The 72089-nt window shown below is 41.4% G+C and overlaps 1 pseudogene; it reads right to left on the reverse strand.

The window, feature by feature from the left end:
• Positions 1-13042: 13042 nt before the first annotated feature.
• Positions 13043-42448, reverse strand: LOC137164002 (dipeptidyl peptidase 8-like; annotated as a pseudogene).
• Between the last annotated feature and the right edge of the window lie 29641 nt (positions 42449-72089).

The raw sequence follows: 72089 nt of genomic DNA on the forward strand, positions 1-72089 counted from the left end.
AAGGAGACATACTTGTGCCAGCTCTGATTGGACTAGCACGTACACCCGGTTAGCCCCTCTTGCAGCTGATACTGCCATGGCTAAACTTTTATTTTCAGCATGCTAACTCGATCAGAGCTAGAGCGGGTATATCCCCTTGAGTGGGAAATTACACTTCCGGCTCCAAGTGTAAATGCACCCTTAGTTTCTCTGGCCCAGATCTTCAAAGGTATTTAGGCTCCTTCCTTACAGAGAAATCAGTAGAAGTTAGGGGTCTAAACACCTTTGAGGGTCTGGGCCTTTGTGCCTCAGTTCCCCATCTGTAAAATGGGACTAACAGTATTTCCTTTCTCCTATCCTTTGTCTCATCTGTTTAGACAGCAAGCTCTTTGGAACTGTCTCATACGATGGGTCTGTATTCAATCTAGCACAACAGAGATCTGATATTATTTGGGACCTTTAGGTGCTACAGTAATACAAATAATAATAAATAGACATGACCTGATTTTCAAAGGTGCATGGTACCTGCAGCTCCCATTGACTTCAATGGGAACAGGGATTACTTGACACCTCTGAAGTGGTGCAGGGGGATCTACAGCATTGCAGAGCCTAATTTTAGGAACTTGTATTTTAAAATTTTGGCCTAAGGGCTTAAGGTCTTGAATGAGGAAGATACGTAATGTTACCAGATTTGCCCTTCTCCTTGGGGTATGCTCATTTATTAGGGTTACCTTCCTGGAAGGGGGGTGTGATTCTAGGGGTGTGATTCTACTAATGTACTGCTTGTGTTACTTGTGTGTTCATAGGGCTACAAGCCCCCTCCCAATGGAGGTATCCTGCAGGACCTAAGGTTTTCAGGGCTGGGTTCCTCCAGCACAACCCCCCACAGATACGCACACACACACACATACACAGTTCAGCTCAACTTAGTGCGTCTGAGCAGACCGGGCTATCAGCACTCTCAGCTGACCCCTTATATGTCCCTGAACTCAGCAGGCTGGGTGACACCACACTCTCAGTGGCTACCCTTATATGTCCCTATGCAACACACCAGAATAGAGCAGGCTGGGTCCAAACAGCACCTTTTTGGCTACTCCCCTTAATTGCCCCTTGGAATCAATCAGGCTGGGTCAAACAGCACTTGAGCTGCACCCTCATTTGCCCCTGGACCCCATAGGCTAGGCAGAGTAGCACTTCCTGGCTGTCCCCTTCATATGCCCCTTTACACCACAATTGTTCTAGCAATAACCCCCTTGATGAGCAAACCCCATAGGATTTTTGGGCACTCCAGGGATCTTTGGCTTAGGTAAGAGAAGCGTTGCTACAGAGCAAGATAGGGACCAAGGACACAAAGGAAGAACATAAAGTTTGAGAGAGAGAGAGAGAGAGAGAAAGTGGCAACCAGCTTGATTATAACAGTTATTTTATTGCTAGGTATATAAAACTTATGATACTAATAGTAATACCATACAAGGAGAGAAAAACAATCAAGCACTTACAATACTACACAATTACAATTGGGGTATTGGAGAAAGCTATCCCAGGTTTGATTACAAAAGTAGAAAGTTATACCTGGACTGAGAGAGAGAGAGAGAGAGAGATCAGTTGTGTTGGGGGAAGGAGGAGGGGGTTGATCTCACCACTCCATGCAGTTCAGAGGTTCCCAGGAACAGGCTTGTCAGTTCAGGGTCTGGAGTGCTTTGAGTCTGGCAGAGCCCCCAACACGATCAGTCAGGAATAGAAGACAGGTTACAGTGGAACTGATGCAGAGTTTGGATCCAAGCATCAGAACAGAGGTTTGAGCTTTGATAGGGGATTTGTAGATGCCAGGTTTGTTTATGGATAAACAATGTCTGGACAAAAGGAGCTGATCATTCCTGGAAGGGCGTCCTTTCTTGAGAGAGGGCTCACAATGCAACCAGGTTTCTGTGTTTTGCATACCAATAACTAGAATGGTCTGATAACTGCGGAGCTGGATGTGTACAGGTGTTAGTTCATTTACATCAAGAGCAGGGATTTCCCAACATGCAGTGCTTCCCTGCTTCAGCAATCCCAGAGTTCAGTGCGTTCCTTGCTGTACCAATCCCAGAATTCCGTGCGTGTTCCATCTTCGATGTAGATGAAGCTTCTGTTCTCCATTCATGTGCTAACTGAGATGCTTATGAGGCATGGGGAGTTGTCTCACCCTTGATGGGGAGGGTTTCAGTTGTCTCCTGCCTTTTCATATTGAGAATGTCTTTGATTTCTGGTTCAAGCAGCCTGCCAGGTGGTGGTGGTGGGGGGGTATTCAGGTGAGCAATTGGGGTTCTGCACCCTGGTTCCCCAAGAACACAGAGCTGCTAGGTAACAGTAATCACATGACTAATTTTAAATACATGAGTAGTCCCACTGAAGTCAATGGATGGCACTCCTCATGAGCTTAAGTCCTTGCCTGAATTGGAGTCTTTGAGCATGGGCCCTCTTGGTTTTCACCTCAGATGCAGCCATCTTCAGCTACCAATACCTTTGTGGTAAAATTCATTTTGAACTTCAGTTGACCTAGAAGATAAAAAGATTCAAATACTAGGACAAATTAATACACAGAAAATCACATTTCAATTACAATGACACGAGAAATATTTTCAAAGTTGAGCTTTGGCATAGTATATATGAAATATCTTTTCAGTCAATACAAAGCACACATGGATTTGTGTCTAACGTATATAGCATTTTCTAAATGGAGATAGAGATTCAAGTCATTTTCAAAAACTGTTGTGTTTAAGATTGTGGTACTGATGCAGTGTCAGAGCTTATGCCATTTGATCAACAGACAAGCTATTTTGGTGGTAACAGCATCTTTGGAATTAAAATTGGCACTTAGAGGTTGATATAAAATGTAAATTAAATGCACAGTATGAGTAAATGAGGCTATTCTTATGATCTATTTTTTTTCTCCCGAGGTTGGTATTTTTGTCCAAATCATAAACATCTTTCTCCTTTTAAAAATATGGTTTTCAATTTCCTTTGTGGCATTGCTTTCAAAGAGAAGAAACATCACCTTCACTAAAAATTCACATGAGAATAATATGACTATCAATCATACTGGCTTGGAGTGAACAAGTAAGATTTCAAAGCTAAGGACGAAGATAAAAAATTAAATTAAGTAATGCTAGAATGAAGCAATCAAGATTAAATGTGTTCTCAGCTGCTGAGTTAATCAATTCTGAGCTTTTTTATCCAACAAAAAGGTTTTTTAAAAACCCCACTTCACAGTGACTTTACAACTTAATGTCTTCAAGCTTAGGAATTGAGCATTTGATATTCCTATGCCTTTTTTTTTTTAAATTGTTGTTTCCATTTAATGGTTCTCAAGAAGTTAATTTAACACTCATGATGATCATGAACTTAACAGGCTGTGTGATTTTAATTAGAACCAGGAGAGTTTGGAGAATGCCGCATAGTAAGCAAACTCACGGGTAGTTTTCCTTAAAAACTTTCAAAGTTCTTGAGCCTGGGCCAGGGAGAAGCTCTTGAGTCTGGTGAGGAGCAGACCCCAATGGCTGAGCAGGATGAACCATCTGCCCTCAAAGCTAGGAGGTTCATGGCCACCACACCTAAGAGGAGAGACAGAGGGTGCTGGTGGTCAAGGAGTTCCTTCTGAGGAGGATGGAGACATTCATCTGCTGACCTGACATCATGTTCCACTGACTCACCAGCCTAATGAGGAGGGCTTTAAACTGGATTCAAGGGGACAGATAACCATAAAAAAGGTAACTTTAACAGGGAATGGACATTTACAATAACGTCAGAGGAGCAACAAGAGGGAAATCAGTGAGGGAATCTGCTCAACATCCTAGATGTCTACACACAAAGGCAAAGAGCATGGGGAATAAACAGGAAGAACCGGAAGCATTAGTACATAAGCTAAAATCTGACTTAGTTGGCATCACAGAGACTTATTGGTAGAGAGGGGAATAGCTTGTTCAGGAAGGACAGGCAGGAAAAAAAGGGAAGAGGTGTTGCATTATAAATCAAGAATATATATACTTGTTCTGAGGTCCAAAAGGAGGCATTAGCAGGAGAGTTGTATGTAAATCATCATGGGAGGTAATTGTTTTGCTCTACTTGACACCAGTGAAGACTCGGCTGAAATACTGTGTCCAGTGCTGGGTGCCACACCTTTTTGACCTGAGAAGTCAGTCAAAGCTCGAGGCCCTGGGGAAGTTCCAGAGGGAAGTAGAAATTGATGAAGTCTGGTATTTTCTTTGATGCAATCTTATTTTCAAAGCATGTACAAAGTCCTGTCTCTCTGAATGCTGAAGGAACCAAGAAAAAAAGGAGCAGTTTTTTAACTTACAGACCATAAGCCTCTTGAGCCAACACCAGATCCAAAAGCTCTCTCTTTCTAGCTTCTTCCAGGGTCCACTGTGCTTCCAGATTGCTGCTTGCTTTCTTGCCTCTATCTCTCTCTTACTCACTCTGTTCTTGTCTGTTCTCAGTTCTTGTGTGCTCCTCTCTTCCAACAAACTTACCCAAAACAATATTCAGCCAAAAGCTTCTGGGTGGTTCACCTACACTTCTTGTATTAGGAGGGGGCTTCTGCAAACAGTTACATTAACTGAGGGTGTGTTAATACCTATCAATCTCAATGGGACTTTAACTCAACCCATAACAAGGCTTCTCCCAGATCATAGGAGGATATGAGCAAAGAATCCCCAAACAGCTTCCTTATGTAGTAGCACATTCCTCTGCAACTAGACTGCTGGACTTGCCCTCAGAATCCAAACCTCTAACAAGTTTCTCACTATAACTCATTTTAATGCGTCCAAGGTGTATTTTCAATACAAATCAATGCCACAGCCAATTTGCTTAGTAGCTACAAAATTAGACTTCAGGATCAACCAGTGTAGCAACTTAGTCTCACAGGAAAATCCTTACTGACAGAGAAAAAAGAAGAGGAATGGTGATTCCTGAACTAAACAATTTTGCATTAGAGAAACTAATTAATTTCAAACAACCTTTTATGTGGTTGGTCAACCAAGAATTTAATTATGAGCAACCAAACATTTTAACCTGATGAAGACAAAGAAGGCTGATACTGTCAAATGTAGCAATGATGCTATGGTGCCAGGCTCCTTAAATCAATGGCAATCGCATTTTGTAAGCATGGGAGTAAAGTCAGCACTGAGAAAACTGACATCCCTTTAGGAGTGTGAACTTGAAAATATTACGTTGCCTCCTTGTGACACAGTCTGGAATATAAGTGAGCATTTATAACATTACTGATATAAATATTGAAAAATTACAATTAATCTTACAAAATATACTGTTTCAGGTACCATTGGAAAGATTATAATTTGTTAAGTATAATTATATTGTTTATGTGTATGTATCAGTTTTATATTATAAATTCTAAATATGTCTGGTATATTTATATTTTAATCTTATGCTGTGTTGCTGGGTGACACCCCCAGACAGGACAACAGCAGCACTAAGCCTGCTTAATGGCCCATCAAGGAAACTCAAATGTATAGTGAATCCAGTGAAAGAACCCAGGGGCTGCACCTTATGAGTCACCAGGACGTGCCTCTGGACAGGAGGCTCAGACTTTTCCATGCCATGTGCTTTCGGGCGGTCTTTGGGACAAAGAATGCACAAGCCTCATGGCAGAAACTATAAAATGCAGCTACACCATCTCCATTTTGTCTTCATTCCTGCTTTCTACCTCTGGATCAACACATCTACAACAACTGAAGCTGTGAAACAAAGGCCTGAGACCCATCTAAGTACGGGATGTACACCAGCCTGCAAATCCTGACAGAGCCTACTAAAGCAACAGAGGTCATCACAGAACAGAAGGACATGTAACCATCCAGAGGCCAACCCCACAGGAAATGAGGTGATTTCTCAGAGAGATCATTTACTCGATTCAGAAACAGGTGATGAGGAGACAGAGATAGATCACTCCCGGTGAGGAGACCAAACTACCTACTCAAACTACAGTTGAGTCTGTGGTAAAGATGAGACTCCAACAACCTCTGGCTGAAGGGACAATGCCTAAATTGTGCCGTTAAATGGACAGTTCCATTGGAGCTCCATATGCCCTTCCAAAAGCAGAATTTGGACCTCATTGTACAAACCAGATTACATTTTTTAAATATCTGCTAGCTTTTGGTGCAAGGCACAGAACCTGCTACTACTCAGTTTTTTCAGGCATTTTAGTTTTCTGGAGAAACCCAAGAAAGTGTTTTATTTGTTCTGATCTTACCAAGTTACTGTAGAGATTTTAAGTGGTTATGTGTTTCTGTCACATAAAATAGAAGCCAAGTTATTTCTTTCTGATATTTCCCTTTAAGATCAGTCTGATTTATTTTAGGTTGAAAAACAAATATTGTAAATAATAGTGCATCAGAGCTACCCTCCACCCCTCTAAAAGGATCTTCTACTTGGCTTGTTCAATACATCTTTGGATGTATTATGCTGATTATTGTATTTGATTTGATTAGATGTTTTAATTCCTGTTGAAGCAAACTGGCTAAATAATCTTCTTCATTGACCCGGAAATTTCATAAAGGAAGATTATTAATTCATATTTTTATTGTTTATGCTGCCCTTTCTACAGAAAGGATTCCAATAAACATATAAATAATGGAATTTGGTTCTGAAATGGACCAAATATGCGGATATTAATGTGCTGCAGTTCTGAGCTAAGATGTGTGGAGTATGTGAAGAGGATCTAGAAATGTTGGGCTAAATTCTGCTCTCATTTAAATATAAATACAGAGTAACTCCACTTAAGATAATAAAACTAATTGGATTTACACCACAAAAATAAAAGAATTTGACCCATTGTGTTTAACATTTTAAGCAAATGTTGACATCCTAAATCTGAAAAATATATTTACTTATTACCGGGAAGAAATTATATAAATCCCAACTTTGTGACATTTGTTTCTTGGGTTGTAGCATTTCCTGTAAATAATTCTGCCTTTGAAGTAACTGACACCTATTTCAGATAGAAACTGGAACTGCAGCAATGTGGAAAGTGGAGGTTACTTCCGTCATGCTCCTGACTGAGGATGTAAGAGGTAGTATGGGTTGATGCCTCTCCAGTTCCTCTTCTGACCACAATTCAACAGGAGCCAAAGCAGAGGGGAAGGAGGGTGACTAGTGGAAAATAAATAGGGATGACACATCTCAAAGAACCTACATTTACAGTAAGTAACCTCCACTTCTTCTTTGAGTGATATTCCTATGTGTATTCCACGTGTGGATGATTGGAAAGTAGTGTTTAGACTGCAGGAGGGTGTGAAGAAGCTGGTAGCAGAGATGCTTGTAGTACTTCCATTCCTATGACTGTATCTGCAACTGCAGATTGACTTAGAACATAGTGTGGGACAGCACTCCAAGTTTCTATGCCACAAATGTCTTGCAGCAGAATGTCTGATAAGGATGCCGTGGAAGTTGCTCATGCCTGCCTGGAGAGAGCTGTAATACCCCCAGGAGGGGAAGGGTTGCTATTTTGTACCAGTCCAAGATGCATTCCAAAAGCCACTTAGAAATCTCTGTGAGGATATGGCTTGCCCACACAATCTTTCTGCTAAAGCAACAGACAGTCTCAGAGATTTTCTAATGGGCTGGTTCTTTTCAGATAAAACACCAGGGCACACGTGACACTGAGGGAGCAAAGTCTCCTGTCTTTGGAAGAAGCATGGCATTTTGGGAAAAATAAAGGTAGGTGTATTGATTGATTGATGTGGAACTCAGAAACAATCTTGGGACATGTATGACGTGGCAACAACTGATCTACATGCTGCTGCCAGGTGAGATCATCTGCAGGCTGGACAGTGTAGGAAATAGGTCCTGTTTAGGTGATGACTGTAGTAGGGACCCATTTAGCTCCAGAAGCATAGTTCCGAGCTAGGACAGGCTGTCCAGGACTAAAGGTTCAATCTTTTGCTCTATGTGCACGTCTGATGACTTGATTTCGCTGTTGATGTTGTACAACTTGTCGTGCTTTGATGGGTTTCAGCAGATCAAAGCAAGTGCACAGCTGTCGTTCCATCATTAGCAAGGCCGGGGATGCTTTGGTCATAGCATGAGGTGTGTTTCTGTAGGATAGTGAGAAGGTGTCCAGATGCTTTTGAATGGACGAATGTCCCCTTGCAGATTTTAAAGCTTTGTTTCATGATCTGCACAAACCTTTCAGCAAATTCATTGGTGGATGGATGATACGGTGCTGAAGTGTATCCTATTTTCTTCCATAAAATTTTCAAACGCCTGAGAGATGAACTACGGTCTAACTAAACCAACAACTAAAGATTTCATGCAGTTTCTGGATAGTACTTTCAGCAGGAGTGGACGGCATTACAAAGACTTATGGCCATTGAGAGTGGGCATCTACAACAACCAGGAACATGCTTCCTTGAAATGGGCCAGCAAAATCAACTTTAATACGCTGCCATGGGTTTTCAGCCAAGTCCCATGGGTGTAGGGGGTGCTAACTGAGGCGCGTTCCTCATACTCTGCTATGAAGTAGAAAATTTCTTTCTGGTCAATATCTTGATGTTTAACTGGTAAAGGCAGCCTTGAGAGACCATCTGCGTTGCAGTGCAGAGTGGATTTCTGATATTTCATCTCATATGTGTGTGTGGAAAGCAATAACGGCCATCATTGCATACGACTAGCAGCCAATGGTGGAATGCTTGTGCGTGGTCCAAAAATTGATGTTAGAGGCTGATGGTCGATGAGAAGTGTGAACTTCCGTCCAAACAGGTACTGGGGAAATTTCCGAATTCTGAAAATAATTCCCAGTGCTTCACGTTCACTTTGGGCATAGTTAGTTCTGCTTTGCTTAAGGTGTGTAAGGCAAAAGCAATGGGTCTCTCCTCTCCCGAAGGCATAATGTGTGACATGACCACTTCCACTCTGTAAGGGGAGGCATCGCAGGCCAACTGTAGAGGTAAGGATGGATCAAAATGCATCAAAACCTCTGAATTTAGCAATGCACATTTAGCCTTGTTAAATGCAACATCACAGGCTTCAGTCCACTTCCAGACCTTGTTCTGGCCAAGGAGTTCATGTAGTTGTTTCAGTAGTGTTGCTAACTGTGGAATAAACTTTCCATAATAGTACAATAGCCCTAAAATAGAGCAAAGTTGGCTTACATTTTGAGGAGGTGGAGCTTCCACAATAATCTTGACTTTTGCAGGAGCCTTATGAAGGCCAGTAGCATCTATGATATGTTCAAAATATTCAACAGAGGGCAGGAAGAATTCACATTTGTCTTTGCTAATTCATAGGCCATACTCTTCCAGTCTTTGTAGGGCAGCCTCCAAGTTCTTAAGGTGATCCTTCTCATTCTTGCCAGTGACCAAGATGTTGTCAAGATAGCACTGGACTCCTGGCAAGCCACTCAAGTTCTGGTCCATAGCCCTCTGGAACAAAGATGGAGCAGATGTTATTCCGAAGGGCAAGCAATAGTATCGGTACAGCCCTTTATGTGTCATGGTAGTCAACAGCTCTTGGGACTTCTCCTCAACGTGCATCTGTAAATACGCCTGACTCAGATCAATCTTGCTGAACTTTTGTCCATTAGCCAACCCAGCAAACAGGTCATCGATGTGGGGAAGAGGGTATTGCTCTGCACATAACATCAGGTTAACAGTGACCTTAAAATCCCCACAAATCCGAATGGAGCCATCTTTCTTCAATACTGGAACGACTGGGGCTGCCCATTGGCTGTGGGTAACTGTTGCTAGGACTCCATTTTTGACCAGGCACTCCAGGTCCTCTTCAACTTTTGGCCTGATGGCATATGGCACAATTCTGGCTTTCAGACATTTTGGTTGGTTGTCAGGCTTAATGTTCAATTTCACAGTGATTCCCTTCATACTTCCCAGGTCCTCTCCAAAAACAGATGTAAGTTTCTTTAATATAGCTGTCAGACCTGTTTCTTCTTTAGCCATCTTGTGCACTTCTGCCCTGTTCAGCTGGATCTTACTAAGCCATGACCTTCCCATTAAGGCTGGGTAATTGCCTTTCACCACAAACAGTAGCAATTTACCAGTCTGTTCATTGAGCTCCCCCTTAACATCAGTAGTACCCAACATGGGTACAGCTTCTCCAGTGTACGTCTTCAGAACAATTTTTGTTGGCTTAAGTGTCTGAGACCAGTGAAACTGCTGCGCCAGTGTCCAGTTCCAGGCATACCAATTTACCATCCAACAGTGGGGTTACCCAGTATTCATGTGAGCCAACTGCTATGGACAAGACATGGAGTGGCGCTTCTTCTGATTGGGTGTCACTTTGATCATGCTGAGTCTGCTCTACTGCATGCAGATTTTCTCTGGTTTGCCGCTTCTGTTTGATTTTTCTTTCTTTTGTTTGCAGGCATGCTCAATGTGTCCCTTTTTGCCACATTGTTGACACACTAGGTCTTTACACCATCATTCCAACGCATTGTGACCCAGCTTTCCACAGCGGTAACATTCCCGGCTCTCCACTGTCTTGTGGGTAGGTTCCTGTGATACCTTATGCACTCTGGTCAATGCACTGAGCTGTTGGGCTTCCTTTGCGGCCAGCTTCATAGAGATTGCAATTTCAATGGCCTTCTGCCAGGTGAGCTGGGCCTCTGTCAATAGGCGCTTCTGTATTGCTTCATTGTGCAGACCACACACTAGGGTGTCATTTAACACTGTCATTGTGCAGACCACACCACGTAGGATGTCATTTAACACATGGTTAAATTCACAGTGCTCAGCAAGCTTCTTCAGAGCTGCTACAAATTGCACAATTGTTTTACCTTCTTCTTGATTCCTTTTGTGGAACCTAATTTTCTCTGCAATTACTAGGGGTTTTGGAGAAAAATGTGCCTCCAGGATTTCACAATGTCACTGTAAGATTTTGTCTCTGGCTTACCAGGGTGCACTAAGCCGTGCAAAAATGTATAGGTTTTAGCTCCTACAACACTTAAGAAAATGGGCACCTTCTTTGCATCTGTAATTCCATTTGCAATAACAAAAAGCTGAAAACACTCAGTGTATGAGTTCCATTTCTCTAGAGTCTCATCAAAATGTCCCAGGGGCCCTGTAAGTGTAGCCATTGCTGCCCCTCTTTTATTTTTATTTTTTTTTCTTTCTTTCTCTTGTCTTTTAGGGTCTTTTATTTGTGTGTGTTGGGGTCGTTCACACACAATGCCGGTGTTTTCCATTCACTGGAGCTGCTTTTGTTTCTTCCCTGTTCCCAGTCTGTCTGCTTCACTTCGGTCAGAACAAAGCAGAGCCTGTTTTAGTTTCAGTCAGTGTAAACAGCCCAGCCCCCAAAACAGCAAAAAGGTTTTTTTCTTACATTGACTTTTACTTTTTTGCCAGTGCAGCACAGACCAATCCCATCCTCCGTCACCACTTTTGTTATATTGAATTCCTTTTTATTGCTTCTATTCAGAGAGAGAGAAACTAGCACAGGAACACAGAGAGATGAAACACAGGGAGCGTCTTTATTGAACTAACACTAAAACCAGCCAGGACTGGCTGAGCTATCCCCTAATAGTCTAACTCTATTGCTATGGCAATAAGCTAAGCTCTGTTGCTACAGCAACCTAGGCAATTAAGCAAGACACAAAATACACAACAGCATCATCTTGGGAATCACAGCCTAAGGCTCCCCTGGAGCAATACACTGGAAGTTTTCTGTTCATCTGGGACACAAAGAGGTCCCATAGCAGAGTATCACCTTGTGCGAATATGTTGGTTAGAACTGTGTCATGGATTGCCAATTCATCAACTGCAAAGAGGCTTCTGCTTAACCTATCTGTCAGGAAATTGTGAACAACCAAGAGCTATGCAGCCTGTATCCTAATGTGCCTAATGTGGTTTCTGGTACACTAGTTCCAAAGTCTGACTGCTTCCGGCAGAGGGAATGAGATCTCACTCCTCTTTGTTTGTTTATATAAACCACTGTGGTGATATTGTCTGACATTATATGTACATGGAATCAGTGTATGAGGGGAAGGAAAGCCTTTTATGCAAGGAAAGCCTTATATGCAATGCAGACTACTGTCAGTTCCAGTAAGTTTATATGTAGCCTGGCCTCCCTTGGGGTCCAGTTACCCTGAGCAAGGTGGTAGTTCAGCTGAGTGCCCTAACTTGCAAGGGAGGCATCTTATCAGGATGGTGGCCCTTGGTATGTGATGGCTGAAGGGAATCCCTACCATGACTTTGTTTGAGTTGGACCACCAGGTGAGGGACGTGAGAACTCTGATGAGAACAGTGATGTTAGAGTCAATGAAATCCCTGTGTGCTCAGTAGGTCAAGTGAAGCCATGCTTACAGACTGGAGTTGAGCCTGATGGACAGCATCATGTACGTGCATGCAGCCATAGGCCTAAAAGAGAAAGACACTGGTCGGGTTTGTGGCTGATGCAAGAGATCAGGTTGCTCATCACATAAAACCTGTCTATGGGGAGAAATGCTCCCAGAGATTGAGTCCAATAAAAGTCTTATAGAAGTTATTGTCCTTGTGGATGACACAATGGACTTTTCTTCATTTATGCAATCACCTAACATTAGTAAGAAGGTGTTGAAGGGATCCTCTTGCTGACATGACTTCCTCATGAGATCGGCCAACCAGGAGCCAGTTGTCCAGGTATGGAAACACTGTATGTCCCTGGCATCACATCTGGGCTGCTACCACAGTGAAAACTTTCAAGAATATCTTTGGTGCCATAGGGAGGATGCGAAACTGGTAATGCTCTTGGCCAACCATGAAGCACAGGAACTTCCTGTGAGATGGGTGATTATTTACATGGAAATATGCATCCTTTGTTTTGATAGCCATGAACCACATTCCTTCCTGAAGGGAAGGGATTATAGATGCCAGTGTAAGCATGCTGAATTTCAGGGTTTGAATGAAGATGTTGAGTTACTGAATGTCCAAGATAGGTCTCCACTCTCTATCTTTTTTGGGGATTAGGAAGTATGGGGAGTATGACTCTCTCCCTTAGTACTGAGGCAGCATGTGTCATTGCCTCCTGGCACAAAAGAGATTCTGCTTCCTGTTGAAGAATCAGTTGGTGAGAGTGGTCCCTAAAGTGGGATCAGGAATATCCACAGCGTGATTTGTGCTCCAACAATGACAACCCTGAAGAGCTCTAACTTCTGTGTTAATGCCATAAGAGAGAGATATCCTCCACAGGACCAGCCATGAACGCCAGCTCAGTCTAAATCAATAACGTCATACTGGGATGCTAAATACTGCAGCCCTTCCATTTGGTCGTCAATTTCTTTTTGCCCCATTTTTTATTTAAAGGCGCCTTCAAACTTAAGCCCTCAGTGGCAGGACCCCCTGTTGTTAATTACAACAACTACATAACTCAGTGAGGCTAGCGTGTTCAAGTGAAAATACTTGATTCCTTTAAACCGATTGTTCACCAGCTGCACCTAAGGCCCTCCGTCTACGAAGAGCACAGTGGGGAATTTCTTCCCAAGTTGTAGGTGGTGAGGCTTGAACACCATCCCATACAGCGTAAAGCCCGAGGAATTCTCAAAAGATATTTCTGGGGGAACTTAATCAGAAAGAGGACCTGCTGAATCTAGAATTGTGGCCCAGAATTCCTTTGTTTTATGAGCAATATCATCTTCAGAACCAGTCATTCTGCAGTGACATGCAGTGTGGGTTCTTCAGGTTACTGAATTTATTGATGAACACGTCATAGTCCTCACTAATGGTGCAGTCGCTTCACTTCTCTGTGATTCTCATACTAATGACGTACAGGTGATGGTCTAAAGGGGAATCCTTTGTGCCATCAAAATACACCAGTTTCCTTTCTTCATTCCCATTCTCATTCTCCACTGGTAATTGTTAATTCGTCTCTGATGGGACACTTGAAGTCACTTGGAGCCAATTGGCCTCCACATGATCACTTGTATCTGTTCTCCTTCAATACCGAGGTGATTTTGTACAGGTGCCAGAATCCTGTTTGACATTCAGAGATGAAAATAAACTCTATCTGATCTATGTGGGTTTGAGGGAAAACATGGTGCTGATCTTGTTCCAACTGTGGGCAAAGAAAGTAAGATGGCCTCCACAGACGACAGGAGGAATCAATAGTGATGCTCAGGTCTTGACCTTCATGTCAAAAATGGCCATTGGCCTGTGGTTGGGAGTAAGTGGAAGCTATGGCAGTAGAGAGAGCCAAGAAACAGGATCTCTGAATCCTCTGTAATTTACATGGAGGCTCAGGTGAATGCTTCGAAGGGGGTGGTTGTGGTCCAAAGAGCTGACTCTGGTTTCCTTGTGGAGGCTGGATTGTAAATCCCCAGGGATCTTGAGGCTTTTAAAGAGTGCAGGGATTTGTCCATCTTTTCATACAAAGGTTGGACTCATTGAAGGGGAGGTCTTGGATGGTGTTTTGGACTTCTGTAGGAAAGCCCAACAACTGAAGCCATGAGTCCCTTTGCATGACCAGTTCTGTGGCCAAACTTCTGTATGCTGTTTCTGCAGCTTATACCACAGCCCGGAGAGCCATCTTTGCTACTAGCCTCCCCTCATCCAGAAAGGACTGGAATTGGGCTCAGTCTTCCATGGGAAGTTTGTCTCTAAAGTCCATGAGCCTGCGTAGATGTTGAAATCATATTTTGCTAATAAAGCCTGGTAATTAGCTATATGAAATTGGAGACCTGTAGCAGAGAAGACCTTTCTACCCAGGAGATCCAGTCTCTTTGAGCCCTTATCTGCCGGGGTGAATTTCTGGTAGTGTGACTGAGTTGTTTCTGTAATCTTCTGTACCATCAATAAGTTAGGGGCACGATGGGAAAACAAAAACTCAGCTACTTTGGCAGAAACAAAATAATGTTGTTCTGCTCTTTTTGGTGCAGGGGCACAAGATGCTAGTGTATGCCAAACCACTCTGGTCAGTTCCAATATAGTCTCTTTAATTGGCAGGGCCACCCAGGTTGGTGCCTGCTGTTGCAAAATGTCCAAGAGCTGATGTTGAGGGGTCTGGACCTCTTCTAATGTGATCTGTGGATTGTTAGTGACCTTTGCAACAGCTCCTGACACTGTCATGGGGAACCCTGTAGGAGGAATCCCTGAGATTCAGTGGTAAAGGCTCTGCTCCAAAGCTCTTGCTTGGAGGGTACCACTGGTCAGTTGAGGCCAATGTACAGGGGGGTCTCTCAGCTTGGGTCAGAATAAGGCCTCATAGCCTCTTCCATTAGGAATTTTTTTAGTCAGAGTTCTCAAACCTTTCTAGTTTTGAGTGTGCAGGATCAACCGATACTGCACTTCATAGATATATGTGCCTCACCTAGGCAGTACGGGCACCATTGCTGCTCATCACTGCTGGAGAAGGAGTGAGGGCGGGAGAAGCAATAATTGAATGCTGGGACTCTGGGCATAATCTCAGGACTGGGGAGGATGGAGGGGAAACTATCTTATATTAACTATATGCTATACTACTAAGCTAAGATATAAAATTATTTACAAAGATTTTACTTTACTGGTTATGCATGGAGTGAAGAAGGACACAATTCCGACTTAGGCCATGTGGTGATAAGAAGGAACTGGAGAGGCATCGACCCAGACTGCCTCTTATACCTTTGGGTCAGGAGCACAAAGGGTAGCTACTGAGCATATGTGGGTCAACAGACACTGCTCTGAAGAATTGCCAGACTCGGGCGTCTGGTGCGCATGTGTAGCCATGTATGGAATACACAAAGGAACCATCAGTCGAAGAAGAGTTAATGGAAGACACTGAAGATAAACCAGTAAAAAGTGTGGGCATGCATACACACACAAAATCTGCAAATAAACTAAAGGAAGTGCCGCAAGCTCAGCAATTCAATATTTTGTTTTTCCTTTGCTGTGTTGCCATTTTTTAAGAATGGCTATTTGGGGGAGCTTGTTAACTCTGAAGGAATTCTGGATGTTTTCAGTATTGCTGGGCAAATTACTCTTGAAAAGCAAGCATCTCTTTCATGCATAGATCAAGTGAACTTGGCAGAAGCAATGTCATTGATGCTAACAGTGTGTGACAGGAAACTAGCTCATGTGACTGCTGTGTTTTGTAAGCCTAGCTCTTGTGTAAGATTACGGTACATTCTTTTCCAGCTACTCTCTCGCAAATTTGAACTTTTAATTAAAAGGCAACATTGAAGCATGTCCAGTATTGAGAACCTTAATGCTGTTCCTTCCCTATATTCACATTTAAACCAGTTTGAGTCAGCATGCAAGGAGATACTTACATAATTAACCTCATTGTCCATTATATACTAATACGTGTTTTGATAACAGAGAGAATGTACCAGTGTTTTCTAATCAAACAATTGGGAATTGGGATTTTCAGTTTTTAGTGGCTGTGTCACCAGACAGCTTCAGTGAAGCTAATTGCCATTTTATATTATCAATGGGAGTGAAGTATCTGCTTCAGGTTTCTTGTGACTAAATTTAACAGTGAACTGAATTCACATTACTCAGTGTCAGAAGCCTTGTTTTATTTTCAGTTCAGTTCAGCAAAAAATCCTAAGAAATGCTGTAGGACTAATCTAAATATTCACATGGGGACATTCCTGCTAATATAGCTACCATGCATAGGCGGAGAGTTATATGGGCCTGTGTTGCCTGTGTTCTACTAATAATCAGGAACATGGGCCCGGCTCCACCAATATCTCTGTGCTGCTGGGGGGCTAGCCACGGAGCCTCCACTGGTGCTCGGCCATGCAGTGGCAGAGCACAGTGCCCAGGGTGGCCCCCCAGTGCCCAGGGCGGCCCGGCCGTTCTGCCCCCCTCCCCACTGGACACACTCACAATGGCTGGCCAGGACCACTCCAGCGCCAGTCCCGCCCCCTATCACCAAGGTGGCTGCGCTCCCCCCTAGCCTCGCCCCTTCCCCCCGCCCCTCTCCCACGTGGGCCCAGCGCTCTGGCCAGGAGCCGCTCCTGCCCCAAGCCATAGCCATGACCGGAAGCAGGAAGTGGCCCAGGCCCACCTGAGTCAATCACAGGCCCTGCCAGAAAATCACTTCTGGCTACACCTCTGGCCTGCAAATGAAGAAGTCAAGGATATGTGCTTTTGTTAGGTTACTTAACTTTTCATTTCCTTGCTGTGCTAGATATGTTATGAATAGCAACCCAAACTGCTTCACAGTTAAGTTTTGTGTGTGAGTGTATGTGCAAGGAAGAATTAAATATATTGTAGACAACAACAAAAAATACAGAGACAGCAGCATTATAATTTAGGGCCAGGTTCTCATACCTGCGCTCGTGCTGAATAGCACTAACAGTCTTGATTACACCCAATGGGACTATTTGTGGCACAAAGTGCTATATTCACTGTGAGTAAGGGCATCAGAATCTGGTGCTTAGCAGAAAATACATAATCTGAAACAACCAGAACTTTTGTAGTACATAAAACACAATTTTAAATGTGTCAAAATGTGTCTGGGCTCTTTATTGAATATTGAGTAATTGAGAAATATTGAGTAAATCAATCAATTAAATATTAATTCTTCACCTCAAAAGACCATTGCAGGATATAAGATGAAAACCAGCATAGATGTGTGCAAAGCAATAATTTATACTGATGCCCATTGATTGATTATGAATTAGTTGTAATCGCTTAAGAAAAAGATCTTTTGGCAGCATTGTGGTCAGCTCAGTAAACACACCTGCTCAGTGGGCAGAAGCAATCAAAAAAGAGAGAGACAACAATATAGACATTGGATGGGTGAATCTCAAAAGATGAAAAGCTCATATTCGGTTTAGATAAGCCTCTTAACATTCAGGTACTTGTCTAAACTAGCTTCAGTACCTAGTGCCAGGTATCTTGTGAGGGACCTCGCAGCCTGCTATTCCTTTCCAGATCTAACCTCATCTATTCTGATGTATAGGGGTTGATCTGATAAACTTTTCTTTAATTCTCGTTCTGAAGTCGACCAGCTAACCCATTCTCCCCATCTAGAGTCAATGGCATAATTCATCATGTGCACAAAGTTATTTATGGGTCAGAATTTCAGAGGAGCCTAAGGAAATTTGGTGCCCAACGCCTGTTGAATTCCATTGGCACTCATCCAGCCTACACATTTACAGGATAGGAGCTAAGGCCTTTGTCAACCAGGATTGAAATTTTACCAGACAAAAGGTTATGCCCCCTGCTTTATCCAAAGTCTGTTGCAGTCAATGGCAGGCTTTCCACTAACTTCAGCTGGCATTGAATCAGACGCTATATGTCAGCAACTTGAGGAAGAGAGTTTGCTTTGGGTTTGCCTGTCTGCAGTTGATATTTCTTTGTTATTTTAATTCCCTATAGAACAGTTTCATACAATTAGAGAAGTTAGAGATGGAAAAGACCAGTTAGAACATCCATTTCATTTTCTTGCCAATGCTTTAATAGATTCATAGATAGTTATAAAAGTATTCAGGCCACATTATAATATAATTATTTCATCTGTGCACGTAAGGCTGACAAGATTTCCAACAGGAAGGGTTTTTATTATTACTATTACTGTGTTTTTGACTGGCTTGTTTTCACAAAGACTGAGGGCCTGATAATTGCATGTGCTCAAAATGTTGCAGGATCAGTTCCTATGGGACTAATCCAGTGCCCCCTGAAAACTATGCCTTTATAGGCATTGGGTTGAGCTCTGTATGAAGAAGCTATTCTGTATGAGCTCTGTATGAAGAAGCCTTTCCTAAGATTCTTCCCCCTGCACCTTTTAATACAGAGAAATAGAAACTTTTCTTTTTTCATTTCAACTAATCACTTGCCCAAAAATGCCATGTGTGATGAGGAACAACTGTTACTTCCAAAAGAAAAACCAAGGGAGTCCTGACCTAGATCTAGCGCTGAACTTGCAGTTTACAATAGAAACTGAAATATTTTTGGTTTTTCTAATTTTTTCCCTTAGAACTGACATCACTTCTTTCTACAAGACTACAGAGTAACTTCACTACGCTGAAGTAGAGCCAACAAGACATGTATGGTCTTCAAGTTATGAAACACTGGTATTTGCATTCATGTGGATCTGACTTGGAGGAGGGCTTATATTGTACATGGCCTGCCTACATACACAAAAGGTTTTGATCACAACATGTTTAAGATGACCTCTATTACCTTTTAAAAACCGAGCAGCTCAATAACTATTGTTAAACGCTTTCTCAAACTCCTAATACATGAAGCAAGCCATGGACTATCCCTATCCCCTGGAATCTTGATCAGTAGGCTGAAACAGCTGGTGTTAACTATTGACAGGTGAACCCCAGAGAATTTGGCTTCAAGTCTTTGTTCTCTCTGTCCTTAATATGAATGATATTTTTTATGATAATCAAGATTAATTTATTATTAACTCAAACTTAATGCGATCAGCATTTAATTGAAATTTACCATTATGGCATCTTCCTTATTTCAGCTCTTGGGAACCATTCCTAAAACCACTTCCACCAAAAATAAAATGATTAGATTTTGTGCTAAAATAACAGTTTTATGGTGACTTAATATAGTTTCAGGTGCTTCTTACTGATGTTCTTAAATAAGCACTAGGCATGACCATCCATGTCCTGATGATTGACAGTTTGAGCAGCCCAAACACAAACAATAAGAGAACTAGAGCTGATACGGCGAGATGTTCTACAAAGGCCAACATCTCTCTGAGAGAGAAAGTGGGAGCCCTACAGAACTTGCCGGCCCAAGTTGCTGCCCTGTAGACATGGAAAGCAGTCTTTGCAGGCTCATGCTTTGCTGCTCCTTTTTCACCTCCGACTCCTGCTCCCAGATAGCTCAAGCTCCCACTGCTTGACAAGTTTAATAGCCAGTGCAACAACTCTTTGAGTTCTAAAATCAGAGTCTGCTCCTATTTCTGCTACTCCCACTTACCAAGCCCAGGTGGAATTGATGATCAGCCTGCTCATCAGGGAGGCCCGGGCTCAGGCATCTGTGCTCCTGGAAGAATCAAGTCTGCTTCTGGGCCAATTTGATGACTTCATCAGAGCTATGGCAGTGATCTTCAATGACTCATGTAGAGAGCAAAGCTGTGCTTCAGGTGTGATGCCAGCCAGTTGCTAAATATGTAACAGTGTTCCAACATTTGGTAATAAACACCAAGTGGAATGAGGCTGCCACTGTTATTTCTTATTTGACCTAAATGATGATATTAACGATTGACTGGCATGGGTGGAACCCCCATCTGGCCTGGATGCCTTAGTCAACCTATGCATCAAGATCGATGACCACCTGACTAAATTCCGTAAAGAAAAAAAATGGTCCTGCTGTCTCCTGCTAGCCCTACTGGTTCTGGTGTCCTCACATCACCCACCAGTCCTTTCTTCATCACCCAAACCCATGTAAATTGATCAGATCCAGTCCTCCCTCTCTGATGTGGAGAAAAATCTATGCTTGGCATTGGGCCTCTGCCTATACTTTGGGTAACCAGGACACTTTGCATCAAGCTGCCCTGCTATGGTTTGATCTGTGTCCAGGTCTGGAAATGCCAAGCCCCACTATGATAGGGAGGTCCTTGATGGGTTGGCACTCAACCTCCTCTCTAGAAGCCCATGACTTTTATCCACCAGTATCTTGGTGATGGCCAAACAGTGCTCAACACATCTCCAACTCCAGCACCCTGCTATGCCTGACACCCCCTACAGGCACTGGTGGACTCAGGCGCTTCAGGCAATTTCATACATCTGGAATTCATCCCAGCACACAATATTCTCACCTAGCACAAAGACTTCCCTGATTAGTGTAGTCTATGGAGGTAAACACCCTTCCAGGCCACCAAGGAATCTCTCCAGTTTGGGCTAATTCATGCACCACATTCACCAGTTGTTCTTGACACGCCCAGGCTCATCGCCAATGACCTGCATTTCCCCTGGAGGTCCTGCATGATATGCTTTGGCTCCCTGTCTAACCAACAGTCCTGTTTCCTGAGAGCTGGACCAGAAACTTCTTGTGGCTTACTCAGTCCTCCAAAGAATTCAGAGACATGAAGAATGGATCCAAAGGCAACTTCAGCAACCCCCATGAATTTCCCAATAGCTTCAGGGATTCCTGTTAAATATCAACACTATGCCAATGTGTTTGACAAAAAGAAAGCTGACATCCTACTGCCTTATTGCAACTATGACTGCCCCATCAACCTCTAGCCAGGAGCAGAGGTTCCCTTTGGGTGCATTTACTCACTTTCTGAACACAAACTACACACACCCTGGAGCTATCCCAAGGTAAGCTCCTCCACATCCCTAGGGGTGCCTCCAATCTTCTTTGAAAGATGGCTTCCCCTGGCTTTGCGTGGACTATTGAGAGTAGAACAAGATTAGAGTCTGAAACTAATATGGTTTATGACTTTTTTTTATGAGCTGTTTGAAAGGCTAAAGTCTGCTAAGGTCTTCACAAAGTCAGACCTCCGTAGAGTTTATAATCTGGTGATGAAAGGCAGTGAATGAAAGACTGCCTGCTGTGCCAGGTAAGGCCACTTCAACTATTTTGTCATGTTGTTCAGCTTGTGCAATTCCCCAATGATCTTCCAACATTTCACAAATGACATATTTAGGGACATGCTGGACCAATCTGTCATCATTTACCTAGATGACATCCTCATTTTCTCTAAAAGTCAGGACCTCCACAATAACCACATGTGCCCTGTCTTGGAGACACTCCATCAAAACCACCTGTATGCAAAGCTTGAGAAATTTGAATTTGATAAAGACATCATGGAATTCTTGGTATATATCATCTTTCCTGAGGGACTCACTATTAACCCACATATGGTAGTGGCAATATCCAGCTGGGCCACACCCAAGGATATATGAGCAGCAATTTCTGGGGTTTACCAATTTCTACAATTTATTAAAGGATTCTCTAGCCTGGCTGCATACATAATGGATCTCCTGAAAAAAAGGGGTCTGGTTCTACTGGTCCATTGAAGCTCAGTTGGCTCTTGATCAGCTGAAGAGGGTATTCACCTTGGCAATTATCCTGATTCATCCAGATCCCACTAAACCATTTACACTCAAGGCCGACACCTTAAACTTTGCCAGAGGTGTAGTATTATCTCAACATGTGGGCCCCGGCAAGCATTCCACCTCTGTGCTTTTTATTCGCAGAAGCTAATCTCAGTGGAGAAAAATTACAGTATTTGGGACTATCAAGTGGCTATCAAGATGGCTTTCTAGGAGTGGCACAAGCTCCTAGAAGGATCCCAACTGCTAGTCCAAGTCCTGACAGACCATGAGAACCGGGAATACCTATGGACTGCTAGACCTCTTTACTGACATCAGATTGGCTAGTCCCTCTTCTTCACTCGCTTTGATTTTGTTTTAACCCTATCCTGCAAAGACAAATATCTCTAACCTGGCAAAGAGCCCTCTGCCAATGTGCTCAAGGCATCCAACTTTGTCAATGGAATGATTGTCAGCAATCTAATGTCCTCCATTCACTACCTGCTCCCCAGCGACCCAGATCTGCCAGATGCTGAACGATGCAGGCACCTGACTCGACTCCAAATTCAGATTACAGAATGGCCTCCTCTATTTCAAAAGTTGTCTTTATGTTCTAGAGGGAAAACGTAGGCCTCAGGTGTTGAACTATGCCACAATTTGCTGCTTGCGGACCATTTTGGCCAATTTAAGACTTGGAATCTGGTCTTGAGGAGTTTCTGGTGGGCAGTCTATGAGATTACATCAAGGATTATACAAGGTCCTGCAGCCTGTGTGTGCGTACCAAGAACACATGATCAAAGCCCCTAGGTCTCCTCCAGCCTCTTCCCACACCTCTGCTGTCTTGGTTTGCTATCTCAATGGACTTTTTTGTAGAACTGTCACACGCTCAGTAATCCTAGTTGCTGTCCACATTTTAACAAAGATGACACACTTCATCCCATGCCATACTGTTCCTACCACACAGATCTTTCTGGAAAATGTCTTCTGCTATTATGTGTTACTGACAGGCATTATATTGGAATGGGGCCCCCAGTTCATCTCCTGATTCTTGAGGGACTATCTCAGATTCCTTGAGTCCCTCAACCTCCTCCACCTACCATCTGCAGACTAATGGGAAAACAGAGTCAATCAAATCTTGAAGAAGTATCTTCGCAGTTTTCTGAGTTACCACCAGAATGACTAGTTCCCACTGCTGTGCTATGCCAAATTCATATATAACAGTGTAATCCATGCCTCGAACCAAGATAGTCCAATCTTTGCAAACTATGGCTTTCACCCTCCTCTTCCACTCAGACTTACATGTGATTTCCCCAGTACTGGTTGCTGCAGATTTAGCCTCCCATCTACCAGGTGCACTGGAAGCTCAAGGAACTCTTGCAGTCTTCCAAAGAAGCCTATAAGTATCACGTGGACCAAGGCTATCAGAGTGCCCCCAATGTGGCCATAGAGGACAAGGCATGGCTCTCTGCCCAGAACCTTATATCAAAACATCCATCTGCCATACTAGACTACCAATACCTGGGCCCCTTCAAGATTATAGAACGTTGAAGCCAGTGGCCTTCAGGCTACAGCTGCCTGAAGCTGTCAAGATCCACCCCATTTTCACATCTCACATCTTTTAAAGCCCTACACTGAGAACACATACCCAAACTGCTTCTACTCACCACCCCCACATAACAGTCTACGGACACGAGGAGTCCTTGGTCCACTGAATCCTCTACTCTCAGTGAGTTAGAGGAAGGTTCCCGGAGGACTGGGACAGCTACTGTCTGGATAAGTGGTTTTGGAACCAATAGAAAACATTCATGGTCCAGACCGATTGTGAGATTTCCACTGGAAGCACCCCAAGAAACCAAGATGCCCTCAGGCAGGGCATGGGAGGGAGATATTGTCAGGAACCAGGGCCTGCAACAGAGCCAGCCTGGAAGCAAGGACTGCAGCACAGCCAGTCTCCATTCAACCTTACTACCACAGCTGGCCTGAGATAAGTGGCCCAATTCATATACCACTGATTGGTTGGAAGAGCCAACAGACCGGCTCTTAAGCCCAGCAGGAGTTCAGCAACTGCTGAAAGCATTTACCCAGGACTGTAAAAGCTTCTGCCTTTGACCCAGACCAGCTCTTTCTTTGCCTTACTCTAGGTAACCTAGCTCTGACCCTCAGGACTAATTTGTGACTTTAGCTCTGGCCTCTGACTCCAGTTCTGATCCTGGGTTGGGACTCCTGGCTACTGATGCCTGCTCATCCACTAGGCCTGATGCCAGCTCCAACCACTAAGCACAACTGCCCATGTCCTGGTCACTGACAATTGGCATATTTTAAGTGTGTAAAAGAAAGGAAATTCTGTATTAGTACTTGTTTCTTTTAATTCATTTTTTTTGTATAGCTCCAGATTTCTGTGTTTTATTATTGTAGTTGCTATTATCTACCTTTCTAAGGCATTTATATGGCCTCTATTGCTGTAATAGCTGAGTGACTAACTGTTTTTAAAGAATTTCTCTTCACAATACCTTTGTGAGGTGGGAAAGTACTATTATCCCAGTTTTACAGGTGAGGAACTGAAGCACAGAAAGAGAGTAAGTGACTTGCCAAAGTATGTGGCAGAGTATGAAATTGAACACAAGCATAAGATCTAATGGCTGTTAGGCACAGTGCTTAGAAAGGAGCAGAGCTGATGAACATTTTCCACTTGGCCATTTTTTCACATAAAAAGGCTTTTCCTATTGAATGGAAATTTTTGTGAAGAGATTTGTTTTCATCACAAAAATTTCAGATTTTCTTTAAAAAAAAACCCCAAAACTCTGAAATGCGTGCAGCTGTGTCATTAAAGACACGAACATGCCATCATGTCCTCATAGTCCTGCTACAGTCACTGAACCCAGCACCTAAGTGTGCAGAGCAGACAATGCAGCATACCAGCAGCATGGCCAATGTGCGAGATACTAGCGTGCCGCTGTCCTTAAGGACTCAGTCCCAGCTGTTCCTTGGTGCACACTCAAAACTGTCCAAGATAAAGCTGCCTCGGCCACATGACACGACATGCCTCGTGCCAATCACAGTGTGCTTTTCTTCTGGCTATGCCTCCTTCTTGGTTAACTATACTCACTCACAGCCATGCTCTGTAGGTGGTTTGTGCTTTTCATATACATCACTAGCCAAAAGGCACCGTACACAGTGAGCACAACAGCATGTTTTTTTATTCCAGGGTACACAGTGCAGGCATCACCTCTGTCTGTTGCATCCCCAGGAAACAATGCAGCATACCCTTCCCAATGCATATGCTCATAAATCATTGCTATTAGTGTGTTTTGTTAAGTAATGCCTCATGGTAACATCTATTGTTATCCCATGGTAACATCTATTGTTATCACTCTGAAATGATATTCTTAAAACTCTTTGAGGGGAAAAAGGCAAAAGCACCCATTGGGCTTGGTGTGTCACTTGATGCTGAGGAAAAGGAGTTTCATCACTTCAGAAACACTGTGTCCATCCTGTGTTATGGAATGTGTTAGGGAATGGAGATCTTTGTGACCCAACCACATCTGAGGTATTTCCCAACTAGCAACAAAATAAAAATGATAATCATGATCATCACAAGCTCCTAACTACAGGTTCAGCCAAGTTAATGTGTGTCAAATGTTTTTGTTGTCTGGCTGCCTGTGCATTGCATCACTCCTTGCTTCTGTTTGCCATTGAGGAAATTTTAGCACTTTTAAAATGAAGCTGAATTATGATTATGAGTAGAGACTTTTCAAACTTTAGATGGTTTTGCTGTCTTAGGACCCAATCTGGCATACTCTTACTCTCTCAAATACACATTAATCACAAATGCAGTTCCATTAATTTCAGTGGAATCATATTTTCACCAGAGTTGAATTTTGCTGAAAAGGATGTCACTGGTGGGCAGTAACTGTTGGCCCAGTATGTGTGATTATGTGTGTGTATGGCATATGTGAGAAGAGTGTCGGTTAGACTTTTAACAAACATAAAGCCTGATCCTATACCCATTAAAGTCAACAGGAACTTTGCCACTGATTTCAACAGGTGCTTCATTAGACCCACCAAGACTGGTAAAAAGCTGTGGCTGTGTGTGAGAATATTGCATACTTTGAATTAAGTTATGATATTGCCAGGGACCAACATTTAACAGCAGTTCTGTACTCACATAAATGGCCAAAATCCCTCACCTGTAATTGAATCTGGACCACTTTAAAGATACAAGCTTTGTTTTAATTACTACTGGTTCCATGCAAAAGTACGAGGCCATGAGGAATAGTTTTCTGCTTGCTATTATTCAAAAGAGCCAGACATTCTATTCCATTCTGCAGGCAATTACATTTGTCAGATCATTTATTTTATTGCATGAAGCTACATTTTTTCTACATTTCCCTTGTTTTATGATGTCTCATTTAAAGGGATAGAGAATCAATTCCTTTTTTGTCTGTATTGGGAAAATAACTTACAAACCGCTTCCATGATGTTGTTCTATTCATGTCCCATGGAATGATTAAATATGGCACAAACATGCATGAGAGGAGAAATGCATGAGCAGAAGAGGAGGCCTTATAATTTATTTTCCGTAGGCTCTAATTGGACATATATGCCAAACTGTCAGCTGTAGCCTTTCAAATAAAAACCATATACTGAGACTAGATATAGAGTTTTATCTTTTAAATATAGCTGCTAAAGAATTCTAGGAGTAGCTTGCATCATATAATCACAATTCCACAATAACACTTCTGAAAGTATGGCAGGTCTGGTTTACACTAAAACTTAACTTTGAATTCTTTCATGACAATAAATGCCAGTTATTTCCCTATGTAAGTGCCCCTCTGCTATCAATGATACTACTCAAAGTACTCCATTCAAACCAGTCTGCCGCTCCGTTCAGATACATAGACACTACCATAGAAGCAAGAGTTTATACGACTTCTTAATGTAAAATGACTTCAGCTAATAGTGGATCTTTATTAATCTCATTTAAATATAAATAATTTGAAAGATTAAATATTACAAAAATGCTTTTAATGGCTATGGGCGTCCTATTATTGGTTATGTATTATTTATTGAGTGCTAACAGTATGCTCAGCACTATAAAAGATGAAGCAAATGAAAATATTTCCTCCTCCAGTGGTCTTATTATCTGAATCAGAATCCTTCCTTCCAGAAATTGCTTGGGGGCACCAACAAGGCTCCTCCATTCCTGTTCTTTGCACGTCCTCTGTGTTAAGTTCAATAAGTTTTCCCTCTCTAAATAGCATTTGACAGATTTTCAGTCAGTCCCTTTTGCATGTTCCTTCAGCTGCCCACTAACACACCTTCCATGGCAGACACTCTGGCTTCATTCGTAATATATGTCCCAAATATTTCCATCTTCTTTTCTGGATCACTTTAGAGATAAGGGGTTGTTGAACTCTCTGATGAATCTTGGCATTTGTTATAAATTCATTCCATTTAACACCTACTATTTTTCTAAGGTATTTACTTACACAGTCATTTAGAGGCTGTCTTTACCTTTAGTGGATTTTCAGCTTTCACATCCATATGTTAAGATGGAAATAACATTTGAGTTGAAGATTTGTATCTGAAAGAGAAATGGAGAAGACAGGACCCATCGGGAAGAGGAGAGGAAAGAATAAGAGACACAGCGGATGCAAATCAATGTATCTTCACTGAAATCAACACATGGTTAATATGTAGTTTCATTAATTGCTGGAAACAAGCCTTTAGGTAGGATTTGAATGTGGTAGCTTGACACCCAGGATGGGGCTGACAGAAGGAGATGATGGGAACACTGAGCTCTTCTTGGCAATGTTTAAGGTGAATGGAACAATACTACAATTCTAAAAATGACGTGTTTAAAACATATTAGTATATGACAGGAATCATTTCCGTTATTGTTACTTGCAAGTGTGTAACCCCCTTCTATTTCTGGGTTACAACACTCACCTGGAGATCCTGAGTATCCCAGTGGTGATGTAGGATAAGTGGGAATCCTCTATCCACCCCTCTGCTGCAGTTCCTTTACTTTACACGCCCTGCCCCAAACAACGGGGGGGGGGGGAGCACTCACACCACCTTCACTGCAGGCCCACCTCAGTCAGCTCTGGGCTGTCCCTGCCTGGCCTGGGCAATGCCACCAACCTCCGACGCTCCCTGCTCGATCAAACTCCAGCAGACTCGCAGCAGCAGCAGCTTTGGAACTCTGGCAGCAGCAGCTTTTGGACCTCAGCAGCAGCAGCTTTGGAACCCAGGCAGCAGCAGCTTCAAGACCCCGGCAGCAGGCAGTAGCCAGCAGCTTCCAGCCTCAGCCCCACTCCACCCTAGCACCAAAATGGAGTCCCCCACATGCTATTCTCTGTCTCTCTGGAAGAGGAAGAGTCTCTCACCTTTCTCCCCAAGGCATCATGGGAGTTGTAGTCTCCCAGGATCTTTCCAACTGTAAAACTCCCAATCAAGTTTAGAGGCCCCTGAAGTACAGGGTGGCTACACAAGTATAGCTGCATGCTTCTTCTCCTGAACGTGTCTCATCACACATCCATACAGGGCATGAACTTCTTGGCATTGTTTTCTGATTTTCCTTCTTTAACACATAAAAAGAGACTTTTATAACTACAGCCCTACCCACCTATGTTTGAAGGTCATTTAGTATTGACAAATTGATTGTTTGATTATTTGCTTCATTATCTTACTGGATATTGAAGTTATAGATGGGGTTTTGGAATCATAGAATCTTAGAAATGTAGGACTGGAAGGGACCTTGATAGGTCATTCAGTCCAGTTCATCTGACTGGTCTATGATTCCATATATTGTCCCTATTCCCCTTTTTATAGATAGATAGATACTACATTTGCCCTTTCCCAGTCTTCTGGGATCTCTCCCATCCTCAATGAATTCTCAAAGCTAATCGCTAATGGCTCAGAGCTCTCTTCAGCCAGTTCTTTAAGTATTCTAGGTTGTATTTCAACAGGATTTGCCAACTTGAAGACATCTAATATGTTTAAGTAATTCTTAACGTTTTCTTTTCCTATTTGAGCCTCAGATCCTACCCCATTTACACTGATGTTCACTACGTGAGTCATCCGATCACTGCTAACTTTTTTGGTGAAAACTAAAACAAAAAAGACATTTAACACTTTGGCCACTGCTGCGTTTTCTGTTATTGTCTTGCCCTTTCTCATTGAGTCATGGGCCTACCCTGTTCTTGGTCTTTCTCTTGCTTCTAATGTATTTGTAAAATGTTTTCTTGTTACTGTTTATGTCCCTTGGTAATTTAATCTTATTTTGTGCCTTAACCTTTCTAATTTTGTCCCTATGTTTTTGCCTTGTTTTTTATATTAATCCTGTGTAATCTGACCTCGTTTCCACTTTTCCTGTGACTCTCTTTTGAGTTTCAGGTCATTGACGATCTCCTGGTTATGACATGGTCTCTTATCATATTTCCAATCGTGGCTATGCATTGGGATAGTTAGCTCTTGTACCCTTAATATTGCCTCTTTAAATAACTGCTAACTCTCCTGAATGCTTTTTTGCCTTCCACTTGCTTCCTATGGGATCTTACCTACCAATTCTCTGAGTTTGCTAATGTTGCTTTCTTGAAGTTCGTTTATTCTGCTTTTTTCCCTCCTACCAGTCCTTAGAATCATGAACTGTATCATTTCATGATCACTTTCACCCGAGTTGCTTTCTGCAGTGGTGTACCATAAGTCTCCGGCACCCAGGGGCCAATTCTTGTTTCCCTTCCCCCTCGGTGGTAGCGGTGGCAGCGCCCCATGGGGGGGTTCTGTGGGCCCATTTCCCATTCTCTCCCACTACCCCACTGCTGTGGGGGTGGCAGGTGAGGAGGGGAGTAGGAGTGACAGTGTCAGCACCCCCAGGCCACTCAGCGGTGGGGGGGGTATCTGGCCCTTGCATGCCTGGGGTCCCTGCAGCTCCCTCATTGTGCCCAGCATGGGGGCCGAGGGGCCAGGAGGACGCTTGCTCCCTCTGCAGCGGGAGCCCTCAGCTGCTGACAGGACTGAGCTGGGGTCAGTGCGGCTGCCGGGGATGTCAGCAGGGAGTGGCTCCTCCAATCAGGGCCTGGCAGGTGCCCTAGGTGCATGCCCCACCCCCGCCTTGCCCCTCCTGTCAGTAAGCCACTGGCTTTCTGCCTTCAAATTCTCAACTAGTTCTTCCCTGTTTGTCATAATCAAATCTAGAATAGCCTCTCCCCTAGTTACTTCCTCTGCCTTCTGTAATAAAAAGTTGTCTCCAATGCATTCCAGGGCATTCAACACTCTGTTCACGTCACAAAATGTTTACTTATGGCTTACAATGTGGGTGGGAAAAAAACGAAATGTAAGGGAACAAGTCTGGGTTCCTGCCTAGGGAATTAGCACACTGTTCAGGACTCCAGAAACAGAGCCCCTAAAATTCTATGCATCGATCATTCAGGTCATAGGTCTCTTTTTCATTACAGTTAAAATGGTCCAATGTTTAAGCATGGCTGCGAAAGATGTTTGTGGCCAAATCACATTATGTTTTTTTTTAACCTCTGCTAACAAACAGTTTTTTTTCTGACTTTCTCACCATGATATGTCCATTTGAGAAAGTAATGAAACATGACAGAGGAAACCCAGTGTAAAATCATCAGGCCATATCCTCAGTTAGTGTAAATCACACCAAATTATACCAACCAAGGAGCTGGCCCTTATGACTTTTAGAAATGAAAGAAAGCATCAGATTCAGTATCCTGCTTTTATCAAGTGAACTTGGATAAATTTTGTTGTGGGGAGAGAATTAAATATAGGTAAAGGTGCAGAGATTCTGAATGTAGTGTTTGTGACATAAACCAGATCTTTCTGCTAAGACGTGGCCTTTTTTCAAAAATGAAAATTGTCATCATATTTGTTTTCAAACTTTCTGTTTTTTAACAAAATCCAAAAAAGGAACAAAAAATAAGTTTTTCGGTTTTCCCTTTTCCTCTCTTTTGTTCTCCTCTTTCCCCTCCTCCTTTGTTTGGATGTCAAATAGAAAAAAAGAAAAAGTAGAAACAGGGGGAAAAAAAGGAAGAGAAAGGAGGAAAAACCTGAAAATTTGTGGTTAAAATTTGTGATTAAAAGATTCATGAAAATATTCCACACACACAAAAAATGAAAAACCTGCTGAACAAAAATTATTTTGGATTTTTAGAGAAAAATCTTTACAATTTTTCATTTAGCTGTATTTATTTGTATAGATCAGAAGCAGGAGGAAGGTGAAGGCTAGAGACAGAAGGAAAGACTTTGGGATGAAACAAGGGAGGTGGAGTGGGAGAAAAGGGTGTGCAGAAAAGTGACAGGAGCAAGGAAGCAAGGAAGGTGTGCAAAACTTGGAGAACTAGATGAAGCAGGGGATGGTAGTCATAACATCAGCCTACGGGTGGTGAGAGCTGATATATAGTTCTGTGGTACAAAGGAGGGCAAAACCAAATATGATGAACCCTGTGAACACAGGCAGAGTTAAGCGCTTTAGGCCATTGGTATTTTGGTGACAAATATGTTTGGATAAAGCAAATTAAGCTGGGAGGTTAACACTCCTTTATGTCAAAACATGTTTTCCCTATTAGCGTACTGATGTGGTGAGAACTACCTCTTTCTGAGACCCATTGTCCAGCTCTCAGCACTTGCAATGATGAGTGAGAAAGGAATTGCCTTGAGGTGAACTGGAAGAAGTAGGTGTGAAACTTGCATTCCTGCTCATTCTGCTTGCATTCCTGCTGCTCACAACTTGCATTCCAACTACTGCTGGCTCATTCACTTTCTTGAGCACTGAATTCAGTCAAAAATTGGAAAAAAAAAACAAACAAACCCATGCTGCTACTATCTAGCATATTTGATAATAGATTAAACCCAAAATAGAGTTGTAGTATTGCAGAGCTTTGGTCATGTGGCTCTAAATACATGGCAGTGGGAAATATAGGATGTTTTATTGACCCATACAGTTTAATAAGCAAATATTAAAGAAAATACATTGCTAAAGTGTATTTTTGTGTGCATGCAGACACAGTAAGTACCCAACTCCATTTGAAGAACAATGTTAGCCATTACACACTGATAATAGTCAGGAATTTGGTTTAGTTACTCTAAAAATACTTCCCTGTGGGGTAAAAATTAACATATGTATTACTGGATATCTGCTATTAATGAATGTGGGAAAGAAATCAAAGACTAAGATAGACAGTCCCTATTAAGAGCATAAGTACCGAGAGATCAAAGCTATCACTCTGACTGCAACTGAATCAGTGTCTTAATTGACCATAAGAATCATTTTCCTTTCTCACTAATCTTCCTGGGCTACCAGAATTGTAGATGAAAATAAAAACCATCCCTGACCAGCAAAATGCTTTCTCCTCTCCTGTACAGAAATGACAATATTTTTGCATGCAATGTAGTTGTAGCCATGTCTGTCCCAGGACATTAGATTACCTCACCCACCTTGTCTCTCTAATACTTTTGTAGAGATTTACAAGGTGTTGGAACTACAAAGAGAAAGTATGAGTAAAATAGTGTTTAAACCCCTGTTCATTCTGATGTGTCTTTATCCATAAAGAGGTGTTAGAGAACATTTCAAAACTTGTCAGTTGATATCCTCCCAGGCAACTACATTTTCTGATCCTAAATTCAGTGGTGCAGGTGTATAGTTACACTTGTTAACATATAATGAGTACTAGAAATAAGATTGTATAGCTCTTTACATTTGATTTGATTAGGGCACGGGACTGAGAGACAGGTAATCTGTGCTCCAGTCCTGGCTCTGCCCCAACTCCCTGCGTGACCTTGGACAATCTCTTACAATCAGATTTTTCAAGGTATTCAGGCCCCTAACTCCCATTGAAATAACTGGGAGTTAGGCACCTAACTACTTAGAAAAATCTGGTTGTTAACCTTTCTGTGACTCAGTTTCTCCATCTGTAAAATAGGACTAATTACAATACCTACCTCACAGTACAGTTGGGAGACTTCATCAGTTAAACCCGGTTTCAGGAAATCACTTCATCAGGTGCTTATGTTCAGTCATATTAAGGAAAACATGCTTAAGTGCTTTTCTGATTAGCGATGCTTACCTGAATCAAAGCTTAATATTTACAAAGTGCTTCAAGATCTCTAGATAGAAGCTACTATGTAAGTGTTAAGTCTTATTAGTTATTTCCAGTTTGTGCCTAAATATGTACTTCATGTAAATTAGCCAAGGGATTTTGTTGCAATATATAACCTCTCTTAAGCATACTGATTTTTCAATTTCAAATATAATTTTAAACCATGTAGAGCTAGGTTAAGAGTTATCTACACGTTGTTCAGAATTAGATGAAGCTGATCACTTCACAGCACATTAGTTTGTTTACATTTTTGATCCTGTGCACTGTCTCTTTTATTCGCAGACTTTTTGGATGAATTATATTTTGTTGACAGAGTTTAAAGAAGAAACAAATGAAATCAGGGCATAATGCCACTTTCAAGAGCAGGCAAGTTCACTGTGAAGTTCAATGACTGAAGTGGAATTTACTGCAGTAATTACACATGCAGAACAATGATTTTTTTTCTCTCACCTCAGAAGACTTTTTGTTCTAGTTCTTAATTTAACTAAATATTATTTTATTGACAAAGCCTGAATAAGAAGCAAATGAAATTAATTGATTGTAAACCCTTCAAAAGTAAGTTGCTCTGAATACAGAGCTGGGATTTTCTATTCTAATTACACCTTTTTGCTTTATGAGCCTAGTGGGCTAGCACAGAGACCAGAGGCTCAATGGTAAAACAATGAGATCATTTTTCCTTTTGTGCCAAAATTTAAATAGCATTTACTTCCCAGTTAATTTCAGTTACTACTTTGCAAGCAGATATCAAAATAGATAGTGTGCTTTTCTTTTGGACGGTAATTTACAGATAGGTTCTATCTTATCCTGGTGAGATGTGTAATCAGGGAAATTCATACAATATATAATTTTCTCATGTTAAAAAAGGGTAGGCTCTTCTCTGATAAAGTGGATGAATATGAAATCTCCTGGCTTATTTAAGTAATAATAAATATTTGAGCCTTTGGGAGTACCCTAGGAATTCTCTCTTTCTGTGTGTCGTCGTGTGTCGTGTGTGTGTCCCCCCCCCCCCACACACACACACACACACACACACACACACAGGAACATTTCCCAACTTCACAGGGGTATTGTGAGGATAAATTTCTCAGTGTGTGTGAGGTGATAAATGCCACAGAAATGCCTATAAATAATTCTCACACATACCCACACCCTTTTAGTCGTGTTTCTCAGGTTTTGGTTGTCACTCCTTGTTGCCATAAGGTCAATCATCCTCGACAGAGGGAGCGAGTTAATCACAAATGGCAAACGGTAAGGTATTTTCCTGTGTGTTTGGGACCGTGTTTCTGAATGAGGGGGCATTACATGAGCAGCAAGCAGTGAAGACAGTATTAATACCCTTTTTTGGAAGGCTGTGTTTGAAGATGCCCGGGACTTGAGATTGGAGAGGTCAGTCAGTATCTGAAGACTAAAAGCAGAACCTTACCAATAAACTCAGGCTCCCTTACTAAGTCGGGAGACAGCTATTGCTACCACAGAACAAGGCCAGTATAGGCAGATATTCCAACACAACTGATTGGTCTAGCTTCTCTGCCCTCACTGCACCATTTATATGTGACTTCTGCTCTTCCGATTTCAGTTAACAAACAAATAAAACAATGGAAGTACATTCATCATCAAGGAATGAAGCCACACACCCTGAAACAGCTTCAGCTGATACAAACACAAAAAAAGAAGTCTCTGCATAAGGAAATATAAAAGTATCTAAAAGATATTTTCTGACAGGAAATGATATTTATTTATCTTAATGAATTCATTGATTGTTGGACATTTAAGGAAAATAAGCCAGTTGCACTCCAATTGTTTGTAATATTGGAAATGTGGTTCGTGTTTCAGATCCATATAGTTCTAAGTGAAGCCCTGATTGAAAGTGAGTTTAGCTCATCTCATGTCTTAGCTCATATAAATAAGATTATTATACAACTGTCTTTCGTTTCAGTGGGTAGTTTTCCAGTTAACTGGACAGCTTCCTGGTTATTGGTAGTTGACAGGAAATACATTTCACCAATTTTTATCATAGCTCTTTAAAACTTGTCTCTTTTACAAATTAAAAATACATTGGCATAATGTATTAGGCATCACAGATGCTATTTGCTTTTAATGCAGCTAAGGGTTACAGCAAACTGGTTATAACTAGATGACACATAAGTACATGACTCACATGCTGTTAATTAAAGTTGCTAATAACACTCAAAGCTTTAATGCATAACTGGCAGCTACCTGGATACTTCATGCATATATAACCTGTACCTGTAAGTGTGACTCAGCCATCATGTGATACTGAAGACCATCTGGAGAGAGGAAAAAAGGGAACTTAAACAAAAGCACAAACAGAATGAGAACAAGGACAGCACGCTGATGGAAAAAACACTCATTACCTAAAAAAGCTGGATTATACAGACTACTTTCTATTTTTAAAATACTAAGAATCCCTTTTAAAGCAAATACTGTGTTGAGAAAGTTTACTAGCATATAAATCAACAAATAAAATATCCTTTTTACAAACTTGATCACAGGCAATGTGGTAAACAGGAAACAGTGTAAGCATGATTGCATCTAGTGATGAGCAAATTAGAGAAAAGACGTACATGAGAACTCTGCATAGAAGTTGTTGTCTGATACATTTTAATCCTGAAGCAAAACCAGAAATTCTGATAATATGGAGAGATATATGGTACAAGAACAAAGCTGAAAGATACTTGGGGACTTTCAATCCTGCATTTATTGCAACTCAAAAACTTAAACTGACTATAGTGGGAGTTTAGAGCATGCAATACAAGCAAAACGGTAAAAAGACAGATGGATAAAAAGTCACATCTCTGGAACACTTTTAAAGGATCACCTTCTCTTTTCTCCAAGTTGATGTCATACAGCATATGTGCCTTGTGTACATAGTTAAGCAGTCAAAGGGTGACATATAGGCTGAAGGATGCTTGCAGAAGCCATTCACTGAACAATGCTAAACAGTGGACATATTTTTTAAAACTGCAGCCTACTCACAGACAATTCATATAATAGAAGGGGAAAGCAGCCAAATAACTTGTGAACAGGAACAACAAACAGAGGAATTTTGCAAGGGAGTTTAGAGAGGGAATGTGAGAGAGGCAGGTACACCTAACAAACATACTCTAAACTTAGGCCAATACCCTTCAAGTCTCTCCTCACTGAAAAAAACCCATGCAGGTGAAAAAATAAAGCAGGCAGAAATCCAGCAGCAGAGTGGGGCTATCCAGTTTATTGCACTGAATGCAGCATGCACAATTACCTGCCTGGTGTGCCTAGGTGCAAGCAGCTCATGACCTGCAGAGACCCAGTATGGGCTCTTGAAGCTACAGTGGCTGAACTGGTGAAGCTAAGGGAGACAATGAGGTACATAGATAAGTTTCAGAGACACAACAGGGTTGTCTCACCCTCAGTCTAACAGCCTCTGTTAAGGAGGATGAATGTCTCCAGAAAGGGGAACATCAAGCTGGAGCAAAGGGAAACAATCCCATAGTTGGGACCCTCCTTCCAGATGATGTCATGGTATCCTCTCACACAGAGGGAACCCCAATTACTAGGAAGAGATAGGTAATAGTAATGGGGGGTTTGATTATTCAAAATATAGACAGTTGGGCTTGTGATGATTGGGAGAACCACATGGTAAATTGCCTGCTAGGTACATTGTGGATCTCATGAGACATCTAGATAGACTTATGTGCAGTACTGGGGAGGAATCAGTAGTCATGGTATATGTAGGTATCAATGACGTAGGGAAAGGTAGGAATGAGGTCCTGGAAACCAAATTTAGGCTGTTAGGTAAGAGTTTAAAAACCAGGATTTCCATGGCAGCATTCTCTGAAATGCTTCCAGTTCCAATGCAAGGCCAGAAAGACAGGCAGAACAGCAAAGTCGCAATACATGCATAAGATGATGGTGTTCAGCGGAGGCTGTTAGGTTTACTAGGAACTAGGGAACCTTTTGGGAAAGTAAGGCTATACAGGAAGGATGGGCTCCACCTAAAGAAAACTGGAACCAGACTATTCACATGTAAAATTAAAAAGGCTGTGGAGGATTTTTAAGCTAAGGACTGGGGGAAATCTGACAGAGGCGGTCCAGGCAGAGACATCCCTTAGAGATGAATTTATTAAAGGGCGAACTCTATATCCTAGTCAAAAGGAAAGGAAAGAAGTTGGTAAAGTACAGGTAGGAGCTATTGAGGAACAGTCAAATGTAAAAGAGTCCTATTTAATTATAACACATGAAGGCAAGCAACTGAATATTGACAAAATGTACAAGTGCTTACATACAAATGCTAGAAGTCTAAATATCAAGAGGGTGAAATAGAGTGCCTGGCATTAATTGAGGATATTGATACAATAGGCATTGCAGAAATTTGGTGGAATGAGGATAATCAGTGGGATGTGGTAATAGCAAGGTAAAAAAGATATAGGAATGACAGAGTAGGTCACTCTGGTGGGGGAGTGGCACTATATGTGAAAGAAGGCATAGAATCAAATAAAGTAAAACTCTTAAATGAATCAAACAGTACTAGAGAATCTCTATGGATAGAAATGTCATGCTTGAATTATAAGAGTATAGAAGTAGGACTATACAACCAACACCTGACCAGATCGTGACAGTGATCGTGATACGCTCAGGGAGATTGAGAGACCATCAAGGCAGAAAATGCAGTAATAATGGGGTATTTCAAGTATCCTCATATTGTCTGGGTATATGCAGAGGGATGTAGACATAAAATTTGTAGACATCATGACTGATTTTGGAGCAGCTTTTCCTGAAACCCACAAGGGAAGAGACAATTCTTGATTTAGTCTTATCTAAGTGGAACACAGGATCTGGTCCAAGAGGTGAATATAGCTGAACTGCTCATAATAGGAACTGTAATTTAATTAAATTTAACATCCCTGTAATGCCCACCACAGTAGCATTTAACTTCAAAAAGGGGAACTACACAAAAAATGAAGAAGCTAATTAAATGGAAAGTAAAAGGAACAGTCACAAAGGTGAAATGCCTGCAAACTGTATAGAGACTATTTAAAACCATCATAATAAAGGCTCAAACTAAACGTATACTCCAAATAATAAAAATAGTAAGAGGACCAAAAAATGCCACTATGGCTAAATAGCCTAGTAAAAGAGGCGGGTTAGAGGCAAAAAAGGCATCCTTTAAAAACTGGAAGTCAAATCCTATTGAGGAAAACAGAAAGGAACATTAACCCTGGCAATTTAAGTGTAAAAGTATAATAAGGCAGGCCAAGAAAGAAATTGAAGAGCAATTAGCGAAGAATAAAAAACTAACAGCAAAGAAAAAATGTTAAGTACATCAGAAGCAGGAAGCCTGCCAAACAGTCAGTGGGGCCACTGGAGGATCAAAGTGCTAAAGGAGCACTCAAGGAAGACAAGGCTAGTTACAAAGAAGCTAAATGCATTAGTTTTCACTGCACAGGATGTGGGGGAGAATCCCACACCTAAATCATTCTTTTTAGGTGAAAAATCTGAAGAACTGTTCCAGACCGAAGTATCAATAGAGGTGGTTTTAGAACAAATTGGTAAATGAAACAGTAATACATCAACAGGACCAGATGGTATTCATCCAAGAGATCTCAGATATGAAATGGCAGAACTATTAGCTGTGGTATGTAACCTATCATTTAAATCAGACTCTGTATCAAATGAGGGAGGGTAGTTAATGTAATGCCTATTTTAAAAAAAGGATACAAAGGAGATCCTGGCAATTACAGACCGGTAAGCCTAAGTTCAGTACCAGACAACTTAATTGAAATGATAGTAAAGAACAAAATGATCAGACATATAGATGTACATGATATTTTGGGACAGAGTCAACGTGGCTTTTAGAAAGTTAAATCATACTTCACCAATCTATTAGAATTCTTTGAGGGAGTCACCAAGTACGTGAACAAGGATGATCCAGTGAATATAATGTACTTTGACTTTCAGAAAACCTTTGCCAAGGACCCTCACCAAAGGCTCTTAAGCAAACTAAGCAGTCATGGGATAAGAGGGAAAGTCCCCTCATGGATCAGAACCTGGATAAAAGATAGGAACAAAGGATAGGAATAAATGGTCCATTTTCACAATGGAAAGAGGTAAATAGCAGGGTCTCCCCGAGTTCTTTACTGAGACCAGTGCTGTTCAACATATTCATATATGAGTTACAAATGGGGGTGTTCAGTGAAGTGTTAAAATTTGCAAACAATACAAAATTATTTGAGATAGTTAGATTCAAAACTGAACATGAAGAGTTACAAAAGGATCTCACTAAACTGGATGATGAAATTGTAGATGAAATGCAGTGTTGACAAGTGCAAAGTAATGAACATTGGAAAAAATACCAACTATACACATAAAATGATGGAATCTAAATTAGCTGTCACCACTCAAGAAAGAGATCTTGGAGTCATTGTGGATAGTTCTCTGAAAACATCCACTCACTGTGCAGTAGCAGTCAAAAAAGCTAACAGAATATTAGGAACCATTAGGAAACAGATAGGTAATAAGGCAGAAAATATCCTAATGCCACTATATAAATCAATGGTACACTCACACCTTGAATACTATGTGCAGTTCTGGCCACCCCATCTCAAAAAAGATATGTTAGAATTTGAAAAGGTGTAGGGAAGGGCAATGAAAATGATTAGGGGAACAGCTTCCACAGAAGGAGAGATTAAAAAGATTGGGTTTGTTCATCTTAGAAAAGAGACGACTGAGGGGGATATGAATCTTGAATGGTGTGGAGAAAGTAAATAAAGAAGTGTTATTTATGCCTTCACAAGAAGAACACAGGAACTAGGGATCAACTGATGAACTTAAATACGCAGCAGGTTTAAAACAATCAAAAGGCAGTAATTCTTTACACAACACACAGTCAACCAGTGGAACTTGTTGCCATCGAATCCTGTGAAAGACAAAACTATAACAGGGTTCAAAAAAGAAATAAATAAGTTAAGGGAGGATGTGTCCATCAATGGCTATTAGCCAAGATGATCAGGGATACAACCTCATGCTCCAGGTGTCCCTAAACTTCCAACTACCAGAAACTGGGACTTGACAACCAGAGATGCATCATTCAAAATCACCTTGCTCTATTAATTCCCTCTGAAGCATCTGGTACTGGCCACTGTCTGATACAGGATACTGGGCTAGGTGGGTCATTGGTCTGACCCAGTATGGCCATTCTTATGTTCTTATTAAAAATTGTTCGGCACTAAACGCCATGTAACATTGCCGTAAGGAACAGACTCCAGCTTCTGTTCTTGCTGCCATTTTTCAATTAAGGTAGCACAAATCTACCTCCTAAATATGAACTGTTCTAGAGGATCATCCCATATAAAAAATAGAGTAGAAATTCAGTATTACACATTGAGGTATAATGACAAGAATAACATGGATAGCTCTCTTAACTTACTGATCCAGGGACCAGAACAACTCAGATCAAATCTTGGGTGTGGATGTAAGTTTTTAATACCTTTACTATTTTCTTCAGGCATCAGCACCAACTCCTCTTAACTTGACAAGCTCATCCAATGGTTCTGACTAAGAGATTTCTAAAAGGCTCATAGGAAAACATAGGTCCAACTCCTGGCTCCTGCACACAGCTCAAGTAGCTGGGGACCTATGTTGGGGAACCGTGATGGGGGTGTTTGAGAAGTTGAGTCCTCCCCTCCAGGGCATGGAGTGGAATTAAAGCCACTCCACAGGAACTATGTTTGTCTTAGGATTTATGATGAGCTATAGAAATCTCACATTGTACAACAAGAGGTTAAGGAGTTGCTCTGGCTCAGCCAGTTCTGTTCACGTGCAAGGCATGAGCAGGCAGGGGGCAGAGCTTAAAAGGGGAGCAGCCCACCTCACTTGTTGGCATACCACAGAAGAGAACAGACCTCCAGCTCCTAAGAAACAGGCTGACTGAAGGCAGGAGCTTCCCAGAGCATCACTGCCTGAAGGCCTTTCCTGAGGGAGGGTCAAATCCTAATGCACACTATAGGGAATCATTCCCCTCTATCTCTTGCTAATTCCATGTATTTGCATTAATTCCCCTTGCTTTTTGTTCACAGACTACCCTGGGAGAGAACAGACTTTAAAATGACCTGGATGGAGGGCCAAGTCACAAAAGCAATCCTCAGCAGAGGACGTGCAGCTATTAGCAGGAGACACCCAGCACAGAGAGAGAGAGAGCTGTTATGTCTTGCCCCGCCACAAAAAGGTGCCAGCAGGGAGTCAACCCCTTCACAAGTTACAATAACTTCCACAGTCCCAGCACTGGGGAAAGAGAGAGCCTGGTTTCTCCTGCAGCTGAAGATCCACTGGCTCTGGCCACTGACTCCTTTCACTGCCTGAGCCCGACCAACCTACCCTGTATGCTCTTGGGTGTGGAGAATCTCTCTGAAGCACACATCTATGGAACACGTGGCAATATGCCCCCTTCTCCAGAGTCCTAGAGTCCAGTCTTCCCAAGTAGTACAGCAGGGCCCTGTGGAGACATGTAAATTGTACCTCTCCTGTTGTCCAACTATTATATACATTTGGAGCTTAATTGGCTCAGCCAAACAGCAGCTCCACTTTGTTCACAAAATAGCACCTCTGCCTGTGGACTACCAGGGTCCTGATTTGCTCATCGACAGCTGTGGTATTTGTAATGTTCAGATCACACACACACACGCGTGCACAAAGCAAATCCAGCCATGGATTGGGAACCCAGCTGCTGGCTAGGTCCTCTCACAGGACCATTCCAGAAAGGGACATTTCATTGGCCAATTGCACTCTCTTTTTAATCACAATTTAAGTGAGTTTTTCTTATTGTTCTTAGATTTAAATTTAGCCTCTCTCTGCTTATGGATATTGTTTTCCCTTATTTTTTCTTGCTAGTTCAGGATAACATAGGATAGATACTCAGAATCCTGATCGCCTTTTGTGATATTTCTTCACCTTGAATGGTCCCTTGAAATATGTGCTAACTACTTATACTCAACTATCTGTCCCACTTGTAATTATCTGCGACACTTAGTTCCTTTCCCAGACCAGAGGAAGAGCTCTGTGTAGCTCAAAAGCTTGTCTCTCTCATCAACAGAAGCTGGTCCAATAAAAAAATATTATCTCACCCACCTTGTCTTTCTAAAATCCTGGGACCAACATGGCTACAACAACACTGCATACTACAATCTAAATGGACAAGACAGATAAAGAGTAGAGGAAAGTAATAGTAACACAGACCAATATGTTAATGATAACAAAGAAATTAGATTCCCCAAACTATTTCTTTTGGAACACCTTGAGATACAATCCTTTTCACAGCAAGGCCTCCTGCAGCTCTAAGTCCATTTGGATCTTCAACTTCAGGGAAGCCAGGCTCTCGCTTCCCATTTGAATCTTCATCTTCTTCACCATGTCCCATCAAACAGGTTTGGTGGCTCTTGTTCTTCATCTCCAAGCATTCTTGTCAAGTGCATCTTCCAATCTGACACCTACCTTCTTCCTATTCTCCTTAAGTGTCTTGAACCACCTTTTCCTAGGTTTCTCTTATAGTCTTTGTCCTGTGTCCACTAGCTCTTGTACTGTGTGGCCAACATATCCCACATCTCATCGTCTCACATGACACAGCCAACTCAGTCAATACTCCCTCAGCTTTTCTGTGATGAGGGCTACTTGCATCATGGCTTGTACCATTTTATTGCTTAGCCTCATCTTACCAAGTGTCCACCTTGGGAGTCTCATTTCAGCAGTAGGAAGTGGTTCCTTCTCTCTCTCTTCCCCCTGGCTCACTGGCCAACATTCTGACCCATGTATCATGGCTGGCCTAATCATGATCTTACAAACATTTGTCTCCTGCATCCATGTAATCCAATTGATCATGTGGGGGCTTTTTAAACATACACAGACAGCACTGTATATACAACATACTAATTTCGGCTTCTCATAAGTGCAATAGCCTCAATTGATTTAAAGTGGTGTAGCTACTTCAATGTACACCAACTAAGAATTTGACCCCACATCAAACCAGCTCTTAACCGCAATTGGACATTCTGATTTTCTATTCCCTTCTGGTCTACAAGAAAATGAAGCCCAATATAATTGTGCAGAAAACCTGAAAACTCCGTCCATCCATCCATCCATAATTGACCTTATGATAAGATCCCCCAAGGCCCTTTGCTCCTGAGCAAAAAGGTGTTGAAAGTCTCTGGGCAGCCATCTAGCTGTGCACGCTTGGGGCAAACCTACCTGACCAGCAAGTTGTTGATTTTGAAAAATACTGTCTAGGATCATAAATCTTGGGCAAGCTTAATTCAAGTCAGTGGAGAAGAAATATTAACCTCTTTAAAGTGCTTTTGGATATTCGCAGAACAGAATACAGCAAAATATGACACATTCCTTTATCTGAAATATGAAATAATTTTTTGACATTTTTAGCACTAAATCTACATACCTCTCTCTCGCTCTCTGAGCATTACATCCTACTATTGTGCATATAGACCTCCCTCGGAAATGATCAATGTGTGCTCTGCATAAAAAACTATCTCTGGGTACGAACAAGTCTCTCAGGTAAGTTAGAAATCTATTTTTTAAATTTCATATGTGCTCTTTTATAGATCAGTCTGTCCAATCCATCTATCCAAGTTCCCACACCAGGCCCATCACCATGGTGTCTGCCAGCTGAGAAGAACCAGGGCAGTTTAGCTTCATGGTTGGAACAGGCATCAAGCCTAGTGGTTGTAGCAGGCATCAGGAGCCAGGACTAGAGTCAGAGCTGGATTCAGTAGTTGGAAGCTGAGGCCAAGGATCCCTGGAGAGCAGGAACAGGAGCAAGCAGGGTATCAAGTAAGGAGAGGTTCAAAGCAGGGGCAGGAGAGAGAAAAAGCTGGATGCAAAGCAGAAGCAGCAGGAACAAGGTGACACAGGAACAGCCGCAGTGGTGGGCACAAGGACTTAACAGCCTTTGAGTTGCTGCTGCAGCTGCTGCTGGCTTAAGAGCCGGCCTACTGACCCCTCCAGCCATCAGGTGGCATTGCCAGTCAGGCAGCCTGCTGCAGGCCAGCTGTACTGATGGGGCTGCCTGGAGACTCGCTCTGCTGCAATCCCTGATTCCTGACAACTTCTGAGCTTTTATCAAGTTACTTTCTAATGCAACTTCTTTTGCCCTGTACTCGAACAGTCACCCTCTGTCATACTTCTGTCAGGCCGCATCTACACGGGTGACATTGGAACCCAGAATTCACCACCAGGAGCCTGTTTTTCAGAAGTGCTGAACAGTCACTGTCTCAAAGTCAGGTCTCTTTAAGGTGCCTCAGAATGGGCAACCAAAAATGAAGGCACCCCAAATCACTAGTCACTTCTGCAAATGTAAGCTTGCTTACATCTACTGGCTGGAGCTGGTTGGAAATTTTCCGATGGAACATTTGCTGTTGGAAAATGCCTATCTGATGAAATGGACACATGGAAGCACGGGCTCCCAGGACAGCCAGTGTCCCAGATTCGTGGCAGGAAGCCTGGGAACAAGGCTGCCGTATCCCCAGGCAGCTCAAGGATCATCAATTTGGTTTTGAAAAGAGGTTTTGATTCTTGTCTAAATAATATTTTGGAATTACCATTCCGTGGGAAATTTTGAACAGTTGAGTTTTTTGCCAATGTGGATTTTTTTTTTAATTAATTATTATTATTATTTTGAATTTCTGGCAGAATGGGAATTCCAGCTTCTGATCAGCCCCACTATGAAGCTCACTTCCTGCCTCAAGCTCAGAAAAATGGGAGCTGCTTGGCAGGAGGAGGTTGTTTAAAGCATTTTTAGATATTAACACCTCATTTAAAAGCCTGATGATAATGTGGCTAAAATTTCTTTAAGCTCTTCTAAACTCTCAGAGACAATGCATGTGAGCCTAGAGATCTCCCTTCACTTTCATTAGTCTGAACACTGAATTTGTTTTCAGATATGGTTATTTCATTCATGATGGAGAGTCTGTCAGAACTGGACATCTTCAAAACCTATAAATAGTTTCACTAATACTGAACAATTCCAAGGTACACTTTTCATCCTTATTTATACAGGACTAAAGAAACTCTGTTTCAGCTCTCAAAAGGGATGGGAAGCTCACATAATGGGAAATTTAGCTTTGGAAAATGTACCAGTACTCCTGAGTGTTTTGTGAAAATGCCCATTTTTGCCCTGAGGAATTCACAGAGAATACGGAGTATTAGCATTAGGCATTAGTTTCTTGATTGCTCTATAGTCAGAGAGCCAAAATCACCCAGGGTTCACTTTGATTTATACTAGCATAAACTCTGGCAGAGAGCTCCCTAGTGTGAAAAGTTTTCTATGGATGGGAAGGTTTCTCTGGTACAAATCTTCTAACAGCAGACCTTCTGTTGAGCTTCATCTGTGTACTGCTGCTGCCTCCTATTAGTTTACTGAAACCCCAAAGGACTGTGGTGATAGAAATGTGTCTCTCTCAGCATCAACTCCAGGGTAAAAAGTTCAAAAGTACTAAAGTGACATTAGTGCCTAAGCCCATTGCAGCTTAAGTGCTCTGGTACTTCAGAATATTTTACCCCTAGTGAATTTGGCCCTAAGACTGAAATGGAAGACATTTCCCCCTGCCCATTTTGATGGAGTTTTAACTTTAAAGCCTATTTCTAGTCACTTATGTACTTACACTTTCTAGTTCTTTCTGTTATTATTATTACTAATCTATCTGTGTGCATGGCACTTTACAGACATGTAAGACTACAAGGATTTTGCCCTGAGCAGTTTATCTGACTAATCAAGAATATAACACAACAAACTAATTATCACAGACCGTGGTGAGTAGAAGAGGAGAGGGAGACAGACAACAGTAAACAATAGGAAGATAATTCAGCTGATAGCAAAGAGTTGTTTTACAGGCAGATCTATAAGCTATTTTGTTTTTAGTACATTTCTGGTTTGTTATATTTTTTTTTCTGTAAAAGGTCAGGTGCCTGGAAAAAAGAAAGCAGATAAGCACTGCAGCAGAGGTCAATGGTAAAAGGTTACTGAATATTGCTGAGTTCTGAGCAAGGACTTGTCCTACACAGTCACATGCAGCTTTTGTCCTTGAAAAACTATTGTAACTTGTTATAAATAGCAGTTATTATTAGAAGATGGGATGTAGCCTTTTTCATGGATCTACAGTTAAAAAATAGATTTCCCCTAATGATGCCTATAAACTCATTTTTAGATGGCCTTTTTAAAAGCATAGGGTAGAGCAGAAGAGAATATTTTTGACTAACTGTATTTCATGTTGAAATATACTGTTTCATTAACGCTGAAACATTTTACAAAGCTGCATCAGTTTCGACAAAGACTTTGATGGGAAGTTTTCTGAAGTCCAGGTTCGACTCTCCAGTCACTTCTGACTTCTGACCAGACCCAAACCGAAAACTTGACCATTTTGATCTGCAAATGTACATTTTCACACAATTCTGTTTTGCAAAAACATTCCAGAGGCTTTGTCTTTGTTCCAATGAGGAACAAAAATAAATTTCAAAAGCTCAAACATTATCACAAAACAGAATTGTTGTTCTTCAGCCAGCTCTAGCAAGAGGTACTATTTGAATGTTCCACAGAATGCTGCAATCCCTGTGAAGTTTCTGGGACTCTTAGGGTTTCCAGGAGTTTTCTACAGATTTCTATTGATTCTGGCTTTTACTTACTTTTCAGTTTAATAAATTCATAAATAAATGTAGAGTGACCTTGCTCAAGGTTTGCACTGATATTTGCTATTAAGAGAGGACCAAGTAGAACAGAAAACAACAAGAAAAATCCCAGGAGAAATTCCCTGTGGATAATGTTCCTGATTATTTCTGAGTAATTTTATTACTATAGTCTACTTTTTATTTTCCATTCCTTTCAATTTTCTTTTTCCTTGTGTCTTCCTGTCCATTTTCTTTTTCCAAGGGGAAAAGCCATGTTAGCCAGTCTTCTTGTATGATGAATGAAGAGCTTAGACAAAATGTGATACAAAATAATTTATCATTAGTACTATCCATCGCCAAATGTGCTGTATAGAGATGCATGCACTTCTGGTAGAATATGACTTGCCTATTCCAGTCTGTAAAAGTGATTTCACACTAATAATATGATTTTTTAAAAAATGGTAAAAATACAGTATATTGCAGGAAGAGAAGGTGGATGAGGCATTTCTAGAACACATAACAAAAATATCCAAAACACAAGACTTGGTAGTAATGAGGGACTTAAACTACCCAGATCATCTGTTGGAAATTTTGGTAAAACAAAAAATGTCCATTAAGTTCTTGGAATGTGTTTGGGACAATTCTTGTTTCAGATTGTGGAGGAAGTAATCAGGGGTGCAACCATTTTAGATTTGCTTCTGACTAATAGGGAGGAATTGGTTGCGAATTTAAAAAGGCAGATTTTAACTGACTCAGGGAACTAGTAGATTAGGTCCTACAGGAAGAAAATCTAAGGGAGAAAAAGAGTTCAAAAGAGCTGACAGTTTCTCAGAGACAATATTAAAGGCACAACAGCAAATTGTCCCAATGAAAAGGGAAGACAGAGAGAATAGTAAGATAGCAATATGGCTGCATCAGGAGTTCTTTAATGACCTGAAAATAAAAAAAGAATCCTACAAAAAGTGGAAACATGGACAAATTGCTAAGAATGAATACCAAAGAATAGCAGAAACAGGTAGGGAAAAATCAGAAAGGCTAAGGCACAAGGAAGAATCTTCAGATAAGTTATATAAATTCAAGTCATCAGGGCCTGACAAAATTCACCCTAAGGTATTTAAAGATTTAGCTGAAGCAATCTCCGAACCATGAGGGATTATCATCAAGAACTCATGAAGGACAGGTGATGTCCCAGAGGACTGGAGAAAGTCAAACATAGTACCTATTTTTAAAAAGGAGAACAAAGAGGACCTGGGCACTATAGACCAGTCAGTCTATCTTAGATATTTAGAAAGACACTGGAACAAATTATTAGATTAATTTTTAAGCACCTAAAGCATGATAAGTTACAGCCAACATGGATTTGTCAAGAAGAAATCATGTCAAAACAACCTAATTTCCTTCTTTGATGGGTTACTGACCCAGTGGATGGGGGAATGCAGTAGATGTGATTTATCTTGATTTTAGTAAAGCTTTTGACATTGTCCCACATTACAGTTTTATAAGCAAACTTAGGAAATGCGGTCCAGGTGAAATTACTGTCAAATAGGAGCACAACTAGTTGAAAAACAATACACACAGTCAAACCGGGAGGATGTACCTAGTGGGGTCCCGCAAGTGTCAGCCTGGGTTTGATACTACTCAATATTTTCATTAATGATTTGGATAATGGAGGAGAGTATGCTTTTAAAATGTTTCAGATGACACCGAGCGGGGTTGCATGAACTTTGGAGGACAGGATTGTAATTTTAAAAAATGACCTTGATAAATTGAAGGATTGGTCTGAAATCAACAAGATGAAATTCAGTAAAGACAAGTGCAAAACATTACACTTATTACAGAAAAATCAAAGGCACAACTGTAAAATAGGGAATAACTGGCTAAGCAGCAGTACTGCCAAAGGGGATCTGGGGTTACAATGGACCACAAATTAAAGATGAGCCAATAATATGATGCAGTTGTAAAAAAGGAAAATATAATTCTGGGGTATATTAGTAGGCATGCTGAATGTAAGATATGGGAGGTAATTGTTCTGCTCTGCTTGGCACTGGTGAGGCCTCAGATGGAGTATTGTGTCTAGTTTTGGTTGCCACATTTTAAATGTACTTTGGGTGCCACTCTGATGTGGACATTAGAAAGAGTCCAGAGGAGAGTAGCAAAAATGATAAAAGTTTTAGACAAGCTGACCTATGAAGAAAGGTTTAAAAACCAGGCATGTTTAGTTTTGAGAAAAGAAGACTGCAGGACAGGGGGTGATAACATGGGTGCAGGTGAAGCTTCCCTTCGTGGAGCCTAGCTCCGCATCCTGCCGCTTCCACCCACCGTCCTGCCCACAGTCCACCCCTCTCCGCCCCAGGCCCCGCCCCTCCACCGCTCAGCCCGCTCGCCGCATGCCTCTCCTCCCCTCCCCACCAACTTGGCCTACCCACTGCCATGTCCCGTCTCCCCCCACTTGGCCTCGCCACCCACCACCTAGTTCATCGCTCCTTCCTCTCCTCCCTCCCTGCTCAGCCCACCTCCCCTCCTGCTTAACCTTGACGGTTATCATTTAGATTGGCACCTACGTTTTTCTAAAGGAAGTCTCCCGCTCTGCTCATCTCTTGAAAGAAAGAGTTTTCAGAGAGCAAGGCCAAAGGAAAATACAAGAAGCACTTGTAAAGAGGGACGCAGCAGTGGGGCAGGGACTGGGAAGGGGAGGAGGAACAGGTAAGCAGTGGCAGGGACTTTCAAAGAGGGGGTTGGAGTGCTGGAGAGGAGCAGCCAGGCAGCGGCAGGTGGAGAATGCGGAGTTTTTATATGGGCCATCCAGGTTCCCGGATGGCTGAGGTTGTGGTATCTGCTACTCAGCTTCCCGGGTTCATAAGTAATTTACCTGGGAAGTCCAAGGGACACGGGAAGCTGAGTAGCAGATATTACCTCCTCAGGAACCTGGGCACCTGCATGGTGCATAAAAAAGCCAAAACTCCTGCACTCCCAGCAGGGAAGGGAAGAGGTGGGGCCACCATGGCCCAGGCATCCAGCAGAGGGTTGGCGGTGGCTGTGCTATGGGAGGCTTAGCCTCCCCTAGCCTATTATGACCACCGCCCATGTCTTCAAATATGTTTAAGGCTGTTATAAAGAGGCTGGTGATCAATTGTTCTCCACGTTCACTGAAGAGAAGACAAGAAACAATCAGCTTAATCTTCAGCCAGGAAGATTTAAATTAGATATTAGAAAAAACTTTCTAACTAAAAAGATAGTTAAGTAGTGGAATAAGTTACCAAGGGATGTTGTGGAATCCCCATCATGGGAGGTTTTTAAGAAGGGTTGGACAAACACCAGTCAGGGATGGTCTAGGTTTAGTTGTCCAGCCTCTACATGGGAAGATGGACTAGCTGCCCTCTCAAGGTCCCTTCCAGTCCTCCGTTTCTGTGATTCTATCACAGGTATTTGGTAAAACTGCACAATGCTATTTACATTCTAACCTGTGTATTTAAGACTGTTGCGTCATGGCTGTAGCAGCAGTGCGAGTGCTATCACTGATGGGACTCAAGGTGGCTGTTGGCATTTAACCACTGTGTTATCTAACCCTGCTCCAAGTAGATCTATACGATACTTTGGTAAAAATGCAAGCAGCCAGCTGGAGCCCTCTTTGCACTAGCCCCAATAGAACTGGGCCACCCTTGATCACAAGACTCAGCTTTTCAAAGAGAACATTGTGTAGTCCGGGCATTGAAACCTTTTGCTTTAGAAGCTTTTAGCAGACAGAGATCTCCTTAGTGACCATCTACCCTATGCAGCAGCACACACACACTGAACACCCTAGCTTCTGCAGTAACTCACTCAGTGTGCCCCAGCCTCCCCTCTCAATCCTATTCTTAAAGGGGCAGCTCCCATTTCTCTTATCATGTAATTTTTATCACCATTCACAAACCTGTATGCAATAATAAATATTCTAAATTATTACTAAAAACAAGCAATATGAATCAATTTCTAAAACAGCTAGTGCAAGGACCTCACCTTGGCAATGGTGGGACATTTTTCACAAAAACATCTACACAAAAAGTCTTTAGTTAGCATTGGATGCTTGCTTGGTGGCTTATGTGAAATGAAAGCATGCTCTCAGCCTTGCTCCTGCTCAACAGTTCTCACTATTACTACAGACTAGTTCCAAAATTACCACTATCTTGGACCCTTGTTTAGGGAGAGCAGAAAAAGTCAAGGACTGAATGAGCAGGGAGCTTGAGCCACACTTTCCTCCATAGAAATGGTACCCATATATCAGGGTTGAGGTACAGAGGTAACCATGGAGAAGCTTATGCATTATATGCTGTATCTATTCTGTGGGCGGCTAAAAATTTCAGCTTCTAGGGCTTAAAGTACACAATAAATGCATTTAAGAAGTAATTGGGGAAGAAGGGCAAGGAATACAAATAAAAATTAATAATAATTGTTTTGAGTAATTTACTCCTGAGATAGTCTATACAAGTAGTGTGCTTTTGTTAGATATCAGGGAAAGCCATCTAACAGCATGAGATCTATTAGATTACAGAATTACCTCTCAGGTCAGGTGATGGAAGTCCTAAAGTTGGGACAGTTAACAAACATATAAGACAATGTACTACAAGGAGACCCTAACAGGTCTTGTCACATCTCATTTGGATTATACATTTTGAAATTTGTGTTTCAAAACTGAAAAAAGTGTAAGGTTGTATAGTGGGATGGCACTGTCTATATTAATGAGCCTAAGAACTTTCTATTTGCTAATTATTTTTACTTAACGGATTCAAATTGTATGGTGCTGTGTGATGAGGGGAAATGTCCTCCAGGACTGAGCTGAAGTTATTTGACTGATGTCATGTATGATCTACATACATAATCAGTTTAAAGCCCATGCAGTAGGTGCCGTCAAACACTACACCACTTATTCTTGTCACTCTCAAATTGCTCACTGACTGATGTGCTGGCATCTCCTAGGAAATTCTTGCAAGTCCTCTGAAAAGTTGCAAGGCTCTCTCTCTGGTTCCAGTGCATCAGACTTCCTCAAATGCTTCTAAATGCCAAAGGGCAATTCATTGATATGTTGCCCCAGCTAGCACCCACAAATTCTTCCTTTTGCACTCTCTTCATTCAGCTTTTTTAGGAAACGAAATAGTAAAGAGCATTTCACTGGAAGTCTTGGTTATGAGTGGAATTTACAATGTACAGTCCATATCACTCTAGGTAACCTGAATTCACTTCTTAATCTGTACTTTCCTCTGTTTACTGAAAACAAAGTAGTACTGTAAATACAGTACCGTCCATGCTACTTTGGGCCAAAGAGAACATCTTCTTTACACCTGAGTGCAAGCACCCTGTGACACCATGTTCAGATATGATGTGACACCAAACAAAAAAAGGAGAGACATATGCCAGGACTAAAAGTACAGTACATAAGTCAAAACAGCCCTGGAAGTATAGTAAATAACCCACTGAAAGGGACTCTAAACAAATCATTTACTTAGCATCCAAATATATCTAGCAGTTAACTCATCCTTCCTTTTATAGTGTGCAGTGACTAAAGCTACTGTGTATGCTACATTGGCAGGATAAAACATGTGCGGTATATAGAAACTGAGTGAACCTCTTCGCTTCCTACAGCTGATGTCACTTTTGTAAAAATAAAGGATATCATCAGCGCCTCCCCTAGGGGAAGTCCTAGATGCTGTGATTTGTTTTCACTAGCCAATCAGAGAGCATGGATTGGAGTAGCAGGCAAGACCTTATTTTTCTAGGATTTCCTGTTGTGCATATAGTTTAAGGGAAGGTTCTTTTGGATGATTTCTGATAGTCTGAAAGGCCAGCTTTTATGCAAATTATTTTGTCTGAATGGTAGGCTGTTACTAAAGTTTTTCACTGGAAGACTGTGGGTTGCAGAGCAGAGCGGAGGCGTTCTGTGGCAAGTAAGGCGATTCTATGCTCTTTATGGATTACATTCACTTCAGTGCAAAGAACCAATTTTAGGCCCTGGAAACACTTCCACTCTTATGTAAAGGAAGTGAACGTGTGTCCTAGAAAACCGGGAAAGTCTGTATTTCCTTGGCTTGTCCCTGTTCATTTTACAAAAAATGGTGGTAAGTCTGCTTTTTTAAACCCCCGATAGCTGCCTGCCTCCTGGCATAGGGATATGAGGCCTTGGCTGGTAACAAAGCTTGTGAACTACACATAAATATTAAAATAGTCAGTGGAAGAGGAGAGACCAGAAGCCATGGTCTCCTGGCTCCTAACCCAGTGCACATTCCCCTGTGATTGTAGTGTGAATGACCTTTTTACCTGAGCTGTGGACAGGTGTGATAGCTGTCAAATGTCAGAGTGCCATGAGACCTAGCAGATCTGATTGCCCTTCTCCTACCAGAAACAGGATGACCAGATGCCAGGTAACTCAGACCTTGTCTACACTAGAAAAATAAGTTGACATAAGATATGTCCTCTTTCAGCCACCACTATAATTACAGTGGTGGTTGATGTCCACTCTGCTCTCCTTGGGTCAGTGGAGTGCATCCTCATTAGAAGCACTTTCCACTGACCTAAAGGACAGAGTGTGTGTGTGTGGGGGGGGAGCTGAGAGTCCAGCTTCCTGCCAGGAGCCCATAGGCTCCCAGGTTCCCTGTGCGCTGCCTCTCCCACTTCTCAGTCCCAGTCGAGAGCTGGGGCAACCACGTGGGGACTTCTCCCCTCCCTGGTCCCAGGTGGGAGCCGGGCAGCAGCCACCGTGTCCCACCCGGGGCTGCAGCCACCCGCCTTCTTCCTGGTCCCAGCTCACAGTCAGGAGCCAGGCAGCAGCCACCCACATCCCACCCAGTCCCGGCTTGCAGCTGGGAACCAGGCTCCAGCTGCCCGTGGCTTGCCCGGTCCTGGCTGTGAGCAGCTTGCAGCAGCCGGGGCTGCAGAGCAGTGAAATTGACAAGAATGACAGCCCCTCCACCATGGCAAGTGGACGCAGTGTCTACACTGACATTGTCTTGCCCTGCATCTGCCGACAAAAGCCCTATGCCTCTCGTTGAGGTGGTTTTATTGTGTCGAAAAAACAGGGCAGTGTTGTGGACCGTGGAGGTGGAGGGGGTGACTGCAGTGTGTACACCAGCGCTGTTTTGTCGACAAAAGCTGAGTTTTATCGACAAAACTCTCTAGTGTAGACCAGGCGTCAGAAAACTGGGACTCTCTCAGGTTTTGAGGGGCATTCTGCTCTTCATGTCTAATCTGAAAGGGAAACTATTCCTCACACACTCACTCATTTTGCAAACCCTCTAGATAGCTTCTCCTAGCCCTGGAGTGCTTGTGCAGGAGGAATAAAGAGAACAGGCAAACTTTCCCCTGTCCCTCTAAGCTGCCAAAACTCACCCAGACTCACCTTCCTGGCTATTGACCAAAATTCTCCAATGCATGCTCATACATCACCCTTCCTCATGTTTATTTTTCACTATTAAATCTTACTGTCCTGCTTGAGTAGAGATTAAGTGGCCAGAAAGCCTTAGGCAGGTCAGCTCCCTAAAGTGAATTTTACTTTCTGCAATTTGAGGTGGTAGAAAGCTGCAAAAGGGATCATATCATGTATGTCTTTTTGTAGACACTGAGCAGCACGAAAGTGAGAGTTTCACCCTTGTAAAATCCATCCTCCTTTGTTTATTATCTTAGCTATGTATCCTGTTCACCTCTTACATCATCTGACTCTTTTCCCCTCCTTCCAAAACATCTTTTAGATATGTGCCAGAGATCACACGTCTCATATGTGCAGAGACTACTTTCTAACCACAGGCCTTGTGCATTTTGGTATGCAGTTTCCATAGTGGGGTAATGATGCAGACATTCATAAGAGATGACACTGTGCACCAGAGAACAAGAAAATAGCCTGAGAAAACTTTTATGTGCTCTCATAGCAGAAATAAACTCTCGTTTAGTCATATAGATTAAATTCAGAATCAAGCCTCTAGGAGTTTTGCTGGCCCTGAACTAAAGCATTCAGGGCTAGCACACACATATAACTCCATAAATAGTTTTACTTCAGACTGTAATGGTCTGTAAACACGGAAGCAATTCTTGCTGTGAATGTTCTTCATCTATTTCATGTCTGTTGATATCCCCCCTTTTCCCCCCTCATTTTCATTTCCCAGCAGGTTTTTAAAAAAAAAATATTTAGAAGCAATTCGTGGTTGTCTTCAGAAATGGCAAAATAGTGTTTGTACAGAGCTTTGAAGATGTGAAGTGCTATTTATCATAGTTCAATTCCATTCAAAGTGAAAATTACATTAAAAGAATGTTAAAGGTGGAAAGCAAAGCTCTCCAAAAAATCAGGACTTATCAGTTAAATGTACTCATGCAACCTTAACTCTGCTGTGCGTATGCATTACAATAGTTTTTAATTACATGCTCTTTTTTTCATATATCATCTGCCCCCTTCAGTGTGCAGTTTGGCTGGGGCACAGTGAACAAGGATACTGATCGATATATATTTTACTTTCACTATTCAATATATAGCCTCACTCAGTGCACTCTAACTTGCCTCCAGGTTTTTGCCTCTTTATTGTTCAACATAAACAATGAATCTTAAAAGTGTAATAATACAATAAAATTAACAAGGTAAGAAAAAATGTAGAAGAAAATAATCCAAACTGGTAACAACTATATTTTACTTATGGAAATGTGATAATACAGCAAGTTTTATTGAGTAGTAATAACTCTAACTAAAAGGAAAAGAGGGAAAGGAGCAATAGAAGTCCCGACTAACAGATAAAGGCTAATGGGACATGTAATACAATTGTCTAATTGCAGGCAATGCACTGTTGTGAAATACAAAGTAAGCTGTGTATGCTTGATTTATTATGGGTCAAAGTTTAAGTTGTGTTCAGTAAAATGTTCCTAAAAGGGGAGCCAAATTCAGTCAGTCAGTCAGTCTTCTGATTATTCCTCAAATTGCAAACTGCATTTCAAGTAAAGGAATGTATCTGAGACTCCAAAATCCATTATTTTTTCCTCAGAGGGGAATCTGCTTTTCAGATAATTTGCTTCTGGGTGATGAATAAAACTGTCTGTACAGAAGTCTCTTTATATTTAAGAAGCAAATCAAGTTTAGGAAATAAAAGAATTTGAACTTTATAATATGAATCACTTAAGACCAACACTCTTACCATTTAAGATAAATTCAAAACATCTACATGAAATCACCGTCATTGCAATATGGACAATAATTTTTACCATGGGCTTTTCAGAGGTATGAGCAAATCAAAGAAGATGTTACCATGGACCTCTAGACACAGCTTTAGGTATAGCATCTGTCACTTAGTATTTGCCATTCTTAAATATCTATATCTAATCTATATACATATGGAATAGATAATGGAATGTTGTGGAAACAGTTTTTATCACCGTGTTTGGGACAAGCACATTATTCATGAGTGACAGAAGCACTATCTTAGGAACGTTTGAGTGAGCTTTCAAAATTTTTATTTGGGCTATTTATTTATATCCCTCCTTTTTTAAACCAGGTGCCTGGTTATTATGGACTTGATCCGAAGCTCATTGAAGTCAATGGGCAAAGGGAAGGGAAAGGGATGACTTGATCATAGTCTATCAGTATCAACATGGGGAACAAATATTTGAAAATGGACCCATCATCACTCTAGAGTTTGGCATTTAAAGCTAGTTGCATGTGTTACTAATGTATGAAGTCTCAGAATTGCTGTTGCATGGATTTTCAGTTAGATAAAATTTCCTGGTAAAATGTTAGTAAGGTTTTGAATATAGGTGCTCTATTTTATGGTGACATCACACACAAGGCAGTCTCCAAAATCTATCTCACACATGACAGAATTACCAATTTGAGATTATTTCTGCAGGGCTCCTGCATTATAAAATGTAGTTCTACTTCACTGCCAGTGAGCAATTTGTGTAAATGTGTAAATAGGACTTTTCTGTGTGTTGCTGACCTGCAAAAGTGTATTGACGTGCCCTGCAGATTGTGTTTTTGTATTCATGGATAAGATGGATATGCTCCGATTTTCCAAGATGGTAAAAGCAAGCAAAACTTTACAGTCTGGAAGGGGACCCTTCACCTATTCTTGCATCAAAGGCCTCTGGGGCCTTGCTATACCTCTGTAGCTAGTACAAATCTGTCTATCTGCACTGGGAATCACACCTCCCAGTTGCAGTGCAGACTAACTCTAAGAGTCCAATTATATAGGGCTCAGTTAGAAAAATCCTCCAATAATCCTCTAAAACAGGTATCCAAAGAGCAATACCTCTGACCCTTCAAGAGCTGTAGGCCAGGTGGATCTGACTGCGAAGCTGGGAATGGCAGTGCTGCAAAGTGAGCTCTTCAATCTAACAGAGAAAAGTATAATGTGATTCAACCAAGGCTGGAGCTAGAGAAACGCAGACTGGAAATAAGGCGGACATTTTTGACAGTGAGGGTAATTAACCATTGGAACAATTTACAAATCCAATGGATTCTCCATCACTGTCAATTTTTAAAGCAAGATTGGCTGTTTTTCTAAAAGCTATGCTCTAGGAATTATTTTAGGGAAATTCCATGGCCTGTGTTACACAGGCGGTCAGACTGGATAGTCACAATGGTACCTTCTGGCCTTGGAATCTATAAAGATATTAGACCTGAAAGCCTTGATATTTTTATGACTAGAAATGGTGTTTACTGCTTTTGATCTGAATCTTGCTCACCTTGGACCTTTGATCAGTGTATTTCTGGGAGGAATTCCATATTTGGGGCCAGAAAGAAGAAACATTTGTCTGGCAGGTTGATTTGAAAAAAGCAACAAAGGAGAACTGTGTGAAGCTGCAGCAGTGTCTGGAACTTTAAAATAAGTCTCAGGATGATGAATTAGTGAGCAGACAGCAGGTAAGGAGCATGACAAGCGAATGATATTTACTCTCTTTGATAACACACTTTGAGATCTAACGGACAAAAGTACATGACAAGCGAATGATATTTACTCTTCTTTATAACACACTTTGAGATCTATAGATGAAAAGGGCTTATTATTATTACTGTTATCAATATGAAAAGAAGTAGCAAGTTTACACACTTTGTGCAGTACAAAGAAACCTTTAGGTAATACTTGATGTTACCAGGCAGTAAGCATGTCTATTCTGGTTAGTGATAAGATACCATCTACAGAGCTTCCTGGTAAATAGGAACACATTGGGAGGTTACTGTGGTTAGACCACTGCCGGCCACCTGGGTTTAATTCCTGGCTCTGCCACTGAGTCCCTGCTGACCTTGAGCAAATTACTTAATCTCTGTCATGATTTCCCACCTGTAAAATGGAGATATTAATAATCCTTTTCTCCCATTCTTTATCTGTTTTATCTATTTAAAATGTAAGGTCTTCAAGGCAGCATATGTTTCTATGCATGTGTGGAATACCTAGAACAATGGGGCCTCAGTCTCAGCTTGATATTGTAAAACAATAAATAGGTAATAATAATGCTCTTGACTAATCGTTCATTTGAGTACTTATACCTGAAGATACAGGTACCTAAAATACTACAGGTGGTCACAGCACTGGTAGTAGCAATAGGATGCTCTGATCATTTCTATCTCTGCCTTTAAAATATATTTCTAAACGTTTGGCTAGTTCTTTGAATCGTTCACCAATGGATTAGCTCCTATCATAACAGCTCCTTTAACTCTCACACACACACGAGCCATCAGAATGTAACCTGCACTCAGCATTGCATTGTGGTCAGCCTTTCCTTGTGTCACTGTAATGTCCTCGACGCACGTTAGTGATCAAAGTCACCATCCATTCCCAAAACAGCTCTGATGAAAACAGATACAGGTCAAAGAGTTAGACTATGCTTCCCCATTCAGTCTGAGGCTTTTCTGCCAAAGCCATTCACTGCCAGCATGACCACCTCCTTTGAGGTCTGACAAAAAAAAGATGCTCCTTGTGCATAGGAGAGGTTGGCCCTGCTAATCCAGTGAGTACACTTTTCATTTGATGGACTCCCTCGTTAATGATACCAAATATAAAATGGTACATTTTAAAAAATATATGTATTTTAAAATATTTGGTAAAGGTTTTTTTTTATTATTATTATTATTAACAGGCACTGATGCTCAAAGTAATATGCTTTATAACTTTTAAGACTAGATAAATCTTATTAAATAATCTAGGAGCTAGATTCCACTCTCAATTACACCATTAAATCCACTGCATTCAAGAGAATTACTCTGGATTTATACCAGCGTAAATAAAATCAGAAAATGCTCCATTATGTCACCGCTACCTTTTCTTTTCTTTTCTTTTCCTTCTTTCTTGCTTTGGATTTTTTTTTTTTTTTTTTTTTTTTTTTGGTGACTGTATGTAGCCTTGGATCCTTCAGAACATGAACATGTCCAGATTTTTTATCAGATACCTGGAGATTAATCCTATGAACAAGTAGAATTGAATTTCCTTGTGACATTCTCTGTTCTCCTTCCTAGTGCAGGATGTTTAACATATTTTTCTTGAGTTTGGGATATAGTATTTCAATTTTGTGGTTGTTGTTGTTATTTGATATTTGTCAGATGACTTGTGAAGTTAAGATAGTCTCTTTGTGCAGCTGGGTTCTTTCCCTTTGTCCCTGAATGCTCTACTGGGGGAAAGAAATACGAAATGCAAAAGCTGTTTGAAGGGTGTGATGGCATATAAGGATTGGGGAACACAGGTAGTGTACATTATTTTGGTTTTGTGTGTGTGTGTGTGTGTGTGTTGTATTTATTTGTAGAATTTCATTCAATAATTACATGCCCGAGTCAAAAAAAAAAAAATTGGGGGAGGGGAAGAGTGGGAAATGGACTCTCGTGGAGTATTTTTTTTTTTTTTTGCAATAAGGTGCCATAAAAGAGCCTGAAAAATTGCTCAGGGCTAGTGTGAGCTTCTTCATAACTAAGAAAGAAAGAAAGGCTAAAAAAAAAATCATTCCCAGAGGAAAAACTACCTGGGTTTTTCCTATGAAAATCTAAACACTCCTTCTTACACAGAAGAGAGCCTGAATCAAACACACCATTCAGTTTATAGTTTATTTAACAGATAAGAGTAAAAAGGGTATTTTCATCACAGATTTCTATTTCCTCATCTAAGATCTTCCCTCTTAAAAGAACATAAAACATGGAAGAGAAAAATTACTTTAAAAAAATCCATTAGGTTCTTTCTTTCTGTTTTTTTCTCTGCTGCACCCTGTTCCCACTAAGGTGGGAAAGTTGCCTTATGGAAGGTTACAGGATAAAGCCAAAGACAGCCACAGGAACTATTCCCATAGAGTCCTAATCAAGCAGAGATGTACCTCTCTCTTATGCTCTTTTTCTGTCCTGGTCACATGGCTGATTCATATGCATGAATAAAAGACCCGTGTTAATTACTGCCCTAGATTCAGACGAACAATTTATTTTTTCCAAACCACACCAAAATAAACTCTGAAAATAAGTTATCTCAGTGACCCACTTGGCTACTGAACTAGGTTAAAGTGCACGTTTGGGATGTTCTTCCTGGAGCTGAACACTTAGCATCCTCTAAAGTAGGTCCAGACAGAGGGCCTGATACTGATAGGTTTACTACAAGCAGAGTCCCGTTGAAACTATTTGAGGAGCCAGGCTCCAGTCCTGCAAAACATGCATGTGTTTTACTATAGGTACAAGAGCAAGACTATTCTCATACTTAAAGTTAATCACTTGTGCAAGAATTTGCAGGGTTGGGACCTAAGATACTACCAAACTTCAGTATGTATGGCAAAATACAGCCCTATCTCAAAGTGAATGAAAACTTCAAATAATTTTTTTTGGTTGAAAGCTAATGTGAACTTGTGAATATTTCATTGTGAAATTCACTGACAACTTTATCAGTTTTGATCACGACTGTTGAAGCATGATGGTTTCCCATCTGAGAACAAGTGAAACTCACTCAGGACTTGTCTACACAGGGAAATTGATTGGTAGAACTAAGCAGTATAATTACAAATAATAATATCCTAAAGTCACTTTTATCCTAGAAATCTGTCCATACAGGGAATTATACTGGCATAACTAAAGCATAATTACTACACTTTTATAGTTCTGCTGATCAATTTCCCCAGGTAACCAACCCCTCAGTAGTTTGACTGAATTTTGCTTTGAGGTTTAGAATTCACTCAAACCCCCAAACATGGTGTTGCCAGCTTATGTGGATTGAAGCCCATACAATGTTCATATGAAACTGACAAACATTTTGAATTTTTCACAGCTTTAATTATTGTTTTATTAAAGTGCATCTTGTTTTTAGTACTTGTTCTGCATTATTCAAAATCCTTTGACTTTCAGCAATCTTTCTGTTCTTCTCTCAAGAGGTATTGTTTAATCTTTCCTCAATAAAAGCCAACAGAAGTGCGGGGCAAAATATTAGGGATTAGAGTCCAAATATGGAGTTGTCCTCAATTGAAAAAATTAAACCTTTTGCATATATAACATGCTAGTATAGTGACCATCTGATGACCCTGATTTGTTTTCAGAAAGTCTGCAGAGGTCAGCTCAAAAGGGTCACCACTGATCTTTTCCTACTGATTTAACTTTCACTACAGCTTGAACAAAAGAAGGAGGAAGAATGTACTCATTGTGGTTAAACCAGAGTTCGCAAATACAGAAGAGATCTTCTCTATTGGCTGTTTCCTCCTTGTGCAACTGGACTTCCGAAAAAGGGCTCCTCTTTGTACAAGAATACAAAAACAAAAATACAAAAAAAAATCCCACCAGAAAGCATGTGACTTCCACAATCGCCTGCAGCTTTCCCGGTACTGGATTGAGAAATATTTCTTCATCTCACATTACATAATCATTTTGGACACGTTTGTTCCAGCACAGTGCTGATTTCATCAGATGGGAACCACAAATCTACTGGAAGGCAAGGGGTGTCCTGCTGATAGTTACGTTTTTTTTTTTTTTAATCAGAATAATAGTTATGAAAGTTATTTAACAGAATGTGCTGAAGCACATGGTTTCTAAAGCTCTAACTGTTGTTGGCTAATGTCCTTGTCCTGTACGATATATATTTCCTGTAGCTTCTCCTGCAAGCATGCTACTTACAGCATACTGTGAAGTCCAATTGAATGAATGACTATATAGCTGACATAACAAACTCTTAGGATACATTTGTCCCTGCAGTAACTCAATTGACTTTAACAGAGTTACATCAGGAAGGAATTTGTCCCTGATGTCTCAATAGTAGTAAGGGACTGAATCAAATCCCACTGAAGTCAGAATTTTTCTCATTGATTTCAATAGGCTTTGGGTAAGGCTCCGAAGTAATTTAATCTATGGTCTTTACAGATATTTTATTTGCAGGTAAATCATTTCAATAAGATTAATTTTTACACACTAGGTTTGCTCCCTTAATAGCTTCATCTGCTCCCATGGCTCCTTTTACAGCCTTTGTGCTGACAGCTCTCAAATCTATCTCCTCACCTGCCACTCTTCCTGCTCTGTCCAGGCTTGGGTCACTTCCTCTCCATATTTTAACCATCCTCATTCCTAATTTGCACATTGCCAAAACTGAACCCTGAACCTTTCTTTTCTTCTAAGCCCTCTCCCCTCCTTTCTATATCACCAAAGACAACTGCACTATCCTCGGCATCGCTCAAGCTTACAACTATGCCCGTATCTTTGCCTCCACCTTTTCCTATTCTCCTGGTATCAGCCTTTTGACACATCTTGTTACTTCTCCTGACACAATATTTTAAAAATCCATCCCTTCCTCTGTTCTCCCTGCCAGTACTCTGGTTGGTGCTGTGATTCTCTCAGGCCAAGAATTACAGCCACCTTCCAGCCCCATTAACTCTTCATTCTCTCCAGTATTCAGCAGCTACAATAGTCTCCCTCTCCTCTTGCTCTGCCCACAGCAGCTCCTCCTCAAAACCAGTCACTGGCTCCCTGAATGCTTATCCTTGTTTGTAATGCTCTGCCCAACTCTTCCTCCTCTACATATCACCCCCCGCCCCAACACCTCATCTTGTGTCATTCCCTAGCTTGCTTCCCGCCTTCTGTTCTCACCTTGTTACTTCCTTTATTGTCTTTTCCTCACACTCTCATCTCTTTTTTTTTTCATTTCTCTCTGTTCCTGAGAAAACCTCCCTCTTCACATGTTCTAAGCACCTTCATTCTCCTTTAAATCCCTGCTTAAAACCCATTTGTATCATGATCAGTGGAACTGAAGTCGTAAGGCCAATATTTCCTGGAAGGAGAGGACAAGAACATAAAAGTCAGCCCAGAAAATAGACAACTCAAGGACTATGAGATGACATACCTTGGACATCTGCTCACAACAGAGGGATGAAAAGCAGATCCCAACAAGATCAAGGCAGCCAGAGCCATGCTAGCTCCAGTGGATGTACAGCGCTTCATAGGAATGATGCATTTTCTGCCCAAGTTCTGTCCACACCTGGCTGTAGTGGTGGAACCCATACATCAGCTCACAAGGCAGGATGCTGAGTGGAACTAGGAAGGTCCCCAGAAACCAGAATTTGACATGCTGAAACAAATTATAATGGATGTCCCTATCCTGAAGTACTATCACCCCAGGAAAGCCACTGACACTCCAGTGTGACGCATCAGAAAAAGTATTGGGCATAGCATTTTTGCAGGAACAGTCTAGTCATTTATACCAACACAGCCGTATCAGAGACTGAACAGCGGTATTCCCCAATAGAAAAAAAGCTTCTGGCAGTGGTATTTAGAGTGGAGCAATTCCATCAATACCCCTATGGCCACCAAACAGTAGTGCAATCAGACTACAGACCCTGAGAAATAACCATGGCAAAGCCACTCCAAAGAGATTGCAAAGCATCTTTAGGCATCTCTAGTACTACCAGCAACAGATCTGATATTGTCCATGGTGATTACTTGTATTCGCTGATGCCCTGAGAGGGCATACATATCCAGCACTAGCGAGCTGGAGGAAAAGGAACAGGACATTGAATCCATTAAGAGCCTAACAATGAAAGTTGATGGAAATCCAAGAGACTACAAAAAAGGACATCCAACTACATGCAGTTAAAAGAATATTAGCAGAGTGGCCAGAGAACAGAAGCCAAGTACCAGTAGGAGTAGAACCATATTTTCCAATTAAAAATGAGTTGTGTGTGCAGGATGGCATCATATTTCAATGATAGATCGCTGTTGTCCCTGTTTTATTATGTAAGGATGTCATGCAAAAAATACATGCCTCCCACCTGGTCGTTTACAGCATTGTTAGACAGGCTCAAGAGTGTATTCACTGGCCAGGAATGAATACACAACTCCGCTCCTTGATAGAAGGGTGTGACACCTGTTAGTCATGTGATAACCACCAGCAGAAAGAGACTCGGTCCCTACACAAACCGTCCACCCAATCATGGGAAAAGGTGGAAGCGGATTTATTTACCTTCAAGGAAAAGCAGTACAGTAGAACCTCAGAGTTACAAACACCAGAGTTATAAACTGACTGTCAACCACACACCTCGTTTGGAACTGGAAGTACGCAACTAGGCAGCAGCAGGGACAAAAAAAAAGAAGATGCAAATACGTTACAGTACTGTGTTACATGTAAACTACTTAAAAAAGGGGGAAAGCAGCATTTTTCTGCTTCATAGTAAAGTTTTGAAGCTGTATTAAGTCGATGTTCAGCTGTAAACTTTTCAAAGAACCATAATGTTTGTTTCAAGTTAAGAACATTTCAGAGTTACAAACAAACTCCACTCCCAAGGTGTTCGTAACTCTGAGGTTCTACTGTACTTGATTACAATATACTACTATTCACATTTCTGAGAGATTGATGCCCTTCCTGTTACAAGAAGTAAGTGACTGAGTGGCAAACTAAAGGCCCACTTTGAGAGATAGGACATTCTGGACATTGTATTCACTGACAACAGATCCCAATTTACCTCAGAAGAATTCAAGGAATTTGCTTGCATATGGGAGTTTGACCACCACACCTCCTCCCTAGCATATCCACACAGTAATGGTAAGGTGGAATCAGCTGTGAAAGCAGCTAGAAGCCTGTTACAAGACACTGTTTCTTGTGATTCAGACCCTTTGTTGGCATTTTTGGTACAAAGGAATATCTCAACACAGGGATGCCTAAATCGTTCAGCGCAAGCACTGGTGGGATGAAGGACCAAACCCTACTACCAGTGAGGGAAGACCTGTGGTAGCCAAAAGGCTGAGATACCTCTGAGAGCAGATGGCCAGCAATCAGAGAAAGCTGGCACTAGAGTATTGACAGGTCAGCCAAGAATCCACTGGCCCTGGAGACAAGCACTCTTTGAGGTCCAGCCATCAAAGAGACACTAGAGGAATGGAGTAAAGGACTCGTGAGGGGTTCAGTGACACCCAGGTCAATCAAGGTGACTACATAAGAATGATGAGTGTGATCCATATAAATATTAGGCACTTACAAGCCAGGAAACACAATTCCCAGAGACAGTCTACAGAGTTACAGAGATCAGCACAGAACAGAGAGACAAGGGACAATCCAGAGGCCAACCCCACAGGAAGGAAAGAAATATCACAAAAAGATAGTATGAGACAAGTGAGAGGGAGACAGATACTCTGATTGTGGTAGCCTGTTGAGAAGACCAAACTATCTCAAAGACTACGTAACCAGCTGAGTCTGTGGTACAGAGGAGACTCCAACTCGGCTATGTGCTAGCAACCTCTGGCTGAAGAGAGTTCTGGGAGTCAATTATTTCTTTTTAATGCTTATATTAAACTATTTGTAAAATAGGGAAGATTCATCATGATAAGTGGAACTGAGGGCCTATGTTCCCTGGAGGGACTGTTACTGAGGGGAACTGGGAAAAGGTGGAGTTAGGCTGGAAGCAACTCAACGACACAGATAGAGAAGTGCACAGGATTTAATAATGTTCCACATGTTCAACTTATCCTGAACTTAACCTCCATCTTTGCTAATAAAACAATTTCTAGTTTGAATTTATCTAGCTTCAGTTTCCATCAGCTGAATCTTGTTACATCTTTGTCTCCTAAATTAAAGAGCCGTCAACTATCAGAAATGTTTTCCCCATATAGGAACTAATAGCCTGTGATCAAGTCACCTGCGGGCCAGATTTCAAAAATTGACTTGTGCGTGTTAGGCACCTAGGCACTTTTGAAAATCCCACCAATTGCTTATCTGCATCTTAAAGTATCTAAATTCCTTTAAATATCTGGACCTTCTTAAGCTTCTCTTTGATAAACTAAATAGATTGAGTTTCATTACTCATTCACTGTAAGGCCAAATTTCTAGTCCATAGGTCATTCTTGCACTTCTTTCTGAACCTTTTCCAACTCATCACACCCATTTTGAAGTGTAGATACCCGACTGGACACAGTGTTCCCATAATAGTCTCACCAATGATATATAGGTATGGAGGTAATACTATTCCTACATGATATTCCCTGCTTATATAGTCAAGGATTACATTAGCTGTCTTAGCCACAGCACAACAGTGGGATCCATGTTAAGTTGGTAAGTAACCAGCCATGTTAATCATGGTAAGTAACCAGCATGGCTCCCTAACTCCTTTTTAGAGTCCCTGATTTCCATAGTCTCCCGTCAGAAACACAAGGTCCTAACAGAGAAGCAATACACTGACTAGACACATTACTGGCCACGTGCTTACCTCCAAGCACAGGATCTGAAGCTAAACTACCTTGCTAGCCAGCCATATTGCAAAAATAGTTCTATTTATACTAGAAATATTTTGCATAACAACTTTTTCTTAAGGTTTTTTGTTTGTTTGCTTGCTTGTTTGTTTATTTGGGGAAGGAACAGATCAGGCAAATATTTGCTCATTAGAAGCTCTTGAGTGGCCTTAGGCCACTATTCAAAGAAGGGGTGAATTCCCCTATTGGCCTTTCAAAAGAGAGGAAGAGCCCAAACATCTCCTCTAGCCCCTTATATCAAGAAAATATACTGCAAAATTATTATATAGTTTGACATTGCAGCTAAATTTATTATATTGTGCCTTTAGAATTTCCACAGAAGCCAGGCATTAAAAACTGATGCAGTCACTGTAGCTATGCTGGTAGACACCCGCTGAACATGTGTCCCAATACATCTATATATGGGGCACAAAATTGTCTCAATGAACAATTAGTATTGAATTGGCTAATAATGTTGTAAATAGTCACTGCAGTCTCCATTTCAGCTCCACCAGCTATACCTGATTCTCAGCAAATTACCTGAAACCCCAGAACAATGTCATGTCTAAGTTAGACCTGCAACCTGTGAGAGGCATTCGGTGGTGTTGAGGCTGTAAATTTAGATAGGTGTGACTCATATTGTGCAGCTCTATATAACCAAAAGAAGCCCACCACTCCTTTGTGTACTGACAGGACACAACCAAGTACAGAGCAGTTCTCAAGACAGATTGCAAAGATAAATGAGTAACCAAGTGTCAATAGACATCACTTGTGAGGCCTGTCCACAGTGAATGGCAAAGAGCAGGAGAACCTACACTGGAAGCAGCTGTCCTGTCTAGGTCATGAGGTGTCCCTCCCATCTCTGAATGCTGCTTGTTTGGCATCACTTAACCAGCTTTTCCCCCCTTGGAGAATCGTGCATCCAGTGCAGCATTGGAGTACAGGGTAGCAAGTCAAAAAATCAAGTCAACTATCTGGGAATGGCCGACGGGATGGATCACTTGATGATTACCTGTTCTATTCATTCCCTCTGAAGCCTCTGCCATTGATCGCTGTTGGAAGACAGGATACTGGGTTAGATGGACCTAGTATGGCGATTCTTATGTTCTTATATACTACAGCAAACTAGTTGGTAGGCCTGAAATGTGGGCTAGGTTTTATTTGCTCAACTGATAGTACAGTAACAGTTGCTGTTCAAAGGGGGCCATCAGCTAATTAAAAAGGTCCTAATCATTCCCTGCCAAATCTTCCTATCAGGCTACTATGGGCTCACATGGGGGCATAATGGGGTCATAATTGTCTGCATTGATTTCCGTGACCCATTTGAAACTGTTACATAGACAGAACCAAAAGGGAAATTTAAAAAAATCTAAATTTAGACTTTTGACTAATCTGTTGTTTGTTTTACTGATTCTCAGATCCAGTTCCTTGTACAGATTGGAATTTCAGCTTAGCAGCAAAACATCACTTTGCTTGTTATACTTCCAGAACACTCGCCTTATATTTGCTATTCTTCGTGCCTATTGAGACTAACTGACAGTAGCAGGGCTGTAACTCTGCAATAAGTTTTCCCACAGAAGAGCTCAAGCCACTGCAGGTTAGGCTCCCAGCCAAGACAGTTAATGCTTCTCTTGCATTACTTTCAACTCCCCCGAGAAGAGCTGTTTTATGGACACATGGCATGTAAAGATCGAGGAAGTTACTGCTTGCTGCCACTGCTGTTAAAATCCATGGTTAAAAAAATGGTGCCACAGCAAAATCCTATTTCAGCAGCACTAAGTCAGAAAGGGACAAAGGTTTCAGCTACACAATTTGTCATTCAAGCTTTAAGTTAATTTAATTAAAACCATAATTGTCAGTTTTAAAAACGACAGCAAAAATCATAATGCTGGTCAGGAGACTTACGGGATAGAACTACTAATGAGATAGATGGACTACACTATCCATTGTGCAAATGGCATCTTCACATACCATCAGCTGAATATGTGATAAATCTGCTGCCATCTTCTGTCCCTCTTTGTGCCACAGTCCCTACACAGAGAAAGGGAACTGAAAATAAGTGAATGGCTGAATCATAGTGATTAATAAGCCTGATGTGTGTTTTCATGTGATTGAACTAGTGTATTAATCACTGCACTTGTATCTGGGTATATGAATTTGTGTGAGTGTGACGCTAATGGAAAAAGAATCTTTAGGTGTAAGTGTTATGACATGTGATTTGGGTTTTTTCCCCTGGAGGATCAAAAGTCTGGATGTAAAATTTGACCTAGTTCTCTCCTAACTGACCTAAAAAAAAAGCTTTCACATGCACAAGACAGACTGCTTTCATCTGACAGTCAAAACCTGAAATCTGGATGGGCTCCCAAAGGCAAATACACAGAAAATTCCCAGGATTCTAAAACAAATATTTACACAAAGGAGTGAGTATGGGGAGGGGAGCCATAGTGAAAGGTCAGTAGCACCTGTAGTGATCATAATCTCAGCCATTCACCAGTGGAGCAGAATAGCTGTTGATTAGAGCAGAGGATTGAAAAGTCAGGTTTCCAGTCTGGCTGACTGGTGAGCAAAGGTCTTTGGACTTCCCTTGTGACTCCCAGCTCCAAGGGCTGCTTTGTGCTAACCTGGAACCCCACTACAAGCCTTGGGGCTGTTCTGGTAGCAGCTCCTTTGGTTTATTATACTGCCTGGAGATAGACAAGAGTAGTAAGCCCCTCCTCAACCTGCGTATTCCCAACATGCTTCCTGTGCCAGAGGAAGCAGGGGGCAGGAGAGAATGACATAGACTCCGCTCTGCTGGACTTTTGGCAGCTGAAGATTCCCAGCTGGAGGGAATCCTCAGCTGCCCCATGAGGGCAACTTTCCAGCCCCTTTGAACTATCAGAGTGATGGCGGGATTTTTCTGTCTCTTGGAGCAAAGGCTAATTCAGAAAGACCAGCTGTACAATCCCTCTTTGCTTTACTTTTGGCTCTGTCAGTTCTCTTGCTGGATCCACTTTGAGTGGAACAATAGTCCTCCTTCTGCAGTTTTGCTCCTGATTTCACAATCTTCATTTCAGTGTTTGGGAATGACAGGGGATTTGAGATATGGCATTGCATCGTGCTACTATCCCATGTAAAACATGCTCTAAGTACCTCATTCCATCTCCTTCCCATGTTTCAGTACTAGACAGTGGCTTTCTCACAAGCAGTAGCCCTCTCCCCCACCCACAACTGCTCAGCTGTGCTGGCCAGTACATTGGAGGTGTGGGAGGGCAGAGCCAAGACTACCCCCACTTCCTGCTCAGGGAAAGTAGCTAGTGTAGCTGGATAGGTGGCATGTGCAGTGGCTTAAGGAAAATTCTTACATGTCTGTGCAGGCTCACAGCCCAAGTCAGAATCTATACCTTACCATCTGTATAGATTTTTCCACTGTGCTCATCATCACAGAATTGGAGGAGAAGGAGGGACAGATATGTCCGTGCCATTTGTGTTGTTTAAAATGTGACTGGATTTCTCAGAGTGGCAGCAAGTTCTCCTGTGCTGTTCTGCAGGAAGTGTTACTCTGATGGGCTATGTTCCCCATACGCTGAACAGAACCATAGGAGTCCCAAGAGAGGTGGTAGCATGTCTGTAATTCAGATTGAAATCTACTAAGGCCATCCAAGAGGGATCCATCAGAACAGCTGTAACCATCTTTCACTTTTTGGCTTTTATCTTTTTCCATTACGTTTCACATGTCTGGAGACCAACCTATGACAGCGGATTGAGGAGATTAGATTTTAGTGAGGTAGCATACAGAAAACATGCACATATGCAAAAAAGGAAATGTTTGAATAATGAAAATACACTTGAGGTAGTACTAGTTGGGTTTTTGTTTTGTTTTGTTTTCCCAATCTAGTGCAGTGGTTTCAGTTTATCAGGAAGTGAAATAAAACTAGAACCCAAGGCAACTAGCTAGTATAGACTTTTGAAAAACAAACAATAATGATCCCTTTTCTTTTCTTATATACTTTGAGTTTGAGTAACCTTATGAGGAGGTGACTTTGCTGTTATTACACAGCAGTAAAGCAGATATTAGTGGCCCAGATTTTCAAAAATGACTAGAGCTCAACAAGAATAATTTTTTCAGAAAATGCCAAGTATCCACCCTTTGAAATTCAGGCCTCTTCAAAGGCATATCAAGTTCAGTACCCAATGATTTGTCCATATACAAATAAAATGACAAAGGATTTTCAAACCAGAACAGCAGCAACAATTGTTTTGATTTTCTGTTTATACTATTGTGACAGAGCGTCTGAGAACCTGCTTGAAATTCATAGTTCTTAGCATGAGACAAAGTTGCTTAGGGAACTTTGACATGAGGCCTCACCAAAACTAGATACAACAGACTACAAACAATCATTGTTAATATAATCCTCCCCTCAAAGGGCTGTCTGCTGCAGAGTAAAGCGTGTGTCTGCTTCTATAGAGAGAGCAAGTGAGTGTGAAACTGGAGAAAACTGGTTTGGAAAGTGAGGGTAGAATGTCTCAGGTCAAGTGGCTGAGGTTGAGGGAGATCCTCTCTCTCTAGACAGCAGCATGAAGATGTCAGGCTGACCAAAAGCATTCAAGGGGAATGCTTTCGTGAGATGGAAGCTATTCAGTTTTCATACACACACACTATCACAAAAATGAAAATCTAGTTATAAGAAGTGTAAATCTAGAGATTCTAAGCAAACTGTTTTCCATTTTCTCTGTTTTCAATAAATCTTATTTTTGTTAAGATTACTGTTCTTGGGATGATTTCATGCAGTCTACTTCAAAGAGAAGAAAGCCTTGTAGCTCAGAGAGCCGCTGAAGGGTATAAAGTTTCTATATCTCCCACTCAGCCTTGATCCAGGTGTCTTCTCCCAAATAGCCAACGGTTTCTTCCATTCATATCTGAATTCAAAGCAGCAACGCAGAAAAAATTAGAAAATATTAATCAGTAGAATGAGCTTTGTTTACACCAACAGATTTGCAAAACAAGTTTCCCAGTCTCAGCTGTAATCGTCAAGAATAGGATAAGTAAATAATACACATCAATGTATAATTTATCTTGTGCTTGAAATGAAAATTAGGTTTAAAAGAAAAACAAACCTACTATCTTCTGCTTAGGAAGTAAAAAAACCTGATCCATTATAGTTTAATGTTATTTGTTTGAGGATTATGAGGCAGCATAATTCTTTAACAAGATCATGCTGTGCACTGTTTATGTGGAGAACATTGCTAATTCTATTTCTTCTAGTCTTCCACACAACATATCTTGCATCAAGGTAATGTGTGTGTTTCTGAGAAAGTCGCAGGCCTGTATAAGTAAGTTTCACCCTTCAAACAGTGAAGGATTCTGAAAAAAGCATCCATAAAAGCATATTGCTTTCTTCCAGGTGACTCTCTTACAAATAAAAGTGAGAGCAGTGGCAATAACGTTATCTCCTTAACCATGGGGAGTTCATGTCACCTCATTAACTGCATTTCACTGCAACATGATTCATGGTGATTCAATGCCTCCAATACCTCTCTTCATTCAAAGCACACCAGAAAAACACTGATTTCAACAGTATATTAATTACACACTTCTCAGGAGGAAAATCATCTATTACAGACTTCTGATGTCCAAACATTTAGAAAGCTTCCTCAGTATCAACAGTAACTATTATCTGTGGGCTATTCCCTGAATATATTCACACTAAGAGTTTATGTACAATTTCATACAACTATACTGCTGAGATCGCACTAATGTGTGTGCAAGGGTAATAATTTAAAGGTG

This window comes from Emydura macquarii, unplaced genomic scaffold (genome assembly GCF_026122565.2).
Source record: "Emydura macquarii macquarii isolate MOO-44397 ecotype Brisbane River unplaced genomic scaffold, CSIRO-AGI_Emac_v2 contig_2636, whole genome shotgun sequence".
Taxonomy (NCBI): Eukaryota; Metazoa; Chordata; order Testudines; family Chelidae; genus Emydura; species Emydura macquarii.